The sequence below is a fragment of the Ixodes scapularis genome, unplaced genomic scaffold (genome assembly GCF_016920785.2).
Source record: "Ixodes scapularis isolate PalLabHiFi unplaced genomic scaffold, ASM1692078v2 PGA_scaffold13__105_contigs__length_92229423, whole genome shotgun sequence".
Taxonomy (NCBI): Eukaryota; Metazoa; Arthropoda; class Arachnida; order Ixodida; family Ixodidae; genus Ixodes; species Ixodes scapularis.
In genome coordinates, this window is record NW_024609839.1 from 48,452,312 (window position 1) to 48,509,468 (window position 57,157).

Genomic DNA, 57,157 nt, shown 5'->3' on the forward strand with positions numbered 1-57,157 from the left:
GAGTAGACTCAATGAAGTGGGAACATGATTTTCTCAAAGCACCGTTGACCAAATTGCGTACTATGCCAGCCTTTACCTGTTTTGAGTGACAATTGTGAAATGGAAGGAGAGGTTTTGCATTTGGCTTGCCGTATTCCCAGCACAAATTGAATGGATGTTTCAGCTGTAGATCTAAAAATTGCAAGTTACCCCCCTCTGGTCTATCTACAGAAAACTTTAATTCTGGCTAACTGTTAAGAGCAGCCTTTTCAAGTGATGCCGCTAAATTAGAATCGGTACTGCAGATCAAAAGGTCGTCGACGTACCGCCTTACAAGAACGTCACTAGGAGAACGGTTCCGGACAATATCATGGAGCTTTATATCTAGATAACTTAAATAAATCTCTGACAAAATTGGAGCAGCTGCCGAACCTATGCATATTCCACGTTTCTGAATGAAATCTCGATTATTGTGTTGAACCAAAGTTGCTTTTAAATATAGTTCAAGAATCCCAAGTCGGCTACCCCAATCCCAGAATGTGACTGGAATCTAACAAGATTGTTTTCAAGAAACTGACCTACGCGTTCAAGTAACGTCTTGGGTTCTAGCGAATAATATAAGTCTATGATCGTATAATATAAGTCTACCGAATAGTATAAGTCTATGATAATATATGACAACCTCTTTGAGATTATAGCACGCGTCACTGAAAAAAGGAACCAATTACAATTGCTTTATTGGACATGTAACTGATTGCAGTAATGAATTACTACATCAGAAAAGTAATTGAAAAAGTACTCGGATGTAATTGATTACTTTCCACGTTACTTCGTTTAAACGTTGTATTACGGAATCAAAAATGAATACATATGATCAAAGTGGTTACATTTTAGCCAGTGACAAACGCGCCCCGTGCGCATCCACAATTGGCCCTCTCCTCCCCCCCCCCCCTACCCCCCATCTTCATTCGCAACACTTAGCAGTAGTAGTAGTAGTAGTAGTAGTAGTAGTGGTGGTTACATTTTGTTTCCTTTTGTCATTCATACGTTGTTAAGCTTCAACAGCAGTGGTCGTTCGAAGTTCTTGTCAGCCATTTTCCCGCGTTTCCTGGGCCGGCTTGCTAGAAACAGCGTCTCAGCTAAGACTGGTGGAAAGAAGAAGAAGATAAGGGCAGGAGGAAAAAACAGAGAGGTTAACCAAGGCGGCCTGCCTTGGTTGGCTGCTCTGAGTTGGGGAAGGGGATGAGGAGATGAAAGAAAGAGTAGTGGAGATAATGGTAACCTAGTAGCACTCAGGTTAGCACTGTGAGTACAGAATCAATAATCAAGAAAGTGTCTCGGTATCCCAATATGGTACTAAAACTAAGATGCTGAAAGTGCATGCAGGATTTCCACCAGTGTTCACCCAAAACACTTGAGTTTTTTTATGCGCCAGCGAGAAGTTCAGTTGAGCACATGTACACGTAAAGAAATTGTAAAACAGATAGTCGTGTATACGACCACAAATAATGAATAGTAGAAAACGTTTTACAAACAGAACTCGAGGCAAGTTTCTGATAGAAATCACGCGGCCTTCTCTTTTCGTAGAGAGCCCCGGGTATTTTGGATGTAGTAAATGGCCGGTCGTCTATATGTGACAGAATATTCTTTAGAAGTTCTCTTTCTGCATCGTGAAGGGCACATTTACATATTAATTAGGTATAGTTTCCAAACGTGATCGGCGTATGACAGCTTTGGTTCGCTTCGGTGGTTACGTGACACACGGTATGTTAAGTCAGGATTCAGTAGATATAGAGGAGGAAAATGGTGTGCAGAGCTCTTCCAAAGACTTTATGTTGCATTACGGGCGTGGAGATTTATCAAGGAAGTGACGTCGCCTCTGGAGTAGGGTACTGCGACGTGAGGGAATAAGGTATGGGCGGAAGTCGCAGCACTACCCCCCGTTTCAATTCCAGGTATCTTGCAGTGTCCAGGAATCCACTGGAACTCAACAGAGTGTCTCCTTTCAATACATTTTTGAAGATGGCATCAAATTTTAAAAACAATTTGTCCATTTTCACTTTGTCGTCGGCATGTATGCGCAGATACTTTGGAGTGCCGGTTTAGAATCTGTAAACACTGTTGATGCCTTAAATGGCTTTGTCTATATAAATCGAAGGTCTTGTTGAAGTCCTACAAGTTTATCCGCTGCTGAAGATGTCTTGTGGCTTAGATTGAAGTTTCTCGCTGTGACGTACGATGGAATCGCAATGCTTGTAGTAGGACTATTTTTGACACAGGATTCGTCCGTATATATGCGAGTTCTTGACGCGTTTATACAGGAAATGGTGGATAAAGTGAGTTGCTTAAGCATTAGTAATGGTGTATTTGATCTCTTCTTGATGCCTTGAATCCCAAGGTCCACAACGAACACAGAAAGGTTCCATGGAAGTATCGTTGGAAGATCAAACGATCCTATATTATCAGGGATGTATTTCTTCATTTTTGGCAATGCCCTTGAATACTCTGAGTAAGGTCGTTCAAAGGTCAGATCAGAAAGTAAGTGATGAATATGATTAGCAATATGTCTTAGATGAACTCGCAATGCTTCCTGCATTATTAGTACCTCTACAGGTGTGGTGCGTGATGTGATATATTTATTTTAGCTCGGGAGAGCCGCGGCGCCGCAGAAAGGCAAATCGCCCATACCTTGAAGGCTTGCGGCGCCGCTTCTAATGATGATGAAATCTCATTGTACAAATAAACTGTGTGGATGATGACGATGATAATGTCATGATGAAGAGGGGTGGAGAGCGTCAGGCCTAGCAGCGGCCTTCGCGACGGTGGTCTTCGCAGGGCAGCCATGGGTGCTGACTTCTTGCAGGCCAGTCTCAAGCGCCTGGCGAAGGCTTCCTGCGTGCCCAACTAGCAGACGAGCCGGCCAAATTTCCGGCTACACAAGGAGTCCAGCACCCAGGTTGTGGAGATCCAAGGATTGGCGCCCGTGTTGGCCGGGCGGTGGTCTTCACGGAAGTGGGCCTTGATATTTCCCAGCTTGCGATCAAGCTGGTAACCGAGCAGCTTGAGCACCCTGGCGATCGACCTTGTATTTCGCCATCTGTGCTCAGAGTCGACGCACAAGCTGGCGGGCCCGAACATCCACAAAGGCCACGTGCCTGAACTGGTCTGAGACCTTCGAATTTGCTTTGAGACGTGCCATGTAGATTTGGAATTCTATATTGAAGTAAGCCGGCAAATAAGGCCATGCATATATGTAGAGGGGCTCTTACTGTCGCGCCTCACGTGGTTCCACCGATAAAGGGACCAAGAGCACTGAACTGAAGAGCTTTTTGTGCAAGTACAAAATATGAGGTGACCCAGCGCTCCAAAAAATGTGTGGAATTTTATGTTTGGTATTGTTTGTTTGCGTATCTTAAGTGGGTATTTACCCATTCTTCGGTGTGTGAACGCAATACCTGCTGAATTGTCAATAGAAATTTCGAGCTCACGGGTATGAAGATAATTTGTCTTTTTCTTTAGCGCACACTGAACCCTTGCCTTTGCTTGAACTCGTGTAGATCCAGAGACCCATATAGAGATATCATCGGCGTAGGAAGATGCCTGGATGGTGGGGGCAGTATTTTGGCGAGACGGATGTGAGCGATAATAAATAATATAGGACCGTGGACGCCCCCCTGAGGGACCACCACGTGTCACCGGGTAAAAAGGCGTGTTTCCATTTTTTTTTTTTTTTTTTGCAGACTTAAAAAAGTATTTTCCTGTGAGGTAGCTTCTTAACCACCTGTGCCAATTTCGCGGAGAGCTTGAAATATCGCTTCGTGAGTGACATTATCCAATGCTCCTTTGATATCTAAGAAAGTCGCTATAGTGATTTTAGGATGTTCTAGGTTGAAACGATGTGTGCAATATATGTAAGATCTCTTGGAATGAACACTGTCACACGACTTGCACTATTGATGCATGCTCAGTCAAATTTTTCATGCCGCTATAATTGAATATCTTTAGGCAAGTTTGACTCACAGATTGCAATGAAAGGGAAGGTATATTTAAAAGCGAGCTGTCTGAAACCAGAAAGTCGTGATCGCAAACCGCATGCGTTCCATTTTAGGATAGAGACTCTCTTATAATTATCATTCATTGTGCTGACGTACGCTATCTGTGATGGCGGCGGCTACTAGTGTGAATTATGAATCGATCCATAGTAAGCAGAGCCTCTACTTCTGGAAGGTTGTTTGCCCCATGGTATTCTTGTATGAAATGCTAACGCCACAAATAACATGAATAAGAGTACCTGTGCAAGATCAGTTTGCTCTTGTGGATATTGTGACTGGCTCGACATTGGGTATGTTGCTGGCGTTCCGGCGGGAGGCGCTTGAGTATTCCGATATCTACGATGTGCTGGTACGGGTGTTGGCAGCGCCGACCACCCCATGGTCGGTCAACGATGCCAAGGGAAAAAAAGTCGCCTTCTTGTGTATTCCTTTGATTATTTTTTTACCTTGCGAAGACGTTTCAAAATCTCAGTGTTATTTTTTTATTTTTTTTTTTTTTTTTGTAGGTGCTCCGTTGGGATGCTCTTGTTGTGGTTTACGGCGAACAACTGTTAGATTTGGTGATGGAGCTCGGCGCCTTGTTTGCTTTCCGTTGATGATAGAAAGTTGTTTTGCATCAGTGGCGGCCTTTCTTCGCGGACATCCAGAATAAATGAATGAATGGTTGCCACTGCAGTTGGCGCATTTGGGCTCTTTCAGGAGCTACACTCCTTGGGCTGTGTGGCCCTGCACACACATTGCAACGACGCTCTCCTGTGCAGTTATTGGCGAGATGTCCTTACCTTGGGCAATTTGAGCATTGAAATGCCTGCCCAAAGTATTTTTCAACAGGATGGTTTGTGAATCCGAGGTAGACGCGCTGAGGCATGGCTCGGTCCGTCCGAAATGTGAGTACGCTGAAGGGCGTTGTTCTACATTTCCGTCGTCCTGGCGTCGGTATGCGAATTGACGTTGAACGGACACAGCTTAAAAACCTTTTAAATACTCCAAGACCTCGTCGTGGCTGTATTCAAGTGGCGCATGTTTTATTGTGGAAAACAAAGCACTGTCAAGGTTAGCGCACGAGCTGAGTGGGACTCAAACGGCGTCTCAAGATGCTCGCGCGCCTCAGCCTTTGCAATGCTTTCTTTCACCCAGTTTCAGCTGAGACGCGGTTCTAGCCAGCCGGCCGAAGTGAAGATATCTGCCGCGAAGCTGAAGACCCTTTCGGGGTATGCGCTTCACTGAAGAGCGGTTTTGTAGCGCGCAAACAGTTTGAGTACCAGTTTGTGGTTGCGCAGTGCTTCGACGGACACTTCCCAGTCCTGGGCGCGTTGACATTCTAATCCTTCTGATATCTTAGTGCGTTATTTTTACTTGTTCAGAGCGTAAAAAGAAGTATCCAAGAAGTATAACGCATTTTTTTTTTTGAGTTTTCACTGCTTTGTTGACGAATAAATCGAATCCGAAATCCTGCCACACTTCTCCATTGCGAAAGACGTCCCATAAAATGCAAGCGCACAATGTTGCATGCAGGGATTTCGGGAAGTATAGGATTTTTGGAGTCTGCAGGATCGATCTAAAATGGACCTTTAAAAACTGACGCCTGCACGAAGCAATCTAAATTTTTCGTCAAATGTGTATTTCACAGGGCCAAAAGCTTGCCGGGGTCAACGGCAGCGGCGACGCAGACGACTGAATCGAGCGGCGGGGCGCGTTTGGTGAAGGTATTGATCACTGATCTCTATGTCTATTTGCTGGATCGCGTTTGACCAGCTCCTCCTATGGACCGGAATGCGGTCACTGGCGGCCATCTTTAGGTAGAGTTATATCATCTCTAGCCATCATAGTAATATGGCGGACAGCGCAATGGCGGCAGGCTGCCATAAAAATAGCCGTAGATCTAGTACACTGTACCGTGGGTGACATTTCGTGCTTGATTGAAGTTGTTCGACGAAGCAGATTCTTGAAACCCGGCGTGAACGGTATCCTCATCTTTGAGGACCCGGCAAAAGTTCTACGAAAGCGCAGCACCGGGGGAAAGCAGCGCAGCTCGCATCAAAAGCAGACTCCGTACCGTCGTCTGCTTTCGATGCTTCTTTCGATGCGACTTTCGATACGTGCTGTGCTGCTTTTCTCCCGGTGCTGCGATTTCGTGAAACTTTTACCAGGTCCTCAAAAGCCGGACTACTGTTCACGCCGGGTTTCAAAAAAATGTTTCGTCAAATAATTTTAATCAAGCACGCAATATCACCCACGCTATTTTGACCGCAGCCTGCCAACCCACCTGCCAAAACGCTATCTGCCATGGATGGATGATAGCGGCTGCAGCAGCTTACATTGGCTAGAGGTGATATAACTCTACGTAAAGATGGCCGCCAGTGACCGCATTCGCGGAGCGGGCAAACGCGATCCAGCAATTGTCATAGAGATCAGTGGTATTGATAGATGGCGTCGGGACTGAAGGTGTGGCCGACCAGCGAAAGAAAGCAGTGTTGTGCCCGTTACCGAAAAAAAGTAACGAAATAGCGTTACTCGTTAGTTTGGTAAAAAGTAACGCGTTATCGAGCTACGTTACTCTTTTACAAACGTAACGATATACCGTTACCGTTACTTTTCAAAAATAACGAACGTTACTTTTACGTTACTTTTACGTTACTTTTTTGTTCGAGTACATATGTTTGGCAGAGATGTACGATAAGCCTCCTTAACAAGCTTGGATAAAGATAAAAATTTACAGAGTGGTTTCATAGTGTTTTGATACGCGAAGCAGCTTAATTTTCGGCATGCAGATTAGGCATTGAAACTGTAAATTACCTGATTCTGTCTCTTTTAGTTGATACATTTCATTCAGACCTGCTGGCCATGGCGACTGACTTTCGTTATTCATGCCCATCTCACGCGCAGAATGAGTCGGAGATGTTAGTCAATCGGCTTTTATAAACTACAGCATGCGAACGAAGACTGCTTGAACACTACCAGCTAACCAACACCCCTCATCTGTATGCCGGTTTTAGTAACAGTCCGGTTCATACTATTACCAGAGACTGATTTACTTTACCATCTGGAACAGGACTCCGGTTACCAGCCTGGCTATAATCACTTGCTGCCTCTTACCAGCAGTAGCTCTTAATTTTTCTGTGAAAAAAAAAAAAAAAAAGGTTTCGTGTTTGTAAGTTGTTTTTCGAGGTTTAAAACTTTTTTTTAATTTTTTTATCATGACCTTAGGGAATTAAAGACTAATCAATCGAAAGATTCTTCTGTGTACAAAAGTGGGTCAGGAATTTTCAGGCAGCGAGGGGGAGAGCGAGGGTAAAAATATTCCACAAGGGATGTTTCTTTTTTTTTTTTGAAACTAGAGAAATGAGCAAATCGGCTTCGCCACTAGTTGTCCACTGCTATAAACGGATGTCTCTCTACGGCTCCCCCCCCCCCCCCCCCCCCTTCGCTGTCCACTTCCGCTGCACAAAGCAGGGGGGGGGGGGGAGAGGAGGGAGGTGAGGAGGTTGTAACGCAGTCGTTCGTTCAAGCCTTGTGGGTGGTGACATTATGAAAAAAAAAAAAAAAAAGGAATGAAATTAGCTGGTAGCCGAAGGTTTTTTTCGCCTTCCAGAAGTGAGTTTTTTTGTTTGTTTTTTTAACTTTACTGGGACGGATGCTGGTTCCGTGCAGCGATAAGCTGATGCAGGATTTCACCAGTTTTGGTCAAAAGTAACGAGTAACGAAATTTGACAGCCGATACCGTAAAAAAGTAACGGAAATACTTTACTCGTTAGTCATTCGGAACACTAACGAGTACGTTACTGCGTTAGCGAAAAATGTAACGCGTTACCAGTAACGTCGTTACTAGTAACGCTTTACCTCCAACACTGAAAGAAAGCAGACGACACGCAGGCGAAATCCGTCGGCAGCAAAAATGCCGTCGGAATTCGAATGCAACCGCGTTTTGTTTTTTTAACTTCAAGATTTGTTTTTATTGTCCGCGTTTATTTTTAAACAAAAGGTACACTACCCAAAAAAGTACCTTCATTTTAGTAAATCACGGTCGTCGCGAGCAGCCTCAATAAGGAGGTAGCGCCATCTATCAATACGTGCACCAAACGCGCCCCGCCGCTCGATTCAGTCTTCTGCGTCGCCGCCCGCCGTTGACCCTGGCAAGTTTTCTGGCCCTATATTTTACCGAAAGGGAGCTGCGCTTTGTAATATTACGAGAAGAAACCGACCTGTGAAATACACCTTTGACGAAAAGTTTAGATTGCTTCGTGCCGGCGTCGACTTTTACGGTCTATTGTAGAGCGAGCCTGGTGACTTCAGACACCCTATAGTTCCACGAAGTAGCATTAGCATTCCACGAAGATCAGGGAAGTGCTACATCGGGGAAGTGCTACCTTGCCACGTCCGGGCGCTATATAGTGAAAAGACTTTAAAAAATATATATCTATATTGAGTCGTCCAAAATCAGCTGTTTACAGCTGATTTTAGCATACAGCATGCAGGAGATTTTAGTGTACAGCATGAAAACAAATATTTCCCAAACTGCTTTACAGCGTTGCGTATCCGGGTCCACACATCGGCCGATTGAACGCGCAGCTATCGGTCTCCTTCCAGGAGACAACGGCTCCTTATCGTAGACAAATGGTGAGTTCCCGAAAATATTGAGTTGTCTAAAATCAGCTGTTTACAGCATGAAAACAAATATTTCCCGAACTGCTTTACGGCGTTCCGTATCCGGGTCCACACATCGGCAGATTAAATGCGCAGCTATCGGTCTTCTTCTAGGAGACAACGGCTCTTTATCGTAGACAAATGGTGAGTCCTCTGAAGTTGCGACTTTGAGGCTGAGCCGGCCACCACCTCGTATTCATCACACACCTCTGCTAAACTCGCTGAATCACCCATCGCAACCGCACTCCGGGCTGCCGGCGTGAAGTCTCCGTGCTATGCTCATAAAATATCGGACGTCTCTGTTAAATACCGAAGAAGGGGGGAGACGATAGCCCGAATGGGTTGGTGTGGGCACTGTATAGGAGTTGTTATAATGTACGCGAGAGGTTCAACTGGTGCTAGTGTCTATACGTTCGGGAGACATATTTAAGCAGACAGCAACCAATCTACTTTTACGGCGCCCCTGTGCATTCCTACATAGGAAAACGCGCGAGCATTTTGTTTCTTCGCCGGAAGATAACATAGATAACTTCTGTTATTTGGGTCGTACCGAATAGTATGACTTTTTATCAACATTGTAAAGCTGTAATTGCTTTAGTTACATAATTTTTCTTTACCACTGAACTATATTAAGCATCACCATATTCCAGGCCCAAACCATCTGTTCCGTGGTAGTAATGTAAAAACGAGCGACGATTCTAAGCGAAATAACAATCGACGGGAATGTAGAGTGTGTTCAAAGAACGCCAGCATTCCGGTGGTGCTTAGATATTGCTAATATGCCTGTCCTGTCACTACATGAAAATGACTCCGTCGTGCATCCATACGAGCGGTTAAAACGTATTCGAAACATAAAGAATAAAGTACATGGGCTATGAAAGTTATGTCTTATTATTATTTCTTATGTCATTCAGCCTTTATCAGGCACCTGATCTGTGGCTTCTCCCTATTTTCAAGGATTTCGAGTGCACGGGTTATGGTTTGAACGTAGAGCAAGCATATTCGCACACAGCAGAAATACCAAAGGAGTACTTATTTAAAAATGAACTATATTACGTGGCCTTCACTTTATTTTGATCGTACGTGCACAGAGAGTTACTGACCCAGTGTTACTGCGTAGTTCTTGGCGTCTCTCTCGGTTTTTCACATGTCCTTCGTTTGTTTGGTACGTATATCCCCCATAGGTCTACCTTTTATTTCTTTCTATGCAGGGCAGCTTTTATGAGGAAGTTGCTATCAAAGATTTCAAGCCTGCGGGTGATGTTTTGAACGTAGAACGAGCGTATTCGCACAGAGCAGAAAGAATAAAGCAGTACTTACTGAAAATCGGACTATATTACGTGACCTTCGATTTATTTTGATTGTGCATGCACAAGGAGTTACTTGTCCAGTGTTACTGCGTAGCTCTTGCCGTCTTTCTTAGTTTTCCCGGTGTCCTTCGTTCGTTTGGCACGTATATTCCCCATGCTGAAAAACGCCGTCGGCGTGTTCGCGCTAACAGTGTCCGAAAGTGCACATAAATACACGTACGAAGCGGTTTTAGCACCGTTTTTTATGCCACGAATTTAAAATAAAAACGCCGTAACTGTCCAATTAATTCGTCTGCGTGACTGAGATTATTCGTGATATTTGCTGTTATAATCGAGCGGAAGGAGAAAACGCACTCGCTTTTTCCCGTAGAAATGCATTGCCGGAAGTAAATTTCCGATCGGTTTGCTGTCTGGTTCAATCTGCCGAAGCACACTAGCGCCAGTTGAACCCCTAGCATACAATTATAATACCTTTATGGGGCCCTGCGCGTGCGCAGGAACCAGGTTCGCGTGAAGTGGCCCGTCTGCGCATGCGCACTGCCAAAAGTGTGTGGTCAAAGAGGGTGTGGCCTCTTCTGATCGCCTCTTGTTTCCTGATTGGTGCTTCGGTGTTCCTCTCGGTTGATGTCGAGATCTCATTGGCTGAGAAAAGATGATATGCGTGGGCATCGCCACGCCCCTCCGTTTCTTAAAGGCCGACGTACAGTCTCTGTATTCTGCAAGGAAGATAATCATCTTTGCGTCCTCTCCTAAACGGTGAAGGGGCCGCGTTGGGACGGTTGGGACAGGGTAAAAGGTGCAGAGTATGCAAGACTGAAGGAGACGGGCAAAAGTGGAAACCGTGAAGTAAAGGAATACTTCAAAGAAGTTTCGAAATAGGCTGAATACGATCCCCTAGATCCGTAAAGGGGAATCGCACGTTGGGAGTTCGAGCCTGACGGCTGTATTTTTCGTAATAAGCGGCCCACTCTGGCAAGCGCTCGGAGAGCAGCCAGCGGAGATCACGTGACATCCACCGCAATCGGGACGTAACCCGTCTCGGTACGAACTAACGTTGGTACGAGCAAAGGTAATCTAATAACGTTGGTACGAGCAAAGCTGAGGCGCGAGGCTGACGTCAAATACTTTACTAGGGGGAATACATTCCACTCCGCTCATTCGCATTAGACACAACGCCCGCAGCGCCGAATCCAGCCCTGACCGGGAAGGGAGGTCCGCGTCAATCCACGCGCATGTGCACGTGGATGTTCGCGGCGGCCGCGGCGGTGTCGTCTTTAATTCCACCAACACTGTATTTCCACCTAAAGCCCCTTAATGTTCCAAAAGTAGCGCAAGGTGCGTCGATGAACGAGGCACGTGCAACGTGCAACACTTGGGAAGATCATGGCGGCACAGCGCATCAAAGTATTTGGCGCAGCACTGAGCTAGATTTTAGACGCCATGTTCTTCCTAGAAGTGGCGCGCGGCACGTGTCTTGAGCATTTCCACAACAATAAATTTCGTATGTAGAACCACCACCATCATCATCATCATTTACCTCCCGATAGCCTAGACCTCCCCGACGATAGATGGCTCTCGCCAAGCCCAGAAAAGCTGTCCGCGCCGAGGCTATTGTATTTGAGAGGAGTGGGATGTATTCTCCTAGTAAAAGTATTTGCTGACGTCGACAAGACGATTGCAAGCAGGCAAGGAGGTTAGAAGTACTAGGAGGGGGCACGTTGCAATATTGGTGAAGCCTAGTCATAAAAAGTTTAAACGATTTAGTGCCCAGCGTGACCGCAGATCTGTCTGGCGATTGGTGCGCGTGACATGTCACGTGCGAGATGGATGGTTGATTGTAGGAGGATTCCTTGCAGGCTTGCGCGCACTCCGTCCGGTAGGTTTTATCAGATCGAAGGCTAGACTGTGGTGTATGCTAGTACCCCATAGCAAGACGAAGGCTAGCTACGGTCACGTGATGTGGTCACGTCTTCATGGTAAGTGAGGAGAGTAAGGAGGAAAATGAGAAAGAGGCGAGGCGTCAAGGGAGCATGGCTTGTGGAGGCTACGTGGCTGGCGTCATGCCCTCTCCTACCCTTCTATTCTCCACGCAAGCAGTGAATCTGGTCGCCGCCATGTCTCTGCTCGTGCGGGGAAGTGCGTGCAACTACAAGCTTGCCACAGCAGCGTTCACCGTTCACGCGCACGCTGCACGTGCTTGCACGCTTGGGGCAGCAGGCCATATCCGTGTGCGCTGCTGCTGAGCGCGTGCTGACGGCGAGCTTCCGCAGTCCTTTTGGAGCGTGCATTTAGCACCATCAGGGTTGTCGGTCTTGGCAGGCTATTAATGTGAGCTCGTTCTGAGCATGCGCTCTAAACATCGCCCTCAAATATGGCGTCCAGTGAATACCTCCTATAGTTCTGGGCAAGACACGTATCGTCACTACCTGTTAATGTTCCTAGTTGGACATTACAAACGAGTCTTTGGTGACATCCACATGGGGGCATGTGCTAATCGTTTAGTTCGTTTTAAAATTCCTTTTCGTGTCTTTTTCAAAGAGAGATTGGGGTGTCTGATGTGATACTGCTCCCTGGAACACGTTTAGGCCAAGGAATAAGCCCCGCAATTTCGTTGTAGTGTCCCTTTAAGCTGTGGCTACAGCGCTCGTTGCAGAAGCCCCGGCGACCACGAGCTGACAGCGCCAATCGGTCGGTCGGTATATACACAGCACCCCCTCCAACTATAGGTGGGGTTCCCGTAGTGTTTAATTGGTCGTCGGAGCGCTACGGGGACCTTGGGTGATTCCATGCGTGCACTAACTTTCGCCTAACGTAAAGATAGGTCGCCGCACAATTCGATGTGCCGCTTGCGTTTTCGGCGCCACGTAAGTGAATAGTAGTAATAGTGATATCCATCTTTGTACAGGAGAACCGCCAAGCCGCGGAAAGGCAAGTAGCCCATACCATAAAGGCCTGCATGCGGCGGCAGATCTAATGATGATGTGAAGTGATGAGACAGTGTATATTCTAGTGAGTTGCTGACAATGGGTCTCAATGAAGCTTGTGGGCAAGGGTGAGCGGATGATGTTGCGTGCGGGTGATGACAGCGCAGTGTCGTTTAGCGGGTTGCACGCTGTGCCGGTCTTCTGTGCCGCTAGTCTCTCAACTCAAGAAATGTGACGGTGGGTGCCATGAGATACGCTGGCGGATTCAAAGGTCTTCTATGGGTGGTATCGACTGAACACGGGGAAGGTGGCACAACTATGTACGCGAATGAACAGAAAAAGTAACAACAGGCTTTCATGTGCCGTGAAACATTTCAAGAAGTTTGTGGGATGCACCGTAAGTGTCGAATATAATCAAACCCTTTGTCGCGCGGCAGAGTCTCAATCAGACACGACGGTGTGTGGACGAAAGGATCCGTGAGTGTCATCTGGACCTTCGTTCAACGATAGAAATACACCTTCATGTTTGTTGTATGATATGACTCTGTCTCCTCAAGTTTTAAAATACCAGAATAATTGAAAGGGGCCATAAAAGAACGCAAAGAAAGTTCTGGGAGGGCGTTTGATAACCAAAGAGGAGAAGAACTGCGTCAGTGAGCCATCAGTACTTTTGTTTAAGAAGGAGATTAATTTCATTCACACGTGGTGACTGACTATTTCACTTGTTAACTTTATTAAAATTTTGTGATTTTGCTCAAGATTTTTTCCCGATAAGTGTTTAGTTGACAGTTAGCGCTCGTCTTGTTTATTTGTCAATGACGTTAAGAAAACATAGTTTGTTGGCGATGTTCAGGTATGTGACAAAACTCCTGATTAAGTTGTTACCGCATGCGGCCGCTAAATCATTGACCTGCTCGTCGGTTGTCACACTTTATTTGTGAAAAAATCGGCCAGTGATTTAAAGTCGTAGTGGTCGAGGATTTGAAGAAGCGCCGGCACCTTGCTTTTCACGTTGTTGCCTCGGAACTTGTAGACATCGATGAACAGGTCCGTTATCATTCCTGAAAAGTGTTTGTTATTACAATCATCATCAGTATCAATGCAGAATTACATTGTTATTAAAGACAACTTTGGTTTAGTCTCGAAAGAAAAAAAGTAAGTGAATCGTGCTGACGAAGAGACTTGGCCGGCTGCAGAACACCTGCGTTACGATCTCCGCCCGCCTCACAATGCAACTGTGAACACACACGCCCGCCCGCGCACACAAAACACACACACGCACAAATACACAAACACACACACACACACACACACACACACACACACACACACACACACACACACACACACACACACACACACACACTCACACAAAGAAAAGTAACAGAACATGCAGGAGATATTATACTCTGAGAAGCTTTGAGAAGACTTCGCCAGCAGCAAAAGCTTCGGAAATCACTAAAACAAAAAGGGAAGAAACTGTACAAAAGAAGGACGCGGCAACGCTGACACGGCGTTGCGTGTCTGGAAGGATAAGACTAGAATTAGCGTTCGCTTCTTTTCCGAATAAACGCAGTTCTGCATACGACGGCTTGATCGACAGATCAAAATAAAACTGCGAATGTTTCTTTCGTCAGTGCCCCTTTTTTGCGTTCATAAACAACCAATCAATGAGCATGTTTAAATAGAAGACAAAGAGGGGTCATGAAAGGAACTTTTGGCTGCAATTAATGATTTTAGATTGGTACTTTACTTATCACATATCGTTTAGTGGGCCAAAAGAAAGAGGGTATAGAAAATCAAAAGCCGGCTCTTCGGTAGGAAAATCTGAAAATATAGCGTACTATTTCGGACCTCCTTTCGTTCGAAAGCTGCCCGCCTTTTCACTGCGATAATCCGATGTACGCAAGCAAGTCAGCCTACCCTTAGCGAAAACTAATACGTTTGAAATATACCACATTCTAATTTGAGTATATTTGAAATACAGTTCATAATTTTAAGTACACAAAAAATAGACCGAAAATATAAACTTCTTTTTTTTTTACTTAGTACTAAAATATACTTCTAAAATCATTTTAAAATACCTTTACTTAAACTACATTTGAAGTTCCCCTCATGCGTTTTGAAATATGTAAATACTAAATTAATAGGCACAAAATACCTTTCACGTATATTTCTTGAAATATTTATTTAATTCATGCAAAATATACTCCAACCCTAAAAAAATGGAGCAATCAAAAATACGTGCAGAATACTCGTAAAATACCTGAAAATCGTAAATACTGTTGTGTTATACTCGAAGTACCTTTTGACTTCAATACTTTGGTAGTTTGACTTAAACTACCAAAATATTAAAAAGCTCCCCTTATAGAAGTTCACTTCAAGTAGATATGGAGTACACTGAAGCGCCTAAATACAACATTTGATTAGTTTGTCAACTGAATTGCGGAGCATCGCACTGATAAATCAGCCCAGTTTATGTTATTGTTTCCTTTTTTCTATCAAGGACACACCTGATCAGTTCCTTGCACACCAATCACAAACGGGGTTCGGGGACTACAACTACAATATTTGCTGATGCTGGAAAGCTTCAGCAGGTGCTGTGACCAGATACGTTTGGAGTGGTTTTGTTAGCACAATGTTAGTTCACTGAACGTGTATACTCACCATTGTACGTGATGTGAATAGTGACTTTAATATAGTGATATTAACTACCATATTAAATAGTCAACTACTAAAATGGAAATGCAAAACAACTACTGTAAAATATTTATTTTTTGCGGGCTCAATTTCGCGATTTAGGTCAAAGTTGGAGTTTTGGAATAATTCGCAAATTCTAATTTTCGCGACGCGCTGAGATCGCAATATAGATTTTAATATTTTTGCATTTTTCCGGAATTGTTCTCGGGACCTATTTTTCGAAATTGTAGGCGATTCGCGAACTTTGCGAGAATTAGGTCCTCACGAAAATAAAGTCGTTTACAGTATTTTAATGTGAAGATTATGCCTTGATTTGCTTCGTCCTGAGTGGTGCTACGCAGAGAAGCAATAAGATGTGTTTTATGAGCCGTTTGTGTGGATATTGTTTTAAGGACTGCGCCGAATTGTTATTAGTTGTACCAATGCCTTTTACTAAGAGATATCGTCCACGAACTTCAAAACACTGTTTCCCCTTTGACAGACTCCCGAGGAGAAGATCGAATACTTGGAACCTTAATAAGCGCAGAGGTGGTCACCGAAAAAATGATTACCTTCAATATGTAGGCTATATAAGGCTCTAGAGCAGTCAACGGGACTGTGAATGGGCTGTTCAGTGCGTCATGGTGTTTGTGTTTGTGTTCGTTTCTAATGTACCTTGGTGAGATGTATCTAGTAGTGCCTTCAAATACCACAGGGACACCATTTGCTGACAAAATCGAAAATAAAAAAAAAATGTCTAGCCGGTTTTTAATGCACAAATGGCATCTTGAGTGTGAAGGGATAATATTTTTGGTATATCTAAAATATTTTTTTATTCATATTTATAATGTATTTTGAATACATTACGCGCGTATTTCGAATGCGGCCAAAATAATACAGAATAAATACAAAATGAATATTCGTACTAAATATATTTCAACTACGTTTGAAGTACGGCCTCTTTTTGCTAAGGGTAACCCAGCTCACGCATCGGACACGAGCACTGCGTCACTTGGACGTCTGCGCTTGTCAACGATCAATCCGACGAAAAATTTTTCCATCCGCGTTCGTGGCCAATGAGTTCCATGACGGCACTTATCACCACTTGGGAATGACAAGTTCCTTGAGGTGCTTAAAAAGCACGGTGGAAGCTTGAAGCCATCGCACCGGTGCACAAGCAAGTCACGACCACGCGATTTTTCATTTCACTTTTCGAGCTGAGGAGGAAAATGAAGGAGGAAAAAGTTGAACAATCATTTTATGGCCCCTTCAAAGTTGGACTGTGCGTTGACTCCATCAGCAGTACAAGTAAAGTGTCTCGCGACCCACTTGGCAAAATCTCCGATTACATTGCCTCGGGGAGTTCCTTCAGGCGGCACCAGCGAAACGATTCTCTGGCCTACTTTTATGGCTACATTTCTAGGCCTCCATGTACCTGTGGATGTTTCGCGAAAGGGGCATTCACACGGGGGATGCCATTTGGAGGGAGACGTAGGCGACGTCAGTGTTGGGCGGAACAGGCGGGTATCCCTCCCCGACTCCTTGCATTCACGTAAACGGCGGGGAGCCGAGAGGGATGTCAGGGTTATCAGACGCATATGTATAAGAGTGGTAACTCGGGCGAGCTGGTGATGCATTACAACAAAAAAAAAAAAGCGCAAAAACTAGTCGAAGGACGAGTGAGAGCAATGTACAGGACAAGCGCTGACTTACAGCTGAATTTTTATTGAGAAGAAAAATGAAGCCCTCGAACCACCAAAAGACAAAACACCGCCAATCTTATCAACATGATTACTATCTCGCTTCGCAACGACAGATGTAAGTAATCTCTTTGCCAAACAAGGCAATGGACGGCGAACTGACACACATACCCTCCTCGCACCGTGACGTGACCAAAACCTCCTTAATTCCCCTCGTTCTTTGGTTAGTGTGCCGCGTCACAATGGCAGTGGGAGTAAAAAGTGGCGCACACCCGCACCTGGCACAGTGTACCGCCAAGTGGCCGGAGGGAGAAGATCTCATGGCCCGATCATGCTCCCTTAATCTATCATTAATGGATCTGCCTGACTGCCCGACATATACTTTTCCGCACGAGCACGACAACGGGATGGTATATACTACCCAGACTTCACAGTTCACAAATTGTTTGTTTATGTCTCTTTGCACACTCCATTACCCGTCTCGCCCCCCCCCCCCCCCCCCCCCCCCCCCCCCCGCGGGTTGATCCTGCCACAACATTTCCAGCTTCGGAGCGGAAAACAACACTGGAACCTGGTGTTATGCACATCAACAGCATCAAATATTAAACAAACGGTAAATGAAACAAAGAAAGGTATTGGATCATTGTTGCGGGAAAGGTTGGGTTTAAATTATCTAGTACTAGCGAGTCTTATTTAAATCACGATTTACATTATCTTAATGTTTATTCTCCACCATATTTTCAAGGCACTAAAAACGTTTCATAAACGCAAACCACCTGATAGTCCTCCTCCCACACAAAATATCTACGTTAAAAAAAAATATATATATATATATTGTTACAGGCTCACTGGAGTCAACTTCAGTTCCGGCTGACGGAATGCCACTGAACGTTCTCTAGGGCTACATACAATTATGTAGCTTAATTAACAAAAGCCGCGTCCTTATACATTCGTGTACGCACTCCTCCTGTCCCCGATGTTCCACATGTCGGTCATCAGTAACGAAACGCATACGTGAACGACGAGTGTCTCCTCTGCTGTATATATGAAGCTGTTGCACCGAGACCGCGATGCATGAACAAGGGAAAACGTGAACTCGCCATAGAGTCTCTCCAGGTGGCAGGGTTGGCGCTTGAATTCCGCCTCGAGCGCTTCGCTGTTCTCCAGGATGTCTCTGTACTCGTCGGCGAGAAAGTCCACATTGCCCTCGTGCATTTTCAAATCCTGCACACACACACGAACAACAACACAGGGGCCATGAGTCGCATATTTGTACGCTAGTCATTACAAATAATCAAATTACTTCTAATCGATTACCTTTCTGGAGTAATTTTGTAATCATTCGATTACCTTTATTAGGAAGGAATCACGAGAGTAGTGTGATTAGTTTTGGAAGTGACTATAATTAGTGGTAAGCGTTACTTGTCCCCCTCCTTTTTCTGATGGCGCCCTTTGTTTGTAAAAGTTTCCTACCAAAGTATTACCCACGCGCAGAGATAATGAGATTATAATTCGATGCTTTTAATTCAATAATGGGCAGTATAAAAGACCCACCGCTTTTAAAGGGGCAGTAAATAAAGATTGACACGTTTTTTTCCCCTGTCTTTTTTCTTCGACCAAGTTTACCAGCTTTTACCAAAGTCTCGGGTATTCTACATCATGAGTGGAAACCTGTCGCCCTGATAATATGAAATAATCGGAAATGTAACGACTATTTTTTCGAGTAACGACCACTTATTTTTTATCTCATGCATTCGAGTAACCTAACTGAATAATTCTAACCGAATCGTAATTATAACTGTAATCGGTTACTTTTTTTTTTTTTTAGGTAACGTGTAGAAGATTGCGGACGTGCGTCACACGTCAGAGATAAACCGTCCCGAAACAAAGCCCAGGATGATTTTTTTACCCTTTTTTATTATTTATAAGTTAAGGTGTTCTGTAGCATGATCCCAGACAGTCTAGAAAACGGAGGACTTGGCGAGTTTCATGCAGCTCGTTATCTCCCCGTAGCCAGTGAGATTGTGGTATTAGGTGATGAGAGCAACGAAGAACGATTCAAAACGCTAGAACCATTAACATAATAAGTCGCACTCCCCGCGTACCTCACGATGTCGGAGACTATACCATACTTCATTTCGAGCCACACACCCTTCCCCGAAGGTTCCTCCTGCTGCGCCTCGAGTACCGAAGACAGGCAGTTCATTCCAAGAGCTTTCGTGACGAGACGTTTTATCCCAGGTATATGGTGCCTGCAGGGAGCGCGTCTCCGGCTGGTGAGTTTAGCCATAGCCTTTTATATACTGACAAAGCCTGGCAGATCGCCACCAGAAGCGGCCGCCGAAATGGAAAAGGTGCAGCGGCAGACAACGGATGAGAGGAGAGCCACGTGACTGGCGCCCCGATGCGGCGAGACGCCGGAACACACTTCTTCCGAGCGAACAAGTGTGTTTCGGGTCCTCGCCGCTGCAAAAGCTGTACGCTGACGTCTAGGTTCCCCGAGAAATGGCTCTTTGATGCCCCACGCTACCAGATCCTCGCGCTCCAAATCTGCGACCGGGCACTCTGGCTTCGTCGTCGAAGTGTCAGGCTTTGCGAGTACAGAGCAGGCCACGCCCAGGTATATGGTGCCTGCAAGGAGAGCGCCTCCGGCTGGTAGCTTTAGCGTTCTGTTTGCTGCCCGTACATCAAAAGTGGTCCCGAAGTAGCAACAAATGACGTCATAAAAGCCGGATTGTCATGCCATCAGATGTCGCGAATCGGGGAGGTTGGTCGTATAGAAATGAGCGTACGCGAGTGTCGCTGTCGTTGCCGGCATGCCGAACTTCTGGCTGCCAAATCTTCCGTGGACTGTCACGCGTCGAGAGCAACCTGCCCAGCTGAACAGGTGTGTGTCACATTTAGCACCGCTGCTGGGACACCGCCAGGATCGCGACCGGTGACCACATGACATTTGTATGACGTCACAAGGCGGAAATCGAGGAAACACTTTATTTGAACGCGGTAAACACACCGGTCGAAGATGCGTTTAAAGCACCATATATACCAGGGTCGCGGCGAATGAGGGGTATTCAGTGGACGTCATATTTGAGGGCGATGTTTAGGGCGCGTGCTCATAACGAGTTCACGTTAATGGGCTGCCAAGACCGGCAATCTTCATGGTGCGGAATGCACGTGGCAAAAGAACGGCTTAAGCTGGCCGTCAGCACGGGCTCAGCGGTCACGCACAGAGCTATGGCCGCGAGGGAATTCTCCCTATGGTTTATACAGCATCTGCCTGGGAAAAACTATTTTGGAATGAGTAACACACCCAACAACAGCGCCTTAAGCCGGGGTCACTCTGCTTACACATCATACAAAAAAAGACAGTCTGCTAACACGAGTTACCGCATTATCCGCGGTTCAAATGCCGCGTACCAAGTTCATGCCTGAACGCATTGCCATGCTGCATTCGAAGCACGAATCTCGCGGTGACTCGCGTTCCAACCTGTACGCAGTCCTTCGTTTGCATAATGTATCAGCAGTGTGACCTCGGTTTTACGGACGAAGTAATAAAATATGAATAATTAGGTTAAAAAAAGACGGTATCGCGAGATGATAGTGGCTCACGTCACCCAATATTCGTATTATCTTATTTTGACAACATACCTTGAGAGCGTCGATAAGTTGCACTTTTTTCGCCAGAAGAAGTTGATGTTCAAGTTTTGGATCGATCAGCTTGAGCGTGTGGAGAATGCTGTCCTCGTTGATGTCTGAAATATTCGCAGGTTTCTCGATTGCTGCATTCAATCCACGAAGGGAGCTTGACGTGAGGTTAAAAATTATTTTGACATAAAAATAATCTGCGCTGGGAAATGCAGCATGACATTTCATTATTAACGCAGTTTCTTCTTTTTAATTTTACACATATTTTTGTTTCGTCATACGTCAAACTTACTCGGTAGTCTGCAGCAATTTGCTCTTCAAGTGCTTTGCCGGACAGACACACTGAAGTTTCAGATTGTTGACTCTTGAACGAGCATTCGCACATAAACATATAAGGATGAAATTTATTTAGAAAATAACGCAAATGAAAGCGAGAATATACCCGACCAGGGGCTCTAACATGAACGCCTGGCGAGAAAGTCGACCAGGAATTCGAACGCCATGACTAGCCAGCGTCAAGGCCAAGCGCGGTGCCGGCCAATCACAGCCGCCGAATCCCTCAACGACTTTTTCGCAAAGTGTCCGGATTAGAGCAGTCGCGGACATCATAATAAATTCAGGAAGTGACGTATAACAGGTTCACGCTTCTTGCTTTGTATCGACATTCTCATCAATCAACGCAGCAACCTGATTGGCTGCGTAGCACTAATAAGACAGTAATAATGAATGCAGCGCCCTGAGTATCTTGGTGTCAGTGGTGAGTTTTAGTGTCGCGTATGCGAGCGAACGCAGTCACCGTGCGTTTGCGTAAGGGTTGCGTGCTCCCCAGCGCGCTTGCGCAGGAGCCCAAACTGCGGTCTTGAATTAGCGCATGGCGACGACGCGCTTGCGCAGCGTGGAACACGCAACGCTTACGCAAACGCACGGCGCTTGCGTTCGCTCCTATACGCAATACTACGACACTAGTGACTATGGTACGTCTGAACACCCGCACGCACACCCGCATGCATTTGTGGATGATTTCTGAATATTCTACATCGTATATGAAAGGCAATTAGAAGTAAAACTACGACAATAAGCAGACTGTTGTTAAATGATGTGACAGGAAGTCTAGACGCTTCGCAGCAGCTGTTTCATGGGCGCCGCCGTAACCCACCTTCAATTTTTGTTTCCTCTTATTACGTTTACTTACACTCCATCATGACCACAGCAGGACACGTTATTGCTATTTTAGATTATACTGTATCCTTCTCTCCAGTCCGTCAACGCCCGCTTCTCTGGCTAAGCATCTGGGTAAGATGTCAAAGGTACGGGGGTATACCCGTGCGCCCGGAGGCACGTAAGGCTGTGCACGCGCACTCCTCTGTGTGGAAATAAGTCGTATGTGAGTATTGCGCGTGTTTTGATTGTTCTAAAGTGAGTTTATAGGAAGTATTCAGTGGCGGCCATAGCTGTGTGCGCGACCGCTGAACGCGTGCTGATGGCGAGCTTCCACAGTTGTTTTGCCACGTGCCTTTTGCACCATCAAGATTGCCGGCCTTTGCAACCTATTAATGTGAGCTCCTTCTGAGCATGCGCTCTGAACAGCCCCCACAAATATGGCGCTCAGTGAATACTCCCTATAGATAATAAAGAATGTTGGATTCAAAAAAGACAGAGAAGGTATTTTTCCCGACGATTCTTGGGAATGGCCCAACGTGTGACTTAGGTAGGTAGTTACGGCGAACCCGTCATTTCCGCTGGAGCAGCTTGATAAAAATAGGAACCTGACTCACCGCAGGAAATATCCAAACTGATTTTTTTCCTAGTCGCTTCCTTAGTGAGCACATCCTTCAAGATGGAAATGGTCGAGATGTTATCCGATTTGAACGTGGCTTCGCCGCGCCTGCAGGGAAAGTACGTAAGGTGCCGCCCACAAATCAAAGGGACAGTAAGCTTTTAGGTGGCCACTCCGCAAAAAAGAAAGAAAAGGTACACGCAGCAGAGTTATTTTGGTCCATTTTTTGTAAGGCCTTTCTTTCCGCCAGATTTGCTAAAGTTATGATACTTACTGGAAAATAGATCGACCTTTTCTTATGAACAGCTACTTGCTTGTCTACTTTCTCGCAGAACCCACGGAAACCAGTCTTAAACTTACAAAGAAAAAAAAAAAGAAAAACAGAAAAAGACAAAAAATTTAAAAATGAAAACATTTGGAAAAAAAAGTTTAATTCACAAAACACAGTTTTTTTTTTTTCTTCTTTTTTTCGGTTTGACGTTATCGGTGCCTCGTCATTCGCCTGGCCTCTTAATTCCGTAAATTTCAATGATTAACTTTTCTTGAGCTTTGCAGAAAAATAGACGTGATGACATTGCTAACAAAGAGGTCGACCTATTTTCGAGTAAATATTGTTGCATAGACTCTTTAAAAAAAATGAATATTTGAACGACATAAAATCTCTAGCATCGCTATATACAATATATGAAAAGCATGTACACTCGCGGTCTTACGTGTAAACGCAGTCCAAGACGGTGCCCAGGAAAGTAGAGACAAAGTACAGCGTGGCCGGGTCCGTGGCCGGCGCCCTCTCGGGAACCTCGGGAAGACTCAGCACAACCCAAGAGTGCATCTCGCCCACGCTGAAGGTGCCGCGGAGTGTCAGCACGTTCAGAGGCCTGCACGTGCATTCATCAAAGGTCTTCAAACAAGTCCTTCTTCCTAGTGCGTTGGGATACGAGTAACGCGCAGGGACTGTTTAGAAATCTCCCCCACTGATTTTTTTTTTTTTTTGTTTGCCCTTAAAGAGGTCATGAAACAATGTCGGGTTGGATTGTTCATGACTTCAAAGAGGCGTACTGGTCCTAGTCTGACCCAAGTATACTCGCACGGACCGCCATTGATTCAAAATTTTTTTTTTGTCACGGCGAAATTGCGGTGACAACAAGGGGCTATTTGTTTCATTCAGTATTGCCTTCGCAAAGCTGGATGACGTAATTGTGGGATCGGAACCACCCGCCTGACGACAGTCGAGCGAGGGTCATGGATTGGATACGAGAACTGCGTGAGCACTCGACTTCAGCTCGTAACAATCAATGCCTCGGTGGACACTCGGAGTGGCTCGTGTCCTACCACTGCGGTGATGAGAAGAGCCGAACTCTAACGATCCCTGGAGCTCAGCACGGGTTTTTTCGCCGACCCCAGCGCGTGGCTATGCTTAACTTTGGCGGCATAGCATAGGCACCAGGCAACAAGGCCGTTTGTTCTGGGTCCGAGATGAGGTGATGAACGATGTATTTATTTGTCGAATTTATTTGCCGACTGCCATTGCCTATAAATAAAAACTAAGGCAAGTTTATTCGGTTATCAACGTTAGGGAGTGTGATTCTCAGTAGTATTTAGCGAAAGTAGAAAAATCCTTTCATGGCCCTTTAAGGTGTATTCGGACGGCTACAGGACGGCCTACATGTCCCCGGACAAGTTCATACGAAATCGGTGACGTCACCTTTTTTGCGGTTTGAAATCCGCCGTGTTCCCACCGGAAGAAAAGCATGCAAAACTCAAAAGCTGGTCCGTGGACCATAGAAACGTATCCGGGAACAGGTCCACGGACATGTTGAAAGTTCTATATCACGTGGCAAACGTGAAAAATGGATCCGCGGACCTCTCGTACAACGGTTATCAAGAATTTAAACCCGTTAAGTTGTCGCTTTTTCCTGTTCCGGCGAGGTCCGTGCCAGGTCCGCGGACTCGGCTAACTCGGAAGAAACCAATCGCTTCAAACTGCCCGTGCGACAACTGGACGCACAAGTCGTTGTCTTTTTTCTTTCTACGGACCACTTTCATCGCTGTTTATATGGCTACCCTATAGATACACGAGCGCTGTCGACTGTTAAGCCAAGGACAGTTGACTGGATCGTTATCGGCCGGTGTTGCACGGCGGCGCCAACTGTCATTGCACCGCTAACGATCAGGGAGTTGAACTATGGTGCCTGGAGCGCGTCTTCGACTGGTGTGTTTAGCGTCCTTGCTGCCCATGCATCAAAAGTGGTACCACAAGGTGGCAACCATTGACGTCACAGAATCCGAAGTGTCAGGCTGTTGTATCTCACGATCCTGGCGGTTGCTCATAGAAATGCCAACGGCAAGGTTGCGAGTGCCGCTGCCGTCACGGCGTCCCAACTTCTGGCTGCCGAAACTTCCGTGGACTGCCACACTGGAGTTTCTTTTCTTTTTTTTAGGCAAATAATTTAGTTTAGCACCGGAGCTTCGATAAATACACTTCGTTTCATCCTAAATCCGAGCGCATTCAAGGGCTCGGATTTATGAGGATACGAACATATCCTGGAGACTTCCCAGCCTCAGGATTTTAACATGATGATCAACATACACCAGCTCGCCTGCACCTTGACAATTTTTTTCATGAATTCATAGCGCTTCGTTCGTTTATACGATGATAGCACAAGTACAGAAAGGTTACGGACGCCATGACGTTGCGTTTTTGGTGCTGCCTGATTGGCCGTTTCGTGTCGTAGCGTCGGCTACTCTCTGTGAAGCGAAGTAGGGACCATTCCATTGTTTACGTTCTGCGCATGGCTGTGGTAAGTGCACGTTCTGAGCATTCGCAGTAGCTCTCTTCTACGAAATATCAAACGGCGCGCACGGGTCTGCAGCCCAGTGACTCGGCATTTTTCACCCAAGCGATAAGCGTTGGAAAAATGTATGGCCACCTTTCCAGTGCCTATTACCCCGGCAAAAAAAAACAGTTGACGTACTGGGATGTGGACGCCTGACACTCCGTAAAAGAAGAGCTACTGCGAACGTTAAGAACGCCTTTCATAGCCCAGGGGACAGAGACGGCGGTTATCGGAATGGTGGAGCCATATTTGGAGCTCCCTCACTTGTCTTCGTGCGGCGTGTGCGTCCTGCAGTGGAGCGAGAGCGGCTTGAGCTGGTACTCGCGCAGCTGGCAGCACTTGGGCTGCAGCACGGGGCTCACGTAGGCCCGCAGCACCCCCGCCTGGCCTTCGATGGTGCGCAGCTTGACCTCCAGCCGGGACGTGTTCGCCTGACACCGGAACGTCGCCAGGAGGTAGTTGCCGCTCTCCTGCATGGTACACGTTTCTTAAGCCGTAAAGTTTATAGTGTTCTAAAAAAAATCACCTTTTTTGGCTGTAATTGAATTTTGAGTTTCGTCTTGCCTCGGGATTTTTTTACTCTTTGCCGTGATTCGTTGTCTTCATGTTCCGAAGGAAGGCAAACTCGAGGAATTTGTACGGCGGTGGCCATTAGTGTCCCTTCCCGACAAAAAATGCTCATGTACGAACGCAAGACCCCACTTTACAGCAGAAGCACTGCTCTCCCTCACCACGTCGTTCCTCACACGCGGCAAGGCTCTCTCGCTCGCCTTTCCCTTCCCCTTGTAAGCAGTCGCTGTAAGCAGTCGGCTGAGGGCAGATCTCCTTCACCTGTCTTTCCACAACGCGGCAGCTAGCGCTGTAAATCGCACCACACTTTGTGTAATCGTTTGTAATTTTTTTAGGGTGCGTTCTGGCGACTTTAGTCGCCGACAGTTTTAGAAACGCAGGGCGTAGTATGTTGATGCTCTTGTTCTTCTTCGTTCTGGTCGGCTAATGTCGAGATTTCATTGCAATGAGGAGCGAGAAATATGCTCGGAAACAGCTACACCCTGCGTTTCTTAAGATGTCAATGCCAATGTAAATACCATCGAGCTGAAAATTTGATAGATTATGTAAATTGTCAACCTGAAACCTTCTCGGTGTGTTTATGCAACGCGTTTTTATCGAGTTGCGTTTAGTTCTCTGGGAAAGTTTGAGAGGAATTTTTCGCTGGAAATTTTATGCTGCGACAGACCGTATATGCACATATATATGTTCATTGCAACTTGCCTGAGAATCGCACGGCGTGTAGCTGACAACGGCGGAATTCTTGTCGCTGTCCAGTAAGTCCACAGGTACGTTGCACTAAAACGATAGTATAAAATTACGCAGACGTGTAAAGTGAAACGAGAACGAGCGCAACTCTAAAAAAAAAAAAAATGTCACGCCACAAAACAAAAAAATAAAAACAAAAAAAAAATAAAAAATAATTACGAGGAACTTGCATTTTATGACGGAGGGTTCCGCATCTAATAGTCGTAAGAACCCGAAATAATGCGACTGCATATTCTAGCGGTTATATTAAAGCACGAGTCCTAATGGATCATTCGGAGCAGTTGCAAAGCTACGCACTGTACGCGGCAATAAATGTGGCGCTAGAGTCCGAAACAGATGCAAAATGTCTCAGCAGTTACCGTCATCTCATTCAAAAGTTATCGGGGATTTTTTTTTTAAGTTTTAAAGGGAAAATAGCGGTCGACAGAGCTCTGGAATACATGTAGCTCTATGGCACCGTTTACGGAAAACGGGCTAAAATGGGCCCCATTGAAAATTTCCAAAAATCACGTGTAACTCTCGAATAAGATATCGGTTTGTGCTGAAACTTGGGCGTCTCATTCAAAACTTTGTGGGCGGAGAATGAGCGTTCGGCGATACATAGTTTATTTCTGAAATAAACAAAAAAACAACTTTTTTTCTTCTTTTTTTTTTTTTGAGGGGGGGGGGGGGGTGCGGGGGCGGGGGCACGGGCACGCTGTACAATTTTGTGTTTCCACTGCTATCAATGTGATTTTAGACTGTACCGTCCAGATTTAGATCCCCGCAGGTGTTCTTCTAACCATATGCCCAGTCTCATATTTCAATAAAAGAGCGCTTCACATTGTCACGGTAAAAGAAATCTTCCCTATCTAATACGTCCCTTTCTTTCGGTTTTTTTTTTTTATGTACTACCAAGAGTTTCGATTCAGGTAGTTAATACTACTGTTCATCTTAGATATGCGGAGAAAAAATTGGCCTGCGAATATGTTACAAAAATTGAGCAGCGCATAAAAAGCAGGAAAAAAAACAAAAAAAAATGACAAATTTGTTCTAGAGAGGTTTAGACAGCTCGAATGCAGTTCGTCTAAGAGTAGCACATTTCTCCGTTGTAGATTGGAAACTGGTCATGTGCAGTGCCCAGAAAATCCCATGAACCAAAAAGTCCCGGTTAATTGACGTGTCCTGCAGATGAACCCTGAAGACAGCCGACACAATGTACGCTCTGGTGCAGGCATACATATACTGAGTTAGATTGAAGACATGAAATCCGGTTTTTCGGTCCTCATAATAAAACTATAGGTTGCGCTCTGCGCGGATAACAGTTTGATCGTCCGCATCCGGTCCACATGCACAGACTTTTCATCCGCATCCGCAAAACTCAGAACCGCATCCGACCTTCAATCCGCGCATTCATTTTACATCACAAAACCAATCATGAATAAAAAACTACAAAAACATCTGAATGGTATCCTATAAGCCGTCTGTTTACCTTTTGTTTAAAGTGCTGTTCGCGTCAGAACAAGGTGAAATTAATTTCATCGCATTCTGTTTTATCGTATTTCTAAAATTAGCGATCATCCTTCCCGAGACTTAGCTTCGCATCGCTGGAAAGATTATCGTAGTTATGAAATCGTCTGGGGAGTCCGCGATACTGACACTCTGTCCAAAAGATTCGCTCAATAGAAAGAAAGTGCTAATATTTTTTCTCCTTATTGCTTCGTAAGACCCACTTCGAGCAGACGGATATTTCATAATCATGAAAATTAATGATGGAGAGACTAGTAACATTGTGTCATTTTATTTAGGCCGAACAATAAAAAAAGTGGCAGAGGAAAGGACTCACCCCAGAAAAGTACTCGCTTATATGTGTTGAGGCGCGAGTGCACCACTGGGGAAACATCACAATATTCAATAATGGCAACACCTCCCTATCGGTTTCAGTTTTAAACACGAACCCTCAACTGCTTGCTCGGAACTCTATACTTAAAAACAACTCAATTTCAACTGTCGAGGAAAAAAACAAAAAAAAAAAAAACGTACACACACGCAACGTTAAACTTGTCGAAGTTGCTGTTAGAGGAAACAGAATATCGTCAACTGGGGCGGTGTCAGACTGGTTCGTTTATCTTAAATTAATACTCGCCAATGACATGTCGCATTCTCCGTTGGTGCACCTGAAGTTGGGGTGGCATGCTCGAACTGCGCTACAAAAATGAGGCGCGGAGACTCGTGCTGGCGCAAGTTCCACCACTCCACAAGATCGAATTTAGTCTCCTCGATCTACTTGTAGGCGAAGAAACCACTTGCAGGCTTTTTCTAATTTCTTGTGGCTTTTCCGTTTTGGATTTGCTTTGCCCAAAGAGCGTTTTCCGTTCTTTCCCTGCCGAACAAGAACACGCTTTCCCGGGACGACTGATTCTCCTGCATTCTTTACTTTTTTCTAGGGACAGCATTTTTGGCGGGACAGATCATTCTAAAGCGATCTTTGGTGAGAATCAATTTTTTTTTGACGTAAAAAGCAAATTTCTTTCCAATACACCTTTTATTTAAGAGAGTACTTTGCCGCACAATACATTCGATGACGCACTTCATAGTATCACTAATTTATTTATTTTCCACTGTGCGGTCGCACACGTTCAGAGGTCGCCTTGGCAAAAATTTAGATCAGGACCCGCGTACATACACAACCGATCCGAAATCCGCCAAGTCTGATTCATTTTTATCCACATCCGACAGTTTGCTGCGGATATCCGCGAATCATTCGGGGTAATCCGCGAGAAAGCTGAAACTCGGCGAGAATGTCACGCTAGCGGTGATGATGATATGCGAATGTTTGAGCACAGGCCTTTACCTGGATCACAAGACACAAAGGAAAAACAGAATTTCTTGATGAGCCGACGCCCACCTACGCCTAATATTCATCGAACAGTAATTTGAGAAAGTAAACATCTGCAGCCTTTCTTCTAAATAAAGAAGTGTCCTCTGTTTTTCCTTTTTTTTTTTTTTATTCTGACAAGTTTTTTTTACTGACATAATTGCTACAGGCACCCAAAATCTCAAATGCTTGTTTGATGTGAATTAGGCTTAAGTGGATGCCGGCTCATCGAGAAGTTTTGTGTTTCTTCAGTCTTTCGATCCAGGCAACGTCCTGTGTTCGAACTTTCGCATTTTATCTTTAGCGCTAACGTCGCATTCTGACGGAGTATCAGCTTGTTGAGATGCGTGGTTTGCTTATGCGGACCGAAAAATCGGGTTTGATTTTCTCGATCGAACCTATAGATGCATTAACTTTTCTACTAAACGGGAAAACTTTTTCGCTATATTTAGCGGCAAAATGTGCTTTGCTGAATGCAGTGAGAAAATGCAACCGCTAAATCTATCCGCCATATTGAGCAAGAAAATGCATTCACTAAATTTAGATGAAAATTTTTTCTCCGCTACATATAGTGGGAATCCACGATTCCTACAGAAAGCACACACACCCGAAGATCCGCTGCGAAACCTGGCCACTAGGGAATTTTTGTAGATCCTTCCGATACCTCCGATAACGATATCCGATAAAGATACGATGCATGTACAAAGGCATCGGAAGAGTGTCGAATACTGTTATCGGAGTCATTGGAGCGATCCACAAAAAAATCCATAATAACGGCTGTAGCCGTAAAAAGCTAAGCACTCACTGTATAAAAAACAAAAACAAAAAACAGTAAAGTAACCTTTAGGGTTTTTTAGAGCTGTGGTCACACAGCTAATACATGATACAAAAAACACAGTGCAGACACTGTCTGTGACGTGTTTGTTCCCTGTGCGACGGTCCTGCCACATTGGCCGAACAACAACTTTCTGCAGACATACGTATGAAGCAAACATGCTCGGGACATGCCACAGAAGTGTCCTCAGATGGTCGCGTCATCATGTCTACGGCGTACGAGCGGCCCGTGACGGCGGCTTTGGTGTCAAAATCACCTGCAGCAAGATGGTGTCGATGGCCGTCTGCACCTGGATGCTGAGCGTGTACGAGGCGTCCCGTCTGTTCAGCACGAAGGAGTCCTCGATGCCGAAGAAGGGCACGGCCGACACCGCGCCCTTGTCCGAGTAAGTGGCCAGCTGGTAGTTTTCCCTCTCCTTGGCAACCTTGGCTTCCAACTGCTCCACCTCCTCCCTTCGACGGGACGACGCGAAGTGGTATGTTCGTGTATTGATTTGTCGGCATCTTTAGTCACCGACAGCCAAATAAGCGCATGTTCGCGTGTTCGCCCGTTCACATATACGATTCCTGGAACGCGTTTCCGACTGGTGTGTTCAGCGTTCTGGGCGCAGAGCAAGTCGTCTGCTTCACGCGCAGGAGTCGCAATGACGTCAGAAGGACGCAAACCTCTGATTGGCTCTGATTGAAGGATAGTGGGCAGGCGTCAAAGCAAGATACCTTGAGGTCTACCTGCTATCCGTCAATCAGAACCAATCAAAGCTCGGCGCTCTGACGTCATCACCACCCCTGCAAAAGAAGCAGACGAACTTGCGCTCCGCATTCCGACCATGCATCGAAAGTGGTCCCGAAGTGGCAACAAATGACGTCACAAAAGGCCGGAGTGTCAGACTGTCGAATGGTCGCGATCCTGGCGGTTGGTCGTAGAATTTCAGGCAAAAAGCACCAGCAAACGCGAGTGTCGCTGTCGTCGCAGCGTCCCAACCCCGGACTGCCTAAGCTTCCGTGGCCTGTCATACTGGAGAGCGACCTGCGGCAGAACAGGCGTCTGCCATGTCCACCACCGCGTCATATGACGTCATATGACGTCATAAGGCGGAAATGGAGGAACCACTGTTTTGGGGCACGGAAACCTCAACAGTCGGATACGCGTTCCAGACACCATAGCTTTTGCGTCTCGCTTCGCGGCTGGTTCTCCGCCATTGTTATCAGCTAACGCCGCAAAATCATTGGCTGCGGAGCTGTAATAAGAGTCTCGGACAATACTCGCTGGCCCTATACGTTTCTTAACCAGTGTTGGGAAATACTTAAAGTACATTGTACTTACAGTACTACTTCAAGTAGGTTTCGACAAAGCGGACTTTACTTGAAGTGCATTCTCCGAGCATGTACTTGTACTTTACTATAGGGTATTCTTTTTTCTGGTACTTTCCCAGGAAAGTTCGACCCTCGACTTCAAAGTACGTTCCTCAAATTTGGTCACGTTAAATTTTGTACCACAAAAATGATGCTTTGTCTACACATACGTGCCTTATAAGTTGATTGTGTTAAGTAGTTTGTCGGCGAGAGTAAAACAACTACCCTGTGGCTACTTGACTTTATCGAATATTCGCCGCCAATTCTGAAAATACCTGATGCACCCTCGATAACCCCAGGGACAATGCGTACCACTTAAAAAATAATAATAATAATAAGGAACACGGCATAGGGGGCAGAAAGGGCAACATGAAACACTGTGTTAAAAATTCCTTTTACTTTACGTTTAAAAGAACATTGTATTTATATACTTTACTTCAAGTACATTGCTCCTGGTGTTCTCACTACTTTGCTTGAACTACATAGCCTCTCGTTTACTTTGTACTTCAAGTACGTTTAGATGTACTTTACCCAACACTGCTCGAGTAATAAGGCATAAAGTCCAGAGAACTGTAGTCGCTGACAGACCCAAACAAAACTGTGTGTTTCGCACCTAAATATATTTTCAGTCTAGCCATTGGCCCATCTCCCTGCGTGAATTGCAGCGATTGGTTCTCCCAAATGCTTTGCGAACAAAACAAAATTAAAACGAAAAAGCAAACAAACACACGTTTTAGATTTTGAGGATTAAATGGCCGAGTAACCATTCTAGGTAATCTACGCATTCATTTGCAACCGACATGCTCTTCGGGCGGCCACAACGCATCTACACAATTGGAATAAAAACCTAGATTCACAGCGCTGATCGATCGCATCATCGCCCAGTCTCATGTCTTTCCTTCCCGGTTTCATTGAGTTTCGTCAGTTTCGTAAACTGGTGCTACCATCTCACGGAGATGGCGTCAAGCATATTCCGCGCCCTTTTTAAATCAGTTGGTGCTACGCTTGTGCGGGCTTCCTGTTTTTGTTTGATCACTTTTGGTTGTAAAAGAAAGTTTAAAATAACGTACAAAGGTGTTAATTAGATAGCAAAAATGTGATTGAGAAAGACAGGTCACTTGAGCTTGAGTATCTTTTGCGCTGATTCCGGAGAGATGAGCAAGTAGTTGGGATCGAGACGCTTTTCTGCGTGTTCTGAGGACAAACCAAACACCCAACCTGAAAAGAAAAAAAAAAGAAAAAGATGAAAAACAATTTTGTTACGATAAATGGCGTACACGCGAATCCGCGAAGCCGTATTCTCTTGAATTTTTCGGCGTGTTTATGTGTTGCATTTACCTTATTTTTTGCCGAATACAGTCAGCATCCGGTGTATAATTCACAAAGGGAGATTTCGGTTAACCGTTTTCTCCAGGCCGCCGCGCCATTCTTCTCTTAATAAATTGTAACAACAACAATCTCTCTCTCTCTCTCCCCCCCCCCTCTCTCTCTCTCTCTCTCTCTCTCTCTCTCTCTCTATATATATATATATATATATATATATATATATATATATATTCTTCGATAGACCGCAATTAGCGCACACTCCGCGCCATTCTCTAGTCCGCAAGTAAAAAACGTTGTCATACACGGCCCAGTATGACAAATGCCCGCTTTATTATCCCACCGAGAAGGTCGCATTGTTCCTCAACCCTCATTATTATACCCTGTCACATCCCGAAATCAGTCACGTCTCGTCATAATCAATCAGACTTGTTCGGGACTGAGTACAAGTAATACAATTTTGTCGTAATCGATCACTTTTGAAGTAATTTTGTAATCGATTGATCAAATTTATTAGGAGGTAATCGCAAGGGCAATCTGATTACTTTGGAAGTATTAAAATTACATCTAGCCGTTACTATTTTCCCTTCCCTTTTTTAATGTCGCCCTCTGTTTCAACAAGTTTCCATTCAAAGATAAGTCAAACCAAAGTATTTTATAATCCGGTTTTCCTAATCCAGAAATGAGGAGTACGAAAGACTCGTTTTCAAAACGGGCAGGAAAATCTGTCGCTCTGAAAATCTGAACTCATCTGAAAACAAACTGTTACTTTTTGAAGTAAAAGCCATTTACTTGTCTTTTCGAGTATTCAAGTGATCCAATATAATACTTCTTAACCAAGAGGAATTGCAATTGTAATCTATTACATTCTTCGAGTAACGTGTACAAGGCTGTAATAAGCGGTGCAGAAAAAATAAATCCGCGTATAGTTAGCACCTATGAATAGCCCGCACCCCGTAGATTTTTAGTTTTTAAAAATGTGTAGTCTGCAAACTATATCACCATAAAAAAAAAAGACTTCTGTTTTTGAAAGGTTTTTCGACGCCCTAAGAACCCTTTCAGCTCGTGAAGAACGGTTTCGCCTCAAGCACTATTGCCCCTGGTGCATAGAAAGTCAACTGGGGGACGAACTTTTTACAATAAAAAAAGAAGGTTAAAAGAAAAACCCCTTTTAGGCTTAGCTTTTATGAGGAAGAGGCATTTTAGGGAGTGCTTGAAAACAACTTTTTTAGAGTGCAAAATATGGACATGCAGAAGAACCCCTAAGAAAAAACAGTGTGTGCGCAGGCCAGCTGGTGGATCTTGATCATGATGTAGAAAACCTGAGACTGTGGTAAAAGCTGGGAAACTTTGTCGAAAAGAAAGACAGGGGAAAAGAACGTGTCAAACTCAGCTACTGCGTTTATTTCCTCAATGTCTTATATATCCACAACCTAACCACCGACGTCACAAGGTCAACCTTTGTTATCTATACAATCCTATCCTCAATGTCTTATATATCCACAACATAACCAGGTCAACCTTTGTATAGATAACAAAGGTTGACCTTGTGACGTCGGTGGTCGGTGGTTAGGTTGTGGATATATAAGACATTGAGGAAATGAATGCAGTGGCTGAGTTTGAGACGTTCTTTTCACCTGTCTTTCTTCTTCGACCAAGTTTCCCTGCTTTTACCACAGTCTCGGGTTTTCTACATCATGATCAACCCCTAAGAGTAATTTTAGGACCCAATATTTTTTTTAAGAACGTATCGTCCGGAAAATACGTACAATACCACCTCTTCAAAATGTCCGGGCCATCGCCTGTCCGCCATTGCTTGATCACGCATTCTGAGCATGTATTGGACACGAGTGCTGACGTCGGCGTTCGGCGAAGACTCGAATCCAATCACGGGCTTCGTACCCAAAGAATGGATGGATCGCGGTAGCTTACGCCACCTAGCCTAAGCCTAAAAATACTACCAAGGAATGACGGCCGTCAATGTTGCTCTATTAACTTTTGAAAACGGTCTTTGTAGAGGGGCGGCCGCGCTGATTTTGGACAATGTTTGCTTTTAGGACTGGTTCACATGTTTCCGCTCGAGTGTTATTCAGCCGAAGGCGTTGAAACAATAGTGTTATTATAATGTACGCTAGAGGTTCAACTGGCACTAGTGTCTGTGCGACTTCCGTCACGCAAATTGATGCAAACAGCAACCAGCCTACTTTTGAGGTGCTCCTGTGCATTCCTATGGGAAAACGCATTTTGTCTCTTCGCCGGAAATTAACACGGAACACTTGGGATATTTGGGTCGTACCGAATAGTATGTGCCTCCATTAACATTGTAAAAGTGTAATTACTTTAGTTAGCGCATTTTTTTTTCATTCGTGAACGATGTTTACCTTCGCTACATTTCAATCCCAAACGTGTGTTCCGCAGCACGTATGTAAAAACAAGCGACGATTCAAAGCAAAATTACAATCGAAAGGAATATACAGTGTGTTCAAGGCTCGCCAAAATTCCAATGGCGCTTATATATTGCTAAAATGCCAGTCTTATGAAAATGACCCCGTCGTGCATGAGCGGATAAAAAACATTCAAAACGTAGATAATAAAGCACGTCGGCTATGAAAGGTGACTCCGTATTGTTTTCTCTGCCGGGCAGCTTTTATCTTGCACTTGTTCTCAAAGATTTCGATCGTGCTGGTGTATTTTGAACGTAGAAGTTCGCACAGAGCAGAAAGAATAAAGCGCGTACTTACTTATTTAAAATCGGAATATATTACGTGGCCTTCAATTTATTATGATCGTAGATGCGCGGGTAGTTACTGATCCAGTGTTACTGCGTAGTTCTTGCCGTCTCCCTTAATTTCCAGATGTCCTTCGTTCGCTTGGCCCGTATATCCCTCATGCTGAGAAACGCCGACGTCGTGTTCGCACTAAGAGTGTCCGACAGTGCACATAAATACACGTACGAAGCCGTTTTAGCACCGTTTTAATGTGATGAATTTGAAAGATAAACGCCGTAACTGACCAATTATTTCGTCGGCCTGAATGAGAAATGTTCCAAGCTACCCTGTACGTACGAATTATTCGGGGTATTTGCTCTTATGATCGAGCGCAGGGAGAAAATGCGCTCACTTTTTTCCATAGGAATGCATTACCGGAAGTCAATTTTCAACTGGTTGCTGTCTGCTTCAATTTGCGTCAGCACACTAGCGCCACATGAACCTCTTGCGTGCATTATAATAACACTATGGTTGAAACCACTTATAATAACTTACGACAAGAGACTATTTTACACGCGGTGGCGCCATCTATCGGTAGCCGTGGAACACTTCCGCTCTGCGTGTAACTATACTTCGTTTCAGCTTCGGTCCGAGCGCGGCCAATGTTATGAGCCGAATGGCCAATCAAGCAGCGAAAGAGGCACAACATCATGGCGTGCTCTCTGCAGTTGATAGGACCAGCCGCTATTCGCCGTCTCTCTGTGCGCGCTCCTCCGCCGGCTAGCCCTATAAAGCGCAGGGAGCCCGCCATGACGGTGCGCTTTTTGCGCTGTTCGATTGGCCCTTTGGCTCATAACATCGGCCGCGCTCGGATCGAAGCTGAAACGAAGTATAGACCGAAGGTTTTGTGGTATTTAATAGATGGAATGTACGCGCTATCTACTAAAAATGAACGCTTATAATATTTTCTAAGTTATTTCGAGCACACGGCGAAATAACCATTCGTAAGACATACACAGGCTGGAAGTGTTGCAGTGCTGACCGATAGATTTCGCTAGTGTGTTCTGCCGTCATAAGCGGGGGCCACAACCAAAGCAGTCGATCACATTCGAACGGAAAGTGTGAACTAGAGCACTATATAGCTCCTTCGGAGCAGAGTAGCGCAATCTAGAACGCCGTCTCTCGGCGACTAGCGGCGAACACCCGGAGGTTCCAACTGCGGTCAGAAATGCATGGAGAACGTGAGAAAATCGTTGTTTCTTCAGTTTTGTGGGGATGTGCGGAATGGAAATCATTTTTGACATAATAATGAAACATTTTTGAATAATATGCGATAAGTTTTGTGCCACACAAGGACGTAACTTTTTTTAAATAATTGCCTGAGCGGCATCATGCAGCAGACGACACGGCGACGTCACACCATTCACGTGACCCGCTTCGGCCAACCCGAAAAGCCCATCTCCACTGCGAGCAAAAATCGTCTGCTTCAAACGCCATTGACTTGGAAATTGCCTTCTCAAAATTTGCACACGCATCCGATATTATTAAAACTTTGATAAAGTGTTTAGCGCTTTACTAACTTCACGACAGGCTAGTTTTGAAAAATGTGAACTCGCCGTTAGTTTTTCAATCCGCCGTGTTTTGTCGATCTCCATGTATTCTCCCATAGGGCGGGCCGCCTCCTGGAACCCTGAGTACCACGTGACTCGCGCCGAGCCGCTCTGTCGGCCATGTTGTCGGCAAAACACGGGGTTCAAAGGATTGCGCTACTCTGCTCCGTAGGAGCTATATAGTGCTCTAGTGTGAACCAGACTTGGGATTTTACTACGAAGAAGGTAAAACAAATTCTGCTGACTTGCGTCTGCAACAGCAAGATAATTTCTTTTTTTTTTTCTTTTTTCGAGAGATAAATATTTACCGCTGAATGTTGTGACAATGACCTCGTCGTATTTCGCGGTGCTGACGACACCACCCAGAACTGAGGTAACACTTTCTCCACAGTTCTGAAAAAAAAAAAAGAATAAACGCACAATAAACGAAGAAAATAGTCACGCAAAAAAAAATTCAGGCAAACGGCAAAGACAGATCAACCGTGAACGTAAATAAAACGAAAAACGTGGGGAAAAAAATAAATCATTAGACACAGCAAGCACGCGACTTAGGCGATGAAACGAAGCGGAGGATCGAAAAGAGAAATCGCTAAAGATGCTCGCAGTTGCCTTCACTCCAAAACTACGAGTATCGCGGAGGCAAGAGAACAGAGACAAGGAGAGGAAGACAGGCTAAGAACGTGTACGGGCCAAGCACTCGGAGACAGCACATTCAATCTGCCTTCAGAAATTAGATTCGCAAAACAGAAACGACTCACGTAAGAGAACCTCAGCACCGGTTCATCGACGTCGTTGTAGGCGTAGACTTCGATCTGGCCGTCGATCCTGCCAACCAGGAGATCCTTGATGCCATCACCGGTCATGTCGTAGTTACCCAGACAGGTCACACCTTGCGGGGGAAGTTTAGCAGAACCAGATTAATACCAAAAACAAAACTATTTGCACATCTTATTTCTAGAAAACTGGCGTCTTCGCGTGAAGGCTATGGTAACAGCCAGAACGCAATCTCGTGAGGGAAATAAAGAAAAAAACAAAGTTCGGTGGTACTTCGGTGATATTTGACGAACTTTTTAATGCGTAAGACGTCTTTCGTTCCGGTGCATTTCGGTGTTATCGTTTATGTACCCACTCGCGTAGCCCCGACTTTCGTCAGGAGCGACATTGGTTGTTGCTATGGTAACACTATCGCTTGCGCCAACCAATGGTAGTGAGGCGCCACTCGCGAGAATAGAGCCGGTTTGCGATGGTGACACTATACATTGCTTTCACGAACGTAACGGTTTGGCGTCTCGCATTCGCGTATTTCGCTTTTTGCGTCTCCCGATTCCGCCGAGTTACTCTTCTCTAAATCTCGTTCTAGATTAATACGAGTTTGTTACTGACGGCTACATTGTTCCGTAAGGCTGCCTCTCCGTACGCTTCTGTCCGCAGGTAGAAGCCAACTTTAAGGGCGATCAATATTAAATGGCGGCTAGAAGTTTCGGGACTGCTACCGCTTTCGGTATGCGAATTGCTGTAACCAGAGCCCAAAAATGAGCTTCCCTTCAGTGTAACAACCTTTTGACGTCTTGCTGCTTAAAGATATGGTTGCCAGTTGTCTTAAGCTTTATCGGAAATGACAGGAAACGCCTTTTTCATACTCCAGAAACGTTAAAAACACTCAGCGAAAGAGCAAAAGCGATATCGTCTGAGCTCACTGACACACGCATCTAATGGCGAATTCCACTGGGCGTTTTGGAGCGCGCCGGGATCAGTCGACCAGATCCGGATTGGAGCACAATATCCGAACGGGATCGCGCCGCCTACGGATCCCCAGTGGAACATGACCACTGCTCCGGGATCGGCGGATGCCTTCCCGTCATTCAACTGCCCGGGAATCCCCTTTTCGCGGCCGCCGCGGTCGTTTCGAAGACGTTTTCGCTACGCGGCGCTAACACGTGTTTGGCGCACGAGTGGCAGAAATGGCTCAGGCGCTTCTAGCAAAGATTGCCGGAATGCCCGGAGCGCGGCAAATACATTCTCTTCTCCTTCCTGGAAAACGAACCGGCTGTCGAGCCAATGGGTAAGCAAGCGGCCAGTACGAATTCTTCTGATGTCGAGACAATCTAGGAGCCCAGCCCGCGACGTGCTTCTTCTTCTGAGGCGAGATGCCCCACGAGAAAAGAAGTCACGTGTGTGCGCCAAGGGCTGGCCCGGCTGGCTTCCGGTTAAATCTGCCGAAATCGTGGGAGCGACTTTTCTCGTGGCGAATTCCACGGGTCGTTTTGGAGCGCGCCGGGATCGACTTTTCTGGAGCGAGCCTATTTCACTGGGCGATCGGGATCGAGACGAACGTGTTCCACTGGTCGTTTCGGATTAGCTCCCGCTCCAGATCTCGATCTGGATCCGAGAAAAGTCGCTCCCCCGATTTTGGCGGATTCAACCGGAAGCCAGCCGGGTCAGCCCTCGGCGCACACACGTGACTTCCTTTCTCGCGGGCATCTCGCCTGATCTCGCCTCAGAAGAAATGGTAATGGCCGCTTGCTTACCCCTTGGCTCGATAGCCGGTTCGTTTTCCAGGAAGGAGAAGAGAAGGTATTTGCCGCGCTACGGGCATTCCGGCAATCTTTGCTAGACGCTCCTGAGCCATTCCTGCCGCTCGTGCGTCGAACACGTGTTAGCGCCGCGATTGCGAAAACGTTGATGCTTGGAACTTAGAACCAGCCTTTACCAGACACCTGATTTGTTTCAAAAATACCCAGGAGTTTTGGGGCAATGAATCGATCACATAGCAGGCGGTAGACAAGTAGACAGCGTTGAAAAATATTTATTCCACCGATTGTTATGAAGGCCGATGGTGTCGGTGTCGCAGTTTTGAAGCACTGTCAGTTCAGCTCAACACCACGTTACAAAAGACGGTTTGGGGTACTGCCGGCGCTAACGCAATTTCACAGTAGAAATAGGAATTGCATGAAAGAACCGGACAGAAACACTTTATACGGTGGCGTAAATCCAAAACATATATCAGCAATGTCGCTTTCCTCGGTTAGGGCTATCTGCTTTGTCAGCGAATGAAGAACATCTCGATAAAATAAAAAGCGGAAAATACTCCCCGTGTCAAGTTTTCTAATTACAGCCACTGGTTGATGTCGTACCGTGGTAATTCCCGGCCCTTCGAACGCACTAGCACTTTGTAGAGTCACATTTCCAGCGATTCCGCGCCGCACACGAACGAAGGTAAACAATCAAGATGGCGGAGTGTTCCCCGTGTTGTCCCCGCCGTCAGCGCGGTGTGACAGGGTTGTCGGACAACAAATCGGGCAACACTGTTGCCGGGCGGCAGCAACATGTTGCCCGGCTGTTGTTGTTGCCGCGATGTGACAGGGTCACCGGCAACACGACTTCCCCGTGTTGCCGGATATAGTTGTTCAACTGTCCCCTCAGTGTGACAGGGCCTTTACCCCTTGGCTCGACAGCCGGTTCGTCTTCCAGGAAGGAGAAGAGAAGGTTTTGGCCGCGCTACGGGCATTGCGGCAATCTTTGCTAGAAGCGCCTGAGCCATTCCTGCCGCTCGTGCGTCGAACACGTGTTAGCACCGCGATTGCGAAAACGTCTTGGAAACGACCGCGGCGGCCGCGGAAAGGGGATTCCCCGGCAGTTGAATGACATGAAGGCAAATGCCGATCCCAGAGCAGTGGTCATGTTCCACTGGGGATCCATCGCCGGCGCGACCCCGTTCGGATTGTGAGCTCCATTCCGGATCTGGTCAACTGGGGTGCTATGTTGCGCTTTTTGAACCCCCAGGAGACTTGGAAGAAGGAAGTGACGTCAACGACTAGAGCAAACAGAGATTGGATGTTGACAGAAGAAAACAAAATCAACATCCAATCTGCATTTGCTGCGTTGTTGACGTCACTTCCTTCTTCCTAGTCTCCTGGGAGTCCAAAACGTGCAACATAGTCCCCCTGATCCCGGCGCGCTCCAAAACACCCAGTGGAATTCGCCATCGGATCCAGATCGAGATCTGGAGCGGGAGCTAATCCAAAACGACCAGTGAAACATGTCGGTCTCAATCCCGATCGCCCAGTGAAATAGGCTCGCTCCAGAAAAGTCGATCCCGGCGCGCTCCAAAACGACCAGTGGAATTCGCCATAAGTCTCAGAAAGTCGCATCTTGGAATCGTAGACCTATCGCTATGGAGCCAGGAGCGCGCCTCCGAATGGTGTGTTTAGCGTCCTACGCGGAGAGCAAGTCGTCTGCTTCTTGCACGGAAGTTACGCTGGCGTCAGAAAAACGCCGAGCTCTGATTGGCTCTGATTGAAGGATAGTGGGTAGACGTCAAAGCAAGCTGCCCTGAGATCTACCCTCTATCCTTCATTCAGAACCAATCAAAAATCGGCGTTCTCATGTCACCCTAAGCCCTGCAAGAAAAGCACCCGGTACACCACCGCTGCTGAGATACCACCAGGGCAGGGGCGGATCCAGACCTCCATTTTGGGGGGGGGGGGGGGGGGGGGGGGCGGTTCCTCGGCGTAAAACGGGGGGGGGGGGGGGGTGTTTATATTTTTTGTGGAGTCATCGTTTTTACTAAACTCTGATAACATAACATAGATCTTGAGAGCTTTTGTATCGGTTTACCTGTAGGGGATGAATTCTTTGAACTTTCTGTGGCTATGCACACCAAGGCACACGCTCCCGTACTTTTGACTGCATAGCCTCAGAAAGCTGGGCATCTGGCCAACGCAATGTCTCTGCTCGTGCGGAAAATCACGTGCAATTGCAAGCTTACCAAAGCTATATTCACGTGCACGCCATACGTGCGTGCTCGCATGGGGCACCAGTCAGGACGCTACACTGTAGCGTCATGACTGTAAATTTGACCGTAAAATTTACGGTCAAATACCCGGCAGCTGATGCTGCCAAACTTGTACAGTAAAAATGACGGTGCACTGTAAATCTGGTTTACGATAAATTTAAACGGGGACCGTAGAAATCTACGGTCGGCCTTCAAATTTGCGGTAAAAAAAATTTACAGCGCGCCGTTATGTTTACGGTGCAATTTCAACGACGAGAATGGTGGTAGTATTCAGGTTCATAACATCATTGTATAGTGATGTTATGAACTCAATGATGTTATGAACCTCGACTGAACCAAGCACGTTTTGAAGGCTTTCAGCAAGTTGGCCGAACATGTATTGTTTGTACAAGAAATGCCGACGTTGAAATTCATAAATGGTTTTTTGAACTGTTGATACCGGCATAAGAAGCGTTCCGTTGAACTTCAGGTACAAAAAACAAAACAAGGTCGTATTTTACGGCCTTCATTTTTTCTCCTGCAGACAGAGACATTAACACGTCGTAGTTATCATTAGGGGATTGCATCACGTTAACAGCACCGTCTTCATTAGAATCCGCACTAGTCGACCGAGTCGAAGAGTCCTCAACCTGAAGCGGGCCTGCAGGCGATGCGCCGTCGCCCAAGAAACCCGTCACTCGTAAATGCGCCCAGTTCAAATGTGCCGTGATCGAACTATGATTTCACACCTTCTGACAGTTGGAGCATGAACACGAAAACAAAATGCTGTCGGTGATGTGGCCTTTTAGATGTTTTAGCAATGCCTCCCTTGTGTGGCACTCCTCTAGGCATGGTGGCAAAGTGCACTGAAAGCTTTCCAAACTCCTCGAAACAAACCAAACTTCCCTTAGGCGTACCGATGCCTATGTCTTCTCAAAATATGACACCTGAGAGCATCATACGTAACAAACTGGCGACAGCATCCTTCGTCCACACACTGAAGAATTCGAGAGCTGAAAACGTGCTCATCGAATTGCACAACCATTAAGCGTGCTTGAACAGAAACTACAAATTCTGCAAGTAAACATCTTTTAGAGTGTTGTATTTATGCCACCATTACACTATCCTTGCCAATCAAGCAGCAGATTGATAGTGAAATACCTGCCTCGAGTATCCAGTTGCCTTCCGCTCCAAATTTTCAGGTGCACAAAAATCCGGGAATGCCACAAACGAACGAGGACAAAATGGCGCGGAGACGGGTGGGAAGGCGGGAAAATGAACTGAACGTCAGCTTTTTCCACTTCTTTCCGCGTTGTCCCAACCAACGTTCCTTTCTTTTGTTTATGCTTCTAGCTAGTCGCATTGTTGCTCTACTGTTTGCTCTTAGTTCTCTTTTTTTTTCCTTTTTCAGTTAAGGCAGTTACGCTCTGCGTTGGCGCGGCTGGCGCGGACAAATAAAGGAGGTGAAGGGGCGAGAGGAGACTCTCTGGGTTACCGCAGCTTCCGAAAGGTCAAGAGTACACTCTAATCATGGTAACCTTTAACGTAACTTTTAGTAGTGAGTAACCTATAAAATAAAGGTTACAAGTCGTTTATTTTTCGTGTTTTCGTTATTCTTGCGGTGACTAAAGGTTACAACAGCCAAAATTTGACGATGCAAAGGTTACCATGAGAATTAGAGCCATGTAACTTTTGTGCAGTAACGTATGAATAACGTAGTAACCTATGCACTCTCGTCCGAAAAAAAAAAAAAAAAAGAAAACATCGCCTGATGAGAGTCCCTCTTTCACCAGGAGAGGGAAACAGCAGAGGAGCGCGTCGACAAGGCCACCAAGGCTCCGAGGTTTCATTTTTATAGTTTTAGTTTTAACGCGAAAGAAGTATACTTCTTTCGCGTTGTGTTGCGTTGTTTTTTTTTTTTTTTTCGGACGCCTTGCTGGCAGCATTCTTTCGCAATAAAAAGAAGAGCAAAGAAGAACAATGGCTGTGAAAGCCTGAGTTGCTTAGCGGTGTTGCATGCTGGGAAGTCAGTACGGCGGGAATGAGTGACCGCTGTCGCGGCTGTCTCGCGTGCGCCCGGGCCGTTTGAGCGCCATTTTTTGGCGGCACATTTCTTGCGCCAATACTCTGTTCGGAGCGAGTTGGAAGACTCTCGGTCTGTTTCGACAAACCACGGAAGCAGTTATGTCGCTAACCAGCAGGGACATGTGGGGTGTACTGCGCGGCAGTTGCAGGGAGCCTTTGTGTGACTGTCAGCGCTACGTCGTCGTGTGCCCATCAGACGAAAGCGCGGCAAAGATTCGTTGTGAGTACTGCAATCACTGCCCAAGCATTCACAGAAGAATCACCGATTTGGGTAAGTGACGTTTCTTCCTAGCGGAACCGTTGCAGTAGCGACGTGCGAGCTCTCATTTTCAAAGCTCGTTATTTGTGTGCATTTAGGACCAAAATGATTCTGAGCCGTTTTATACGAGCGCATGTCTGTCCTCGTGGCACTCTGTGTCGATTTAGCTCTTTTTATCTGCAATGCCTGTAGATGAGCCCTGCCGTAGCTGTCTAGTGTCGTCAGTGAACGGTGTGGTGGTAATGCACGACTAATTACTGCTATTTACACGCTTGCGCGCGCGGTGGGGATATGCGTGCTTTTGTGCATTTTACATAGGCGCAAGCTTGCAATGCACGGCTGCGGTATTATTATTTTTGGTAACTGAATTTTGTAACTCTGTACGTCTTATCACTCCTTGCGGAATGGCTTTTGCACCGAAACTTTTCGCACTACGTTCAGGGTACAAGAAAATATTTAATGTGTGGCATGCAGAATTGATATAGGCATATATCCCTGTTTTAGTCAAGAAATAAAACATCCTGCTCGTTTAAGGTGTGGTGCAGAATGAACGGTGTAGGACAAACAATTATCTCGTTTTGTGGTGCAATTATTCCGTCATGTTTATTTATTTATTTTTATTCTACCAATAGGTGACACAGAGCAAGGACTTACTGTGCCACCTATTCTACCAATAGTTGGCACAGGGATAAATGGACCGAGTGAAGTGCAACAGCCGTATCATCCTGATTGTTCGAAAGGTTGGTGGGCGCAACATGCTCGCAAATATATATTAAAAAATCCCGTTATTTTACTGAAGTCGCGCCTTAATAGCCAATCACTGTGTCCTAAATGAACCGCTAGTTCGATGCAGATTTTTTTTTTATTGCTTTCTGATTTTTAAGTTTACATTTTACCGGTACGATAATAATTTACCACTAATTACTGCCAGATCACATGCCTTTGAGAAAAGTGGTACCGTGCATGCTTTTAATGCTTGATTTACGCAAGCCTTCAGTGTATCGCTATATAAGTGTTCAAGACGTAAGTTCTAGAATTCCGTTCATATTTTCGATGCTTATGGGCTTATTTATGCATGACAAGTTCTTGGTGCTGTATTCCGCGCACGAGGAAAATATTTCTTGCTTGGCTACAGAATGGATGTATGCATGGACCTTGCTTTATTTAACATGCAATCCAGCCTGCTCGACTGAGTCATCAGTGCAGCATCGGCGGCGTGAAGCAACCAATAGTAAAGTAGTGCAATTTCCCGCTTCGTTGTGAACTGATCCCATCTGTTTTTACCCTTTGTTCTACCTACGGAACACAGACCACGAGAGAGAAGTTGCCGAAGTGCTGCAAGAGAGTGCACAGCCTGGCTGCTCGAAAGATGGCTCACTATGGGTGGAAGCTCCACCTCCTTCGGACCTTCCTGTAGACATGAGCCAGCAACTTGCCATTAATGAAGCTCCTGCGCCATCAAAACCTGCACCCAAGGTCAGCAAACACGTTTGTGTGGCGTGCAGGTTCACCAGCAGGCATTTTTATGCCTTTATGCGACATGTTCGGGAAGTGCACATGAACAAGGTTGCTTTGGTGTGCACTAGGTGTCGGAAGCGATTTGTCTGCATGGTGCTCGTCTTCTGCAGAAGATAACTCTACCTGACACAAAAGTGCCCCGTGGACTGCTCACGAACCGGCTGAAAAATTTGCTCATTATGTCGAAGAAGAACAATTTGTGTTGACTTTTCGAAAGCAAATACCGTTAAAAATAGGTTGCGTCCTGAGATGGGGAAGTAAATGTCGTCTGGTTCCTTGACTTCTTTTTTCTGAATCGCAGAATACTTTTTCTTGTCTTGCAGTGAATGTTGTCATTTTTAAAGTGCCGTTCACTTTAAGTTCACCTTATTCTACCGAATCATGGTTTAGGTTTTACTAACAGGTTCATGTGTTATAATATAGGGTAAGAGACCATAAAAAAATTAACAACTCTATAGCTCATACACTTGTGTTTTCCGTGCTGCCTATATATCCATTTCAGAGCTCTTATTATAGTTTCCCTTTAACAACTGTGATGTACTTTATAGTTACAGTTTTGAATTATTTTTTAGCACTTGTATTTTGTTCATTATGTCTATCGTACAGCAGCTAAACTGTGTTTACACATCGTTTTACATAAGTCATTTTTTTTCCTGTTCGGTTCTGTTGTACGAGTGCCAGTGTGGTTTCGTAACTATAGATGTAAAGGCCATGCTGGTTAAGCCGAAGCTTCTGTCGAAGTGAGATTTAACGTGAGTTTATTTGCTTTCTTTAAGCGAATTTTCAACTTTTTTTTGTGTGCGGCTAGCACTGATATAATATGGCCTTAGATTCTAAAGTGCTTTGTACACCGTTCAACAGCGCTCTTTGTGATGCATATATGCTACGATACCTGCTAACCGCTTACGATAATAGTGCCTTTAAATTATGGACGTAATTTATATCACAGCTTTTTATTGATGTATCCCAGACTCGGGAATTTGTGATTATGTATATTGTGATACTTCGGAATCAATTGCCGTTTTTGTATATTACAGTATTTTTTTTTGTTCTCTAGTTTTTCACTATTTTATGGGCTGTCCTATTTTTGTACGGGTCAAATCACAAACTAGCAGGATGCTTTTTGTGAATTTTCGCCAAAAATGCCATTTTTAATAAAAGGATTTCTTATTCCAGCTGTTGCTTCACTCAAAGGTTACACGAACACATGGAAGTTACCTATAACTTTCTGGCGGGCAGATACCTTTATAAAGGTTACAATGCTAACGAGATTGTAACCTTTCTATAAGTAAATTAGAGGTAACCTTTGCCACTGTAACTTTTACAAAAGTTACATTAGCAAAGGTTACATTTGTGTAACCTTTAACTTATAGGTGCACAAAAATGTGAAAACGTGCACCTTTACAAAGGTTACCATGATTAGAGTGTAGTGACCAATTAGCGAAGCGCGTCTTTTCTTTCTGTTTTCTTGCTCCATGAAGTTTTGCGTTTCCCTCTCGGTTTTTTTGCTCGTTTACGGTGCATTTCAGATAATTCCTCTTCATGGCGTACTTGTAGTTTTTATTAGCGTATAGCGCCGTAAATTTGACGGTTACTTTTTACAGTGTATGCTTTCGAAGCTAAGCGCTTGTGAGCCCGAGCATGCTGGGCGCCGATAAAAGCTGCGCACAATGCCTGGTTACTACTACTGATATGTCAAAAAACACCTCGACCGCACGAACACTCGTGTGGGGGAAGCTCCAAAACTAATAGATTGCGTTTGTCCAAAGTGAAGTAGGGTAAGATGGGCCAAATGAGACGCGGGGCAAAATGCGACAGTTGGAGTGAAGGCATCCAACGAAAGTTTTTGTTTAGTGCCAGCTATCACTGAGACGTGCCTTAGCCTGTTCACTTTGCGTGAGCCATAAATGACTGCCTTTGGCAAGTCCTTTCCGGAGAAAAAGAAATGCCGATTTGAGATTGCCGAGTTTACCGCCCGTCAAAGAGGTGCATAATTCCGCGCGAGATTCACGCGGAATTATGCTACGCTATGGTACGCCCCGGTTGGCACAGACTTTCTACCAAGGTATAATTTAATTTCATTCCTAAGTTTTATTCGCTTCATGCAGACCAAATTTGAGTGTTCAGCGTGCTTTTTTTTACGGAAATAATTATTCGCGTAACGGGATACGCGCGAGACAAAACGCGACAATGTAGCATTGTATGACGCGTGTGTCAATAATGTACCAGTTTCCTGGTTGTTCCTGAGTCATATTTTCCTCTCGGTGTCTAGGAGGATCAAAACGTACAAAAGAAAGACAACAGGGGCTTCATGGCGCATAAGTAACACTACGAATGCTCTTGAAAGTGAAGCAACAGCGGCACTCCCTTCGCGTTGCCGCCACACTTTTTGGCGTACCAAGGGATGTGCTTCAAAAGCGAGCAAAAAGACAAAAAATATAAAAAACAATGGCTCCACAAAAAAAAAAAAAATGGCGAGGCGTTTGGGGGGGGCGATCGTCCCCACCGCACCCCCCCCCCCCCCCCCCTTGGATCCGCCACTGCACCAGGGTCGCGACCGGCGACAACATGACAATTCTATGACGTCACCATGCGGAAATTGAGGGACCCCTGTTTTGGACGTGGCAAACACACCAGTCGGAGGCGAGTTCCAAGACACCTCACTATCGCCAATTGTGTCCATTCTGCACTAAGCACCGAAATTGCGACGCCCACGAGACAACCGGGCAATGAGGTGCACTATATATACTCTGAACGTAGCTTATTGAGTAGCTCTAGGTGTAACGAAGAGAAAAAAAGAAAAGAAAAAGGAACCGATAAAAACTGAACGTACTTCCTTCACCACTGCTGCCCTCCAGCTCCCAGACCGGCGTTGCAGATGCCCTGTAATGATTGGGAAGAAAAGACGGCGGCAATGTTGGCCCAGGCACAAATAAGTGCAAAACGTCAGAGAGAGCTCTAAAAACTTACTTTTCGATTGAAATAAGCCCTACTTTGCCGTCGCTCGTTCCATACAAAACGTCTCGTCCTGTCACACCTACCGACAAAGAAAAATAAAGAAGAGATTACGCTATTTTACGCGGGTTTGTATACTTAGTATGTACGTACCACGCTGAGTGACGCCCTCAATGCAGAGAGCAAGTTGTCTGCTTCTAGCGCAGTGGTTGTGGCGACGTCAGAACGGTGCCGGGAACTGATTGGCTTTGATTGGAAGGATAGTGGATCGACCTCAATGCTAAATTCCCTGGGGCCTGAGGTGTACACATTATATATATATGACGTCGCCTCAACCGCTACGCGGGAAGCAGACGACTTTTTTCAATCAACCAATAAGAGTTTGGCGTTCTGACATTATCGCAACTGTTTGCGAGAAGCAGACGATCCTGCGCTAAGCATAGTCACTCACAGCGTAAGAAGCACAGAGCGTGGCATATTATGTTTACGCTTCTTGCTTCGTGATGGTTCTTTCTGCGACGTTCATATTGGCAAATGCCGTAACTTAATCATTGGCTGAATTAAGGGACATTGAGAGGTTCGGTGCTCGCACGTCCTTCGTTTCTTAAACTGTCGGTATTAAATATATAAAAAAAAACGAGTAATTGTTGAGAAAACGGAAGCCGTACCGCCATCGTCCTGGAACAGTGCAAGAGCCGTTACTGGCCCGGAGACCTCGATTTCAAGCTGGCATTGGGAGTCCTAAAACATAGACGTTGAGTCAGAGCCGCGTCCTCGTAGGCGCAGTCACGCTGCCCATACATTATACAAAAAGCACACACACACGCACACGCACACACACACACGCACACAAACACACACACGCGCACACACGCACACACTCACACACGCACACAAACACACACACGCGCACGCACGGACAGACAAGCACACACAGACGCACACTCAGACACACACACATACACAGACACACACACACACGCGGTGTAATTGTTGCAGAGATGATGTATAGTATTATCTAGGGACAGCTCTCAAGCATGTTCGTAGCATGTTTGCTTCATACTTATGTGTAGGATTTGAACATGTTTGTACGACCAACATCGCAGCACCGTCATACGAGGAATGAACGCGCATCAGACAGTAGAGAGTTCTAGGAAACCGTCTTTGCACATCCGATGTGGTACGATGGACCCTCCGGTACGTACTGCGCATGTTCTACTAAAGAAGACTCGCATATGCGCAGCTGGTACCGGAGGACCCATCGTATTACATCGGATATGCAAAGACGGTTCCCTAAAGCCCTCTACTGTCTGCAGACGGTCTTTTGTATGGGACTCGGATGTAACAATGTGAAAGAGGACCGCATGTTCGTGAAAACCATTTCTGTTGCTGGTCCCTTAGCGCACTGATGTTGAGGGCACTCTTGTGTCTCATTTCTATCATATCACATTGCCTGCTTCAAAAAAAAAAAAAAAAACGAGTTTGGAGCGGGCTTCACTTTTCACGAGCCTAAAAGTATTAGCGATATGCGAATTAAATAAACTGTAAAGGAAAAGATAATTGAAGCAAATATTGCTTTTGCAAACAACGTTCCTTGGCACTAAAAAACATCATTTGGGACATACAATAAAGCGCCGTTCACACTCTTGCGACCGAGTAAGACCAGACCGGTTTTTAAGCCTTTTGCGACTTCTTAGGACCGGATGCGCTGCAGCGCGGAGCTGGTCCTAAGAGATCGCAAGAGGCTTAAAAACCGGTCTGGTCTCTCTCGGTCGTACTCGGTCGCAAGAGTGTGAACGGGCCTTAAGTTTTCACCTCTTGCAACCGAGTACGACCGAGAGAGACAAGACTGGTTTTTAAGCCTCTTTCGACGTCTTAAGGCCCGTTCACACCCTTGCGACCGACTTCGACCAAGAGAGACCAGACCGGTTTTTAAGCCTTTTGCGACTTCTTAGGACCGGATGCGATGCAGCGGAGCTGGTCCTAAGAAGTCGCAAGAAGCTTAAAAACCAGTTTGGTCTCTCTCGGTCTAACTCGGTCGCAAGAGTGTGAACGGGCCTTTAGAACCAGCTCCGCAGCGGCGCATCCAGTCCTAAAGGCCCGTTCACACCCTTGCGACCTACTTCGACCAAGAGAGACCAGACCGGTTTTTAAGCCTTTTGCGACTTCTTAGGACCGGATGCGATGCAGCGGAGCTGGTCCTAAGAAGTCGCAAGAAGCTTAAAAACCAGTTTGGTCTCTCTCGGTCTAACTCGGTCGCAAGAGTGTGAACGGGCCTTAAGACGTCGCAAGAGGCTTATAAACCGGTCTGGTCTCTCGGTCTTACTCGGTCGCATATGTGTGAATGGCGCTTGATAGGCACCTATATTCGGCCGCCGTCCTACACGAAGCGCAAGTTCGTCTGCTTCTTTTGCAGGTTCGGTGAGGACATCAGACAGCCAAGCTCTTATTGGCTCTCGTTGAAGGATAGTGAGTAGACCTCAAAGCAAGCTGCCTCGAGGTCTACCCATTATCCTTCATTCAGAGCCAATCAAAGCTTAGCATTCTAGCGTCACTACAGTCACTGCAAAGGAAACATACGAACTTGCGCTCCTCGTATAAGGCTGTCCAGACAACGGCCTGCGCCTAGTGACCTTTGGAACCTCACAGCTGCTATAATCAAAGCAGCAGACACTTTTTTTTCTCCCGCTACCTCCATGGAGTTATTAATTGTGTTCTGCGTCCAATTACAATCTACCACAATCATGTTCTCTTTATCATACAGCTAATTTAGGGTTAGGTCGAACTCCTGCTATGTACAAGGAGCCAAAGCGTGCTCTTTACGTCTATTATCGAGTGTGATTATTGTTAGCAAAAGACGCTACAAGAGAAGGCGTACCTTGAGAACTCTGAGAAGCCTGTCCTGGCATGCCAGGACAGGCACGAGGGTCTTGAGCTTCTCGGCCGGAAGGACAATCATGTCGTTAATTCTGCCTCCGGAGAGAAAGTAATTTTTGTCCTGGCACTCGAAGTAGTGGTTGTACACATACTCCCCGCAAACCATCAGATCGTTTCCGCACACGCTCCTGAAGGACATAAGGACACAGTGGTGGTCATAAGTTCGTCTACATAAGACGTTCCATTGACAGTTCGTTTCATCCACAGACGTTCAGACGTTTCATTCAACACGACCCTACTGTTATCGCCTGGTTTACGTGGGGAAAAATAAAGGAAGGGGGGGGGGGGGGGCCTTAGGTAAACGAGCCTAAGTGATTCACATGGTTGCCTTTAGCGACTTCAGGATTTTATCGTACACTTAGTAAAGACAAAATACATTACCAATGAAACGTCTGTACAAGGAAAGTTTTCCAGCTATTTGTTTTTTATGCAAAAGTTCTTTCGACGAAACGATACGCACCCAGTACACAAAGCATCTCTTGTCCAATGGATCTTTCATCTTTCCTCTGTTTCCCGGCTATGCCAAGATACTCACATGCATAGGCGTAGACTACAAGAGGCCATCGGGCAGAACCACCCCCCCCCCCCCCCCCCCCCGGGCCCGGGCCATGATCCTTACCTAGACGCTGTTTACGTGCGATGTAACACGCTTCCCCCCCAGTAGTGCCATGTAATCAAAATAACGCCCACGTTGCCTTTATTGACAAAATACATGGGAAATGGAATGCCAGCGTGCTTTTGTTAGCTTCAATCTCCAGTTCTGGCGAGAAGGTAACGCGCGCAGAACCCCCCCCCCCCCCCTCCCTCCCGCCCCAAACCGGGGAAAATGGAAAGACGCTGCTCACATGCATCGTATGGTGTCGGTGATGTTGGTGTCAAACTTGAGGAACTGTTTTCCTTTGCGCGTGTAACCACATACTTCGTTGCCCGCCGCCATGAATATTTTGTCCTGAATGCTGCCCACGGCTCCGCCTAGTTCGACCCGACTGACGGACTTTCCAGGAAGCGTCTTAAAGATGGTCTGCGCAAAACACCGAAGGATGATTGTGATAACAACCTTTGTTGTAACACTCTGCTAGAACAATGAAATGAAAGAGGCTATGGGATTTAGAAAAAGGCTGAAGCACTCATGCACTTTTAGAGCGCTTGTCAACGAAACAAAAAATGCCGAGTCACTGGGCAGGAGCGCACCTGTGGCGTCAGATTTTCCACTGAAGAAACCGACTACGCGTGCTCGAACGCTTAGTACAGCACAGTAGACACGCATGCCAGTGTGCACAGAAGACAAATCTTGGAATGGTCTATCTATACAAAAATGATTTTTATATGGCGCCACAGCGATCACGTGGTGGGGGTCAGGGGATCCCTAATAACGGAATGAGAAAGTTGCAAAATACAATGGTAAATGCAGTTAATAGAAACAATTTCAGAGGTTTACCCACGACGTGGATTTTTTTTTGTATCTTTATTTATTTTTTTATAGACTTCAAAGACAAAACGTTTTTTTCATCGATATTTGTTTTGTTACGAGTGTTCACGTACCTCCACTTGACCCCTTGATATTCCAAAGCAATGGAGGACTCCTGACTGACTTCCTACAACAACCTGCAACGAGAAGGGTAAAAACGAAGCTGTTAACATTAAACCACCCTCGAAACAAAAATTGTTCGTTCGTGATTACGTTCATTTGCGGCATTAATTCAATTCGTCTGAGCTGACGAGTTTAATTGAGAATGGGCTGTGCTACCCCAAACGTACAAGGCTCATACCATTAGTTCAAAAGAAACTGTTACAAAACTATTCCTTGGTGGTATCTGCACCGCTAATTGGTAACAGATTAACAAATTTGAGTACAACGAATATGAACTACGCAAACTCGCTTGGGTCACCGAGACAAGCTGATTTTGTGTTTCTCAGAGAAAATCGCAATCTTCGAGGATTCGAGCTTTGCCAACACCGGCTCGAATCATCAAGGCCCGCGCACTAAGATTTCGGCGTCAACGCAGGGAGATCGAGCGCGGACGCGGAAGATCGCCCTCGCGTCTAATCAGTGTGCAGAAGAATGCTCGGCTCTTGGCTCGGGCCCGATTGCAGAGTTGGCGCCATCGTAGGGTGATGAACGTTACGTGAAAGCGGATCCGGAGGCTATCACATAGGCTCTGATTTTGCTAGGAGCCGTTGGCACTGAAAACGTCGAGCCTCGTAGACGAATACATCATTTTCCTGCCTCGTTGATCGACGAATCACCCTAAGAAACCTGGTGCGCACGCCTTCCTGCGAAGCACTCGAAAGAGCCACTCGCTGCAATCTATCGAGGGGAACTCGGTGAAGCACTATAGTTCGTTTCAGCATACGTGCAGACGCAGCCTTCCTTACTAGCTGACGGGACCAATCAGAGAGCGTCAAAATCGCACCATCACGATGTTCGTCACGTTTCCGTACGTGCCCAATCATCGCCGGACCAATCATAAACGGAAACTACTTTAAAACAGTCTTCACCGTGACATTGAGCTTGGCGTGTGACGATGATCACTGTCTCAGCGGAGAGTATTGTTATTAGGTATAAACCTATCTTCAGACTCGCCATTGGCCGAGCTCCCTCCGTATAGATGACAGCCATCAGCTCTCCAATGTGCTTTGCTGGAAAGGTAGATTCTTTCGTAGATTCTTTCTGAGAATGAGTGCGTCATTTTCTCCGGCAAGCCATAGCCGCGGTACCACCGCTCCTACGTCGTACAAGAGGCAACACAAAAGACAACAGGGTGTTGCCAACAGACACGATACCAGAACCATATGCAGACACACCTGAAGCATATTCGAAGCATATAGACGCTTTACACACGCGCCAAATTACAGCCGCCATTGCTGACCTTCTGTTGTCTTACCGAGATGCCGAGCAACTGAAACGGTAGTTGACGATCCTCTACAGAGGCCGATGCTTTAGAAAAGGACGCAGTTAAATCTAATGTGGCAATAACCTTGCCTGCCAAGGTAATGATGAAGTGAAATAAACGAAATAAGAGGAAACAAAAACTGAAGGTCAGTAATAGCGGCCTCCATGCAAAGCTGCTGCAAAGCGTCTATATGTTTGCTTCATAAAAATGTCTATGCTTCGTACATGCCTGCAGACGGTTATTTGTACGCCAGACGTGACGGGAGCGGCGTACAGTGTGAGCTCGGCTTGACTAGGCCTCGCTCTGTGCCGGACCTAATCGGGGAACGGCGCGCACCTTTTGACAAGCCTTGTGTTCGGAAGCGGGGAGCAGTCTCGCAGCTTTGCTGCACGTGGCGTCCACCTGGAAATTATATTTAAAGAAAATTTTAAATGCATTTTTTTTTTGTGTGATTTATACTACGGTGACGTAAGTTCCGGAAGGACAACACTGTGCCATAATAGGTGTAAGCTTTTGATACGGCTATCAGCTGAAATTTTAATTAGACGTCAGTTTTTAAAAGGCGTGGGTCTGTCTACCTCTGAGATGTGCATGGGGACACTGATTCACACTGGTGCACCCTATTTTAGTAGTGATAATAATTATAATAACAATAATAATAATGATTATGACCAATCAATTATTATTTATCAGGTTCACAAAATAATTTAGAATCAAATAAATCAGATTTATTTTGTTTACATCAAAATACTTTTATGTAAATAGCTAGCCTCAAAAAAGTGATTATTTATCGCTAGATGTGTTTTCGTACATGAAAGATTGATTGATCAACCGGTCTGATCGCTAAAAAAAAAACACTGAAGAAGGAAGTCACTGAAAGTTCATAACTTTAAAGCACTGTTTAATTTAAAAAAAATTAATTTGTTTAATCTTTGCCGTACAAAATATGCTTGATATCTTTAGTTAGAGAAGAAAACTACATTAACTTCTTTTCGCATCTTCCCTCGTTTCCAATATAACATTACTTTTCTTTTCTCTTTCGCATTTTGATTTGCTTGCAATAGAATATTACGTAACTGGCACACAAAGTGGAAAGTAGAAAGAAAGTTCGCTGTGATTTGCCCAGAAGAGTGCCACTTTTTGTTCGTGCTCAGCATGCTATAAATATTTCTAGTTTAATAATTCTTAATATAAATACAAAAAAAAATGCGCACAAAGAGCACCAAATGATAACAAAGACTGTACAAAACATTATTTCGGAGATTATCTTTGTAGATAAGGTTTATTTTAAATCATCATAGTAAAACCGGTGTCATTGAAATCACGATTCAAATCATCTTGCTTTTTATTCTTCCCCTAGTGTTTATTATAGACTCAAGCAATATATTATCGATCTTAATGCTGGCACACTTTAATAAGAAAGAATACACACACACACACACACGCATGCACGCACACCCAAACAAAAACGAAAAGAACTCAGGTTCAAAGCAGAGACGCTGTTCACATGTTTGATACTAACATAACAGGTTCAGAGAGCAGTTCATGGTCCACGGTAAACATAGAGCACAAAGCAGGCACGCCATCAAGACATTAATATTCTAAGCAAGTAGAAAAAAAAATATTGCACTGACTAACTGGTACCTAATCCACTCAATTTATACGCGTCAAACAACTGTACACGGAACAACGAAATATGTTAACCGTGAACAATTCGCGCGATATCGCTATTCTCCTAATTATGGAGCAGGAATGAAACGGGTTATTTTAGCTCACCTGAATGTAATCTACGCGGTTTAAATTCAGTTCCATCTCGAACGTCTGACGCCTGATGTGCACGCTTCCAGACGATACGGTCTTGACAATACTCTTTTTTCTTCTTCTTTTCAATGTGCACTTGATACCGTCCGGCAGCAGTACCGGATAAAGGCAGTACGAGCTCGTGGCAGAGCAAAACAGACGCCGGATTTGGGAATGTGTTGAGTTGCGACGGTCGAGGGCGGTTGCCATGGCAACGCGCCGTGGTTGCCAGATGCGCATCATCCGTTGTGTCGGTCGTCGAAACCCGCGTGTTTCAAACAATAGGCAGTACGGTCCGTTTCACTTCAAGTCGGACCGCAGTTGACGACACGACCCGACCGGTCCAATCGAGCAGAGCCTAAAGTGCATCGTCATGATGCTCGTCG

The 57,157-nt window shown here is 45.6% G+C and overlaps 1 protein-coding gene across 1 annotated transcript; it reads right to left on the minus strand.

Moving 5' to 3' along the window:
* Positions 1 to 13,823: 13,823 nt before the first annotated feature.
* On the minus strand, positions 13,824 to 56,853 carry LOC8036058 (Bardet-Biedl syndrome 7 protein homolog). The gene is made up of 19 exons (XM_029988473.4): positions 56,748 to 56,853; positions 55,308 to 55,373; positions 53,620 to 53,682; positions 52,923 to 53,098; positions 52,019 to 52,205; positions 49,809 to 49,881; positions 49,156 to 49,222; positions 49,019 to 49,068; positions 38,308 to 38,438; positions 37,858 to 37,942; positions 33,027 to 33,126; positions 30,813 to 31,008; positions 26,820 to 26,894; positions 25,812 to 26,017; positions 23,424 to 23,588; positions 22,709 to 22,818; positions 20,937 to 21,040; positions 18,389 to 18,512; positions 13,824 to 13,970 (listed from the first exon to the last, which is right to left on the minus strand). The coding sequence occupies exons 1-19, from the start codon at positions 56,781 to 56,783 to the stop codon at positions 13,834 to 13,836; spliced, it is 2,151 nt and encodes a 716-aa protein (XP_029844333.2). The 5' UTR covers positions 56,784 to 56,853; the 3' UTR covers positions 13,824 to 13,833.
* Between the last annotated feature and the right edge of the window lie 304 nt (positions 56,854 to 57,157).

Bases quoted from the DNA above. Each gene is read 5' to 3' on its own strand.
- LOC8036058 (XM_029988473.4), bottom strand. From the start codon at position 56,783: ATGGAACTGAATTTAAACCGCGTAGATTACATTCAG. The intron at 21,041-22,708 runs GTGAGTCAGGTT...CGAATATTTCAG, and splicing joins CAGTTTGGATATTTCCTGCG to ACATCAACGAGGACAGCATT. The intron at 13,971-18,388 runs GCGAGTTCACGT...AACACTTTTCAG, and splicing joins CCACCTGGAGAGACTCTATG to GAATGATAACGGACCTGTTC.